General features: G+C 38.0%; 1 long non-coding RNA gene and 1 other non-coding gene across 2 annotated transcripts; both read right to left on the reverse strand.

Annotated features, from left to right (window-relative positions):
• Positions 1-24859: 24859 nt before the first annotated feature.
• Positions 24860-59116, reverse strand: LOC123603436. The gene is made up of 3 exons (XR_006714882.1): positions 58302-59116; positions 48780-48864; positions 24860-24898 (listed from the first exon to the last, which is right to left on the reverse strand). It is a non-coding gene; the product is annotated as an uncharacterized LOC123603436 (long non-coding RNA).
• Positions 36102-36207, reverse strand: LOC123604806. Its single transcript, XR_006715523.1, has one exon. It is a non-coding gene; the product is annotated as a U6 spliceosomal RNA (small nuclear RNA).
• Positions 59117-72089: the final 12973 nt, after the last annotated feature.

The following is a 72089-nucleotide window of genomic DNA, read 5'->3' on the forward strand; positions in this document are numbered from 1 at the left end:
ACTGAGAAACAACAGAGAAAAATCAGTGAAACAGAGCTGTGAAAAGATCAGTAGAATTGACAAACCTCCAGAAGGACTGACAAAAAGAAAAAAAGTGAAGACACAAATTTCAGGATCTGGAATGAAACAAGAGCTATCACTAAAGACCCTGCATGCATCAAAAGTGTAACAAAGGAATACTACAAACAACTCTACACTTCTACACACTTAAATTTGACAGTTTAGATGAAGTAGACCAATTCCTCAAAAATCACAACTGTCAAATCTCATCCAGTATGGAATAGAACATTTGAATAGCCCTATGACTATTATGGAAATTGAATTCCTCATTTTAAAAACTCACCAAAAAGTAAAACTTCTATGAGCCAAGATGGATTCAGTGGAGAATTTTACCAAATGTTAAAGAAGAATTAACAATTCTGTACAGTCTTTTTCAGAAGAAGAAACACTTCCTAATTCATTTTATGATGCTAGGAAAACTAGACAAAGATAATGCAAAGGAAGAAATTTACAGTGAATATCCTTTGTGAATATAGATGCATACCCATAACAAATTATTAGCAAATAGAACTAAGCAAAATATATAAAAGAATTATATACTATGATCAAATGAGATTTATTCCAGGCATGCAAATCTGGTTCAATATTTAAAAAAAAAAAAATCAGTGTAATTCACCATTATAAAGGCTAGAAGAGAAGTCCCATGATTGTATCAATTAGTGCAAAAGAGCACTTTTCAAAACTCAGAACTCATTCATGATTAAGATTCTCAAAAAATATGTAACAGGGAAAGAAACTTCTCCAATTTTATAAAGCACACCTAAAAAAAAACAAAGACAAAGAACGAAAAACTCTACAGTTATCAATGGTTTTCCCCCAAGGTCATGAAGAAGGCTTGGATGTTCATTCTTACCACTCTTATTCAGCATAGAGCTGTAAGTTCTAGTCAGTTAACTAAAGCAAGAAATAGGAAATAAGACATACTGATAGGAAAAGAAGAAATAAAAAGTGTCCCTATTTGCAGATAATATGGTTTTCTATGTAGCAAATCCAAAGGTATCAGCAACAACAAAAACTTAGAATTAATAAACAAATTCAGCAAGACTGCAGGATACAAGGTAAATATTAAAAATCAACTATATTTCTGTGCACTAGCAATAAACAGTATACAATGAATATAAAAATACAATATCATTTACAATTGAGGGGCACCTGGCTGGCTCAACTGGTGGAACGTGTGATCTTGATCTTAGGGTTGTAAGTTCAACAACTTACACCCACGTTGGGTGTAGAGACTACTTTAAAAAATCGTTTTTTAAAAAATGATATCATTTACAATTGAAAAAAAGTAATATTTAGGTGTATACCTAACAAAAACATGTTCAAGACTTTATGCTGAAAACTGTATACTACAGATGAAAGAAATCAAAATCTAAATAAATGAGACATACCAATTTCATGGATTGGAAAACTCAAAATAGCTAAAATGTCCATTCTTCTTAATTTTATATACAGCTCTAATGCAATACCTATCAAAATCCTAGAAAAAAATTTTGGGGTAGAAACAGACAAAATGTGTGCAAGATCTATACCCTAAAAATCACCAAACACTGATGGGAAGAAATAAACCCTAAATAAATGGAGAGACATGCCATGGTCATAGATTGGAAGGCTTAATCTTTTGAAGATACCATTTCTTCTAAAGTTGCTCTGTAGGTTCAAAACAATCCTTTCTTGTAGTTCCATCCCTGATATGATTAGAGCATTATTGGTAATGGTGGGTGTCTGTGTCTCATTCCTGACCTTATAGAAAATGTTCATAATGGGGCACCTGGGTGGCTCAGTCGCTTGAGCATCCGACTTTGGCTCAGTCATGAATGATCTCATGGTCCGTGAGTTCGAGCCCCGCGTCGGGCTCTGTGCTGACAGCTCGGAGCCTGGAGCCTGCTTCAGATTCTGTGTCTCCCTCCCTCTGCCCCTCCCCTGCTCATGCTCTGTCTCTCTCTGTCTCTCAAAAATGAATAAACATTAAGAAAATTTTTAAAAAAAGAAAATGTTCATAATATTCCACCATGAAGTATGATGTTTGCTGTAGATTTTAGTAGATATATTTATCACATTAAAGACTTTTTTATTCCACATTAAGAGTTCCTATCATAAATGAATGTTTGATCTTGTCAAAGGATTTATCTCATTATCTATAAGGATGAATTATGTTAATGGATCTCTGATTTTAAATTGTCTTTCAATTCCTGAATATTACAGGTTGGGTTCTCAAGGGAGTAGACTCTGAGACAAAGTCTGGTGTTTAGGATATTTATTAGAGAGTAGCCTTGGGATCAACACCTATAGAAGGGATAGAGAGACATCAGGATTGGGCAAAGAAGGAGATAAAGATTTGATGCAAACCTCATAGCTTCAACTGCCCATGAAATGTATGCCATTCCTGTAGGGACGTAGTCTTGGACAAGGAGTCTCTCCATAGCTGGGTCAATTCCTGAAGGGGCTATAAGCTAAAGGATGTCTACTGACAATACTTGAAACACCTGGGCAACAAATCTTTTCTTGAAAGGCAATTTGGGCTTCACACCTGTAGTCTACCATATGGAGCTATATGGCATATATATATATATTAATACATGGCCAGATTAATTTGTGAATATTTTATTTGGGATTTTTGCTTTCTTTTTTTGAGACAGAGAACAAAAGCAAGTGAAGGAGAGAGAGAGAATCTTAAGTGGGCTCCATACTCACCACAGAGCCCAACACAGGGCTTGATCCCATGACCCTGGGATCATGACCTGAGCCAAAATCAAGAGTTGGTCACTCAACTGACTGAGCCACCCAGGCATCCCTGTAATTTTTACTTCTACGTGAGCGAACCTGTTCAATAATGATCTTTTCTTACACTATACTTGTCTGGATTTAGTAATTAAGAATATACCATCCTCAACAAATAAATTGTATTTTAGTTTAAAAAAATTTTTTTTCAACGTTTATTTATTTTTGGGACAGAGAGAGACAGAGCATGAACGGGGGAGGGGCAGAGAGAGAGGGAGACACAGAATTGGAAACAGGCTCCAGGCTCTGAGCCATCAGCCCAGAGCCTGACGCGGGGCTCGAACTCACGGACTGCGAGATCGTGACCTGGCTGAAGTCGGACGCTTAACCGACTGCGCCACCCAGGCGCCCCTGTATTTTAGTTTTTTAAATATACTATTCAAGATAACTTGTATAAAACTGATCTGTTTCTTACCTGTTTTCTAGAAATTACCAATCAATATGTAGCAGCCCCTGCCAGTTGCACTCTTATTTTGTCCTTTTTTAAAGTTTAATTTCTACACCTGATGTGGGGCTCAAACTTATGACCCTGAGATCAATAGTCACATGCTGTACCGTCTAAGCCACCCAGGTACCCCTTTTGTCCTTTTTTTTAAAGAGCTTAACTCCTGACAACAGCTGACTCTAGCTTAATGGCTACATTTCCTAGTTCCTTTGCTTCTACAAGTGGTGGTGTCACTAAATTATGGTCAAAAATTGAGTGGAAGTGTTATGTGGAATTTTGTGGAAGTCTTGTTACCAAAACACAACTTTTGTGCCTCCTTCTTCTTCTTCGCCTCCTCCTCCTCCTCCTCCTCCTCCTCCACCTTCTCCTCCTCCTCCCCCTGTTGCCAGCAATGCAGAAATGCTGACAGTTAGAAAGCTGATATGGCAAAGTAGAAAAATAGAGACTAGATCTCCTATGTGAGAGAATAGGCCAGTATGAGCTTACAACCATTGTAGTGGGTTTTCTGATGTCATCGTTGGCTTATAATTATCTTCATATTCAACACCTGTTGCTCCTATTTGTCTTCCAGATGTTGTTGTGAAGTTCATGTCTTCAGTCTTAAAATGACCTTAACAAGAGTTTGTTGTTGGTTTAGTCTCAGTATTTATTTAAAAATGTGAAAATAGGGGCACCTGGGTGGCTCAGTCAGTCAGTGTCCCACATCGGCTCAGGTCATGATCTCGCGGTTTGTGAGTTCGAGCCCCGCATCCGGCTCTGTGCTGACAGCTCAGAGCCTGGAGCCTGCTTAGAATTCTGTGTCTCCCTCTCTCTCTGCCCCTCCCCTGCTTTTGCTCTGTCTCTCTCTGTCTCTCTCTCTCAAAAATAAATAAACATTTAAAAAATTGAAACATGAAAGCAGCCTTCTCTCTTTTCCCTTTTTTTTTCACTTTTACACTTTCATTAACTAGGCATATAATTCTAGGTTGGTAGCTGTTTTTCTCACAGCACTTTAAAGATGTTATTCCATTTTCTTTGTTCTTTGGATTCCTTTTTTGCCTTTATGAAGTATTCTATCCGTCCTTTTCTAAGAAAAGGTGCTTTCTGGAGTTTCCTTAAGAATTCCACTTTGTTCTTGGTATTCTGCAGTTTTATAGAATATTCTTAGGTGTGGATTTATTTGTCTGTATCTTGCATGGTATTTATATCATTTCCTGAATCTAGAATTCACATTTTTGTTAATTTCAGAAAAAAATACTTAGCCATTGTCTGTTCAAATACTGTCTGTCTTATTCTCTCTCATCTCTCCCTTGGAACTCGAAATAGACATGTGCGAGACTTCTCTGCCCCATCTTCCTTCTTTTAATATCTTATATATGAAAGATGAGACTTCTGTCTTTGGACAGTTTTTGGGCAGTATCTTTATATCTGTCTGCTAGTTTACTGATTCTCTCTTCAGCTCTGTTATTCATCTTCTGTGTGTGTGCACAGTGTGAGTGCATGCATACATGATTGTATGTATGTGTTTTAATTTCAACAACAATATTTTTCACTTTAAGGACATTCTATTTTAATTCTTATATTTGTCTGCCCATGTTCTATACTCTTATGTTCATTGCTCAAGTTTTTAACTCATTTCTATTAATTTTGAAATATGCTTACTTAATAGTCTATCTCTTGTAATCATACTCTGTGGGGATCCTGTTCTTCTATATTTGTTTCAAATTCTCTTTCTGTGACTTGGCAGTTTAATTGTTATGATACTATTTGGTCAGTCTTCATATTAGGAATCCTAATGGACTTGGATTAAATATGTACTAATCCAGAGAGGATTTGCATTTACTTCACCAGTAGCTCTGAGCTACTATGAATATGAAAGCACCTTCAATGAATTTCTCACCTTGGAGTTTCCTGAACCAAGTATAAATGCAGACCCCCAAATCTACATGACAGCAGGATTGTAGTTACGAATTCTCAAAAGAATATCTCCACTTGTCTCTGAACTCAAAATTCTCCTTTTGTTAGTAGACAGATTATCTTTCTAGTCTACCTTTTCACTTAGAATATATGCTACTTAAGTTTTCCTTTTGAAAGAACCACTGCAGGTGTATGGGTCCTGGCTTGAATTCCTAACCTTCATAGGAGACTTGTTTTATATTTTAACATGAAGTCATTAAAAACTGAAGCTTCAAGAATCAGTAGACATCCCCAAGTCACCCTGTGTGGCAATGCTGGTGCTACTTATATCCCACATGAACTTCCCTTAATTTTGTGTAAATGCAGCTTTCCATATAAATGGAGTTCCCCAGGGTCGCCTGGGTGGCTGCGTCAGTTAAGCCTTTGACTTCGGCTCAGGTCATGATCTTCTGGTTTGTGAGTTCAAACCCCACGTTGGGCTCTGTGCTGACATCTCAGAGCCTGGAGCCTGCTTTGGATTCTGTGTCTCCCTCTCTCTCTGCCCCACTCCTGGTCGCACTCTTTCTCTCTCTAAAAAATAAACATTAAAAAAAAGTTTTTAAAAATGGAAATTCCCAGAATTTCTAAGTATTTGAGGCAGTATACTTTTCTAGGACATAATTTTTTTTTGAATGTAGAATAGTCTGCTAAATTTCCAGAAGTCATCCAATCCAACTTAAATTCCCATTCTCTGTGTTCCCACATCATCCTAGATCTCTTGTCATGGTACTTATATTTCTTTTATTTTTGTGTCATAATTTCTGGGTTGACTTCTCCCCCACTATACTGTGAATTAATTTAAAAAGATGAAATTCAAAATCTGTTTCTCTGTCAGTTTATTGATATTTGCAGTGAAGATGATAGGAAAGCTATATACTCCTAGTTTTCTGACTGGCCCTAACTCAGGGATAGCCAAGGGATAATTCTACAATCTCTCAAATCATGGGAATGAGATGGATCCACATGAAGCCTCTCGGCTCTCTTCTTCCTTCCAACTCTATTAGTATGCAGGTCAGCTCCAGAAACACAGCTGTGTTCAGTGAGATACAGCACAATGCAGACTGTGGAAGGGGGAGCAGAAGGTGTGCATTTCCTGGGCAAAGTTCATTTCTGCCTGACTCATTCGCCTCTTTTCTGGTCCTGTTCCCCAAGTCAACTTTGTTCATTTACTCTCTGTAAGCCTGGTGGCAAAACTGTGAAAAGATATGAAAACCAACCATCTGCATCCAACCAAATAATGAAACAATATCTGCTCTGGCAGGATAACTAGAGTTTGTGAGGGTCTTTATAACAAGCCATGCCTGGAAATTGTCAGTGAGTATATTAACAGACCTAAGTTAATTATCCCTGAGGAGTGTCATGTACTCTTTGGTATCTAACAAAACCTTTGAGTCCTTATTTTAAAAATTATTTGAGGGGCGCCTGGGTGGCGCAGTCGGTTAAGCGTCCGACTTCAGCCAGGTCACGATCTCGCGGTCTGTGAGTTTGAGCCCCGCGTCGGGCTCTGGGCTGATGGCTCAGAGCCTGGAGCCTGTTTCTGATTCTGTGTCTCCCTCTCTCTCTGCCCCTCCCCCGTTCATGCTCTGTCTCTCTCTGTCCCAAAAATAAATAAACGTTGAAAAAAAAAATTAAAAAAAAATTATTTGAAATCTTAGGTTTTGAAAACTAACCTAGATTATCAGCCTTTCTTAGTCTTAGGAATTGATTTTGTGTGACTGCCACTGATTATCAAGAGTCATAATTTGGTTGAAATGGAAAGGAGAGAATTAACCTCCTTGAGTACCTGGTGTGTGCCTAGATTTCCCTAAGCCTTTTATATTTTACCTTAATATCTTCACGGATCTATTAGTTGTGATGTATTATTATCCTATTATATGTTGGGGAAAGTAAAAATCTGAAATTCTAAGTAACTTTTTAGGGCCCCACATCTTATGTTTGAGATTTTTGATTCCCAAGTAAATATTTGTATCATACCACTATGCAGATTCTTATGTGGTAGTTTATGAAATCTCTTACATGAACTGAGACAATCCTTTCTGGATCTTCCTAATCATGTATAATCACATGGAAAATCACAGCCAGCAAAACTTACCATTTTTTCTCCTTTGTTTCCCTCCTCTGTCCATTCTTCCCATCCTCTCACATCTTACCCCTCCACGCATCCCCACCTTCCCCACCACCACCCTTAGAAAATTCATAACACCCTAATAATTGTCCTGCCACATTTTTGTTTATATTCCTATAGTAACATACAAAAGTAAATTATACATGCACACACATATGGAGATTATTCTTTTCTTACAATATGAGATTGTATGCAAACATTCTGCACTCTATTTTTTATCACTCAAGAACACCTCATGGAAATTCCTTCAAGTCAACAGGGAGCAATATTTTTCCATTGCTGCATAGTATTTCATGGTATGGGAATACAGTACCACATTTTTTTTAGCCATTCCGATTATAACCAATACTCTCATAAAGTATGTGTGTATTTATATTTGAATACTTGCATTTTTATTTCTGTAGCTATAATACAAGAAGAGGGGTTGGTAGCTGAAATTATATTCATTTTTAATTTTAATAGATGTTTCTGGTTGCTTCCTAAAAAGGCTGTAACAATTCCAGTTTTGTTTCCTCCTGAGGGCATCTTTTACTAGCTCCCCCTCTAAAGAGAAGTGTTACTGCTTTTTTAAAAGGTGTGCTTTTTTAAATGGTGGTGTAGTGTTATCTCAGTTTTATTTAATTTGCATTTGCCTGATTACCAGTGAGTTTGCACATATAATTCTTGACCTTGGGATTTGCTTTTGAGGCATTTGTTTTCTCATAACCCCTTGCCCATATTTTTTTTTTTTTAATTTTTTTTTTTCAACGTTTATTTATTTTTGGGACAGAGAGAGACAGAGCATGAACGGGGGAGGGGCAGAGAGAGAGGGAGACACAGAATCGGAAACAGGCTCCAGGCTCTGAGCCATCAGCCCAGAGCCCGATGCGGGGCTCGAACTCCCGGACCGCGAGATCATGACCTGGCTGAAGTCGGACGCTTAACCGACTGCGCCACCCAGGCGCCCCAGCCCTTGCCCATATTTTAACGGACTGTTTGCTTTTTTCTTATCCATATTTAAGCCTTGCATTTTGTTAAAGAAAAAATATGAACTTCAAGAATTTGTATATATTGAAACATGTACATGTGGAGGTAACTCAATCTACTCAGTGTGAATTTTGGAAAATAATGTTTATGCAAAACAAGAGGAAACAACATTAAGTTTTTAACCATGTTATATAGGGTTATCTGCTTCATAACTAATTAAATGTTGTCTTAACCTAACTGGTCATGGGTTTTGTGCTCAGACTCTATAGCTTATACTCACACAATTCTGTGGTTTATTGTTTAGGAATTGCTCGTTAAGTATGTATTCAGTATGGATTGTGGGCAGTTGTTTTATTTTTTGCAAAATTCTTTCTCAGATTTATAGATAGCATACCTTTTTGTTTTCCTGTTGAATATTTTGCAATTTCTTTCCAAATAAGTGTTTGTCTATTGCCTTGTTTTGTTTAACTCCTGTTGCCATACAGAGATTTAATATATTTTATAGACAGAAATGGCAGATTTATTGGTAGATCTTTTATTGGTAGATTCTGGTTTCTTGTCTTGGTTAAGAAGATTTCCTTTACCCCACCACCAAGTGTTGAACATGTCTCCTCATTTTTCTTTAACATGTAAATCTTTATTTCATGTGTAATTTTATTTTGCATAGGCATAATATTAGGGTATATGTATGTTTTTCACACAAAGTCAGTCTGACATAATTTTATGAATAATTTTTTTCGTTAAATAGATATATTAGCATTGGTATATTGGAAACTGTTATATATACCAGTACCCATTTCTATCTTTTGCATCCTGTTTCATCCCTCTATGCATCTATTTTTATGCCAGTGACATATTGATCCAATTACATGGATTCTTTTTCTTCTTTAACAAGTGATAGCTCCTTTTAAAAAAACATTTTTATTGGGGTGCCTCAGTTGGATATTTTTTCTTCTTTAACAAGTGATAGCTCCTTTTAAAAAAACATTTTTATTGGGGTGCCTCAATTGGGTGCTCACTTGGTTGAGCATGTGACTCTTGATTTTGGCTCAGGTCATGATCCCAGGTTCATGGGATTTAGCTCTGCATTGGGCTCCATGCTGACAGTGTGGAGCCTGCTTGGAATTCTCTCTTCCTATCGCCCTCTGCCATGCCCCACTTGCTCTCTCTCTCTCTCTCTCTCTCTAAAAGAAAAAAAAGAGAGAGAGGGAGATGGTTGACATATAACATTATATTAGTTCTAGGTGTACAACATAATGATTCAATTTTTGTATGTATTGTAAAATAATCACCACAAAAAGTCTAGTTAACATCCATCACCAAGCATAGTTACAATTTTTTTTCTTGTGGTGAGAACTTTTAAGATGTACTCTGTTAGTAACTTTCAAAATTTTGATATATCCTGACATCTTTTAAGACAAGTTCCTCAACATTATTTTCACTATTTTTTTTCTTTCTCTTAGTTTTTTTGTCTTCCATATGAACTTTAGGATCTATTTCTAAATCTGACTTGAACACCTGTTAGCATTCCAACTGAAATTGCATTAAGCTTTTATTAATTTAATGAATAGTGCTTTATGAGACCAAATACCCTCATAAAGAGATATGTGTTTCCATTTGTTCAAATATAATGTTACATTCTACAAGTTTTTATTTTCTCATATAGTTCTGTTTCTTTTCTTGTTACATTTATTTCTAACTATTTTATAGTTTTCAATGTATAGTGAATGGAATTTTTTCTATTTACATTTTAGATTTATATTTACTTTAGTTCTGATATACATGTATTTCTATGATGAGCTTATGGAATACTTTTTTTTTTTCCTATGAGAAACATGAAATGATGAGAACAGAAATGAAAGTGTACTTTTGTTTTTGAAACTAGATAAGGCGTTTTTGAGAATCTATTGTCATTCTTCCAACAAAGAGCCAACCTCTCAATTTTAACTTGCCAGTATAAGTTGCAACAATCGTTATGATGCCTATCCTGTACGCTTTTCTTCTGTATATTTACATACACGTGTAGAAATACACATAAACATACCTGTACTCTAACTATATATTTTCATCAACATTTTTAAATGGTAGCCTAGTTTGACATGTTCAATAATATAAAGTACACAGTGAATAAAATCTTTGAACATACATCACTGCACACTTTTCCAAGTATTTCTCTGGGATTATTTAAAGAAGTGGAATTCCTGATTCAAAAGGAATGCAATAATATTAATAACTACATTTATCACATTTTTCTTGTGTGTGAAAAGGGATTCCCAGTACTCCTGCATATCTGCTTCTCCTTTTCATCCTGGGTCCAAAGATGGTGATACTTCCCAGACTGTTTGCAGATGCATGGGGTCATGTGATAAATTATTGCCAATGGGCTATGAACAAATGATTCGTGTCATCTCTGGTTAGTGACAATCTTCTTTCTAACCTCCAGTTTTTGTTGTTGTTGTTTTTCCCCATGTGACAAAGACACTGGAGGAAAAGTATAGAGATGGTGAAGTTTGGCATGAGAGCTGAACCTTAGAGAACTTATGTTTCACAGCAGATTTTGCAGTGAGAGGTGACATCCTTTTCCTGTTTACACAGCTTATAAGCTGACAGGATTCAAACCCAATGTCTTGCTCCAGAAACTATCCTGTGAATTCCTACATCATCTAGTCTTGTATTATGTTTTTTGATTCATATTTAAAATATCCTTTAGAAATATCCCAAACTATTTCTATTACTATTTCCTGAGAGCATCCATTTCTTCACTCAAATAGGTATTACTAAATATTGAAATCTATTTTGAATTGATGGAGTAAAGCTAAATTTAATTGTCATTTAATTTACAATTAAAAATTTATATTTCCTATGATTTATATATCCTATTTTGATAATAGCCAGTATATATATTTTGCCTGTAAACCTAATATATTTGGTATTTTTTCATAATACCTCATTACATAGTAAGCAGTAGTAACTTATTATAGTGTCCTGACTAAATTGTGAAAATTTTATCTAGTTTAGATTTATTCTCCACCCCTCAACCCAAGAAAACTCATCCAGAAAAATTTAACTTTTCATCTGACTTTGGAAAACTTTGCCTTACAATAAGATTATAAAATATTCAATTAATAGTTTTTTTTCTATTTTGATATAAAATAATATATCAAGATCAAATTTTATGACTAGTGATTTTTAAAGGTGAATACATTTTTAATCAATGTTATGCAGTTAGCATAATACTGATATCAAAACCAGAAAAAGAATTTATAAGGGGAAAAAATAAGCTTGTCTAATTTAAGAACCTACATGCATAATGTTTGCATAGTAGAATATTTAAATAATGGAAAAATATGACTGATTCCAGGCATTCAATGTTATATCATATTTTTAAAATCTTATATATACTGAATCACATTAACAGATCAAAAGAGAAAACAAACATCAACATTTCAATAAATGACAGAAAAATAGGTGATAAAAGCTAATACCCATTTGTTTATTTTCTTTTTTCTTTATTTTCTTATTTATTTATTCTGAGTAAAGCTGACATACAATGTCGCGTTGGTTTCAGGTATGCAAGTTAGTGATTTGACAAGTTGTACGTGATGCTGTGTTAATCACAAGGGTAGCTACCATCCATCCCATTACATCACTATTAATATCATTGACTATATTCCTTATGCTGTGCTTTTTATTTCCATGACTTACTCATTCCATAACTGGAAGACTGTATCTTATTCCCCCTTCACCCATTTTGCCTAGCCCACCATCCCCTTCCCCTCTGACAGCTGTCAGTTTGTTCTCTGTATTTATAAGTCTGATTTTATTTTTTGTTTATTTGTTTGTTTGTTTTTTTAGTTTTAAGTTATGGGTGTAATCATATGATATTTGTACTTCTTAGTCTTACTTATTTCACCTAGCATAATACCCTCTAGGTCCATCCATGTTTCTCAAAATGGCACAATCTCATCCTTTTTTTATGGCTGTGTAATGTTCCATTGATTCTATTAATATTCTATAGTAGCATATATTTTTATGTATAAGTGTGTGTGTATAAATGTGCATGTGTGTGTGTGTGTGTGTGTGTGTATATATATATATATATACGCACACAGATTTTCCTTATCTAGTCATCTGTTGATGAACAGTTAGATTGCATCTATATCTTATTGTAAATAATACCACAACAAAATATAGGGGTGCATATATCTTTTCAAATTGGTGTTTTAATTTTCTTTGGATAAAACCCAGTAGTGGAATTATTGGATCATATGGCATTTCTATTTTTGTTTTTTTTGAGAAACTGACATATTATTTTCCACAGTGGCTACAGCAGTGTGCATTCCCACCAGTCGTGCTTGAGTGTTCCTTTTTTTCCACATCCTCACTAACACTTGTTATTTCTTGTCATTTTGACTTTAGCCATCCTAACTGGTAGAAGGTGATATCTCACTGTGGTTTTGATTTGTGTTTCCCTGATGATTAGTGATGTTGAACATCTTTCATGTGTCTGTTTGCCATCTGTATGTCCTCTTGGAAAATGTCTATTCAGTTTCTCTGCCCATTTTTTAGTCAGATTTTTTTTTTTTTGGTGTTGAATGGTATCAGTTCTTTATATATTTGTATACTAACCCTTTATCAGATATGTCATTTACAAATATCTTCTCCCGTTCAATAGTAGGTTCTCTTTTTGTTTTGCTGGTAATTTGCTTTGTTGTGCAAAAGCTTTTTATTTGGGTGATTTTTAAAATTCTAACAGATTTTTCGGTCATTTTCTTTCCTTGCTAAATTTTTGGCCTATTTCTCATTCACTGATTCATTTCTGCTCTGACATCACACTTAAAAAAAATAATTTGAGTTCAGACCCTTGTATTCTGTCTTATTCTTCAAGTTTGAAATTCAGGGAAGTACAGGGAATGTTAAAAACTGTCAAAGAAATTTGGGTTTAAAAGATCGCATGTCTAGGGATTTCCTGAATGGTGATTTTGGTATCACTTCACTGAAGCTGAACCAAGATTTAGTATAAAAGGGATTCAAAGAGAATGACCAAGCTGATATCAATCTACTAGCACTATTTGCAATTTTCGGGTCTAGCGTGCCCATTTGATTATCATAGATCCGTATTCTGTGATGAAGTTCCTTACCTTGTCATTTATGTTTCTGAATGCACCAATCACGATTATTTTAAAGTCTGTATTGCAAAACTCTAATTTTTGTATTATTGTAAATCTGTTTCTATTGCCTCATTTTCTCTTGGTCCTTTCTTATAATGTGCTTGAATTTTTTTGATTGAACATTTTGTATAGACAAAATTGTAAAAGCCCTGGATTAGTTGTTTGTTTCTGCCAGGAAATTAAAGGCAAATAACCTGAATCCATGTAGGAACTGAGATGTTCTGAGGTGAGCTTTTAGTCTTTATAAGTCAGAGAGAAAGCAAAATGCAGAACACATTTTAAGTTTTTTGTGGACTTTCTCCAGTCCTTGCAAGATCAAGCTAGTCATTTTAATTTGCTCGTGTCATGCAGTTGAGTCTTAGACTTCTCTATTTCACCTTTAGCTTCTTAATTTAGGTGGGCTGGAAGTCTATATGTGGAATTAGCTTGTAGTGGTGCATAATGCATATTACATGTGAAAACCAATGAGGTTCCTGATTTGGGGCCAACTTCCATGTGCTCAGCCTCATTAGGTTGTGTCATAAAATGTTCCCTGAGGTTCTTACTAATAAGTATCTTCCTATGAAATTTCTCTGGTGTATATTTAGAAATCACTATCTACTACTTAAGATGATGTCCCTGGTCCCTGTTGGATATTTTGAAACCTTGCTCCACCCCTCTTTTTACATAAAATCATTTATCTCCTGGAGGCAAACACTGAAATAACAGAAGCAGAAAGCTTCTCAAATTCCTAGCAAAATGCTTGTAATAATGCTGCTAATTTTTGGCAGGAGATCAGAACTTCTGATATTATATTACATCAGTATTATAAATCTGCCTTGTGCCTCTGTGAGCAAACTGGCCACCAAAAATGCTGCAATAACTGATTCTACTGGACTCAGAAAGCCATAGCAGCAAGAACTAGTGTGGGACTAGGCAGAAACAAAGTAGGTCAGAACTTCCTTTGAAGACCCGTGCATTCTGCAGTATGCTTAACCATATCTCTCAAATGTTTCTGCAGCTCCGTAGGAGGAAATCTCCTGCTGGGATTAGTGTATTGCTTAAAAATGCAATTTGGATTTGTTTTCCTTAGAACAGTTTTGAAAGTTTTTTTTTTCCTTTTTTCCCCCAAATACAGTATATATTTTAAAGTATCAGGTAATTAGATCTCTGTGTTAATCGTTTAGGGCTTGGGAAGTTTGATATTTTTCTTTTGACTTAAAAAAATCAACTACAAAAGCAGAAGGTTCGGAAAAGAGAATACAATTGCAAAGCCCCCCCATCATCATCAGTCCATTAGGACTGTATAGTCATACTGCCTAAGAAAAAAAAATGTCATTAAAGCAAAAGGACTAAAATACATAATGATATTGATAGAAAAAATCACTGCTATAAATTATGTCGTGTTGACCAATTACAGTGGGAGAGCAAAGTAATTCCAGAAAAATAACAAATATTTAATTATACCAATACAATTATTCCAGCAATGGAATGACCTTTTCCCACATGACACTGATGCAGGGGAGCAAATGTCCATGTGTCAGAAACTCCAACAAAGTAACCCAAGAACCCAGATCAGTTGTCTCTTGTATCTCTGGTATCAACACCTTCTCATTTTTGTGACGTTCCATTCTAAGAATTCTGTGTTTGCCCTGCACTGACCCAGAAGCTGAATTAAGTGCTTGGTTGAATTTAATTTTGCTAAGGAATTGACTTACATTGAAATTAATAGTGAGCAATGAAAAATCCATCTCTTCCTTCTTTCCTTTCTTCCTTCTATCTTATTTTATTCTTTGAAACAGGAAAAGCATATAAATGCTTAGAAATTCAAGACATGGTGATGTCATGGAAAATGGTAGAGTAGTAAGCTCCAGGAATTGGTCTCTTCACTAAAAATAACTATTGAGTTGGCAGGAACTATCAGAATCAGTGATTTCAGAACTCTGAAGTCTAGTTGAATATTTACAGTATCCAGGGTGGTGCCTGATGAAGAAAGAGGTTGGTAAATTTTGGTGAATTTTCATAGTTTGTGTAGTGACTGCAATTCCAAATCGTATGAGGGATAGCATGTAGCTGTGAGGATGGTAGCCCATATTTCTGGTGTTGCTTGCTGGTGCCAGGGTAGGTGACAGAGATCTTGGGAAGTCTGATATTTTTCTTTTGACTCAAAAATCAACTATAAAAGTATAAGGTATGGAAACGAGAATGCAATTGCAAAGACTTCCATCAACATCAGTCCTTCAGGACTCTAGAGTCATACAGCCTAAGAAAAAATGTCTGTCGTTAAAGCAAATGGACCAGAATATATAATGATACTGATAGAAAAATCACTGCTGTAAGTTATATCACGTTGACCAATTAGAGTGGGAGAGCAAAGTAATTCCAGAAAAATATGAACAAATATTTAATTATAACAATATGGTTGTTCCAGCAATTGAATGACCTTTTATCACATGACACTGACACAGGGGAACAAATGTCCATGTGGCAGAAACTCCAACAAAGTGATCCTCTAAAAATCAGGATTTTGGCCACTTTAGCATGTTGCTGAGGGGCTATCACAGGAGCTGACTATTGTTTCAATTCTCATACACAGAAGCATTTTTCTGGTAATGTCAGTTGGGAGGATTCTTTCACCCATCCCCCTTATGTATACCTAGGCATTTAAGGAATTCTCTGTCAGGTCACTTGCTACTTGCTGACATGGCTGATAATAGAAAAGGGATTTCAGTGGCCACACATGACGAGGAATATAGTCTTTGCACAAATAGTTTGGAAAAAATCAATAAACAAATGAGGAAGACTAAGAGGTCTTCCTCAATTAAAATAATTGTCAAAAGCAACAAATGGAATTTCTATAAAGGGGGAAGAATTTGATTTCAAGATCTTTCACATTATAATATTCAAAATGTCTAGTTCTCAACAAAAAAAAATTATAAATAGACAAAGAAACAGGAAAGTGTGGCCTATTCATAAAAAATATAAAACAATAAATTGACAAAAGCATCACTGATGGAGCTGAGACATTGGAGTTACTAGACAAAGATTTTAATTGTCTTAAATATGCTCAAAGAGCTGAAGGAAACCATAAACAAAGAGCCAAAGGAAATCAGGAGACTGGTGTACGAGTAAGTAAGGAATATGAAGAAAGAGATAGAAATCACAAAAAGGAACCAAACAGTAATTCTGGAGCTGAAAGTACAATACCTGAATGAATTAAAAATCCATGAAGGGATGAAGTAGCAGAATTAAAATGTCTCAAGAAAGGGGCGCCTGGGGGGCTTAGTCAGTTAAGCGTCTGACTTCCCCTCAGGTCATGAACTCACAGTTTGTGAGTTCGAGCTCCACGTCAGGCTCTGTGCTGACAGCTCAGAGCCTGGAGCCTGCTTAGAGTTCTGTGTCTCCCTCTCACTCTGTTCCCACCCTGCTCTTTGTCTCTCTGTCTCTCTTTCTCTCTCTCTCAAAACTGAATAAAGATTTTTTAAAAAGTCTCAAGAAAGAATCAAGATTAAATATAAAGCACTTAAAATTACTCAATCTGAGGAGCAGAAAGAAAAAAAGAAATTGGAAAAAAAAAAAAAAGGAGCAGAGGAGCAGAACTAAAGGTACCTATCAGACACTATCAAACAGACCAACATACCAATAATGGGAGTCTCAGAGAAAGAATATATTCTCTGACAGAAGAATATTTGAAGAAATGATGGCTAAAAACTTCCCAAAATTTGATAAGAACATGAAACTACATCTAAGAAGTAGAATAAACTTGAAGCAGGATAAACTCAAAGAGAGATCTATACTCAGACGTGTTATAATCATACTGTCAAAATCCAAAGCTAAAGTCTTTTTTCTGATAGCCATAGAAGAAAATAAAACTGTGTGTGTGTGTGGGGGGGGGGGCTTTGGTGGCTTTGAAACTTCAGATGCCCTAAAGCCATAAAGGGGATACACTGAAAGACCTTAAGGTGAGAAACATAGAGTTGATCACAAAAGAGCATTCGTTACAGAAGACACCAGTTCTGAAAGCATATTGACTTGAACTTAGCAGATAATAAATATTAATTTCTTTCCTTTCTACTCAGATATCATTAATAGCACTTTATTTCCAAAAAAAAAAAAAAAATCAGTTCAAACTATCAAGTGAATACATTTTAGAGGTTTTACCTTGACCACTTCAGATTAACAATACCTCTGTTTGAGAGTGTTGGTTGTTTAACATACTCATTCTGTCTCTGGAATATGCTCCCTCTCCCCGACAGGGATACTTGTGAAAATGGAAGCTGGTTAGATTGAGGAGAATTTAAAGCATTGTGCAATGGGAAAGAACTTTTTTTTAACTATACAAACTTAAGTAAAATGTACTTTTCAAGCTGTTTTTGAGATATATTGATTGCTCCCCTGAAGTTGGCAAGCATCATGAGACTAATAAATTTTCTTAATGTTTCCGTTAACGTGACTGGTGTTTGCCTATTTTATGTTGCCCAGAGAGCCCAAGGAGATTGCAACTATTAAATGAGGTGTCTTGGTGATGATTAAAACTATTTGGTGAATAATGACAGAAAGATAATGAAAGAAAAAGATAAGGATGAATGATAATGATAGCTTCCATACCTTGAGCACTCTCTTATATGAAATGTACATTTGGTTTCTTGGTTCAAGTTTTCAATTTTCATAAAAAGGTAGTTTTCATTAAATAAACATTTACCTCATATACGTTCTGAAATAGTTGTGCTTTGGAATCACGTGTGGAGCTTTATTGAAAAAAATATATACCTTGATTTTACCAGCAACTGAGTGAGATATGGGAATAAAATAATGAAATCATCCTAAGTCCCCACCAACAAGAAGCTAATAACTTAATCTGGGAGGGAAACAATATAAGCTGTAAGGCAGCATGAAAAATGTTAGCAGCATGAACAGAATGCTATAGGAACACAGAAGAGAGAGCAAGTGATTTTGATTGGGGGTATCACTGAAGGCTTCACTGCAAAGGTAGCATTCAATTTGAACTTAAAGGACACTAAGTATTTCACCAGGTAGAGATAGAAATAGGAGAATGGATTCTTTGTCCCAAATTGAGAAGTATATCACAAGACCAGAATTATAATCTTTAAAAATATCGAGAATATCCATTCATCTATGGATGGACACTTGGGTTGCTTCCATGTTTTGACTATTGTAAATAACACTGTAATAAACATAGGGGTGCATCTTAAAAAAAGAGAATGGACTCTTATAATAAATAAAAATTTATGAACAGTCTTATTTTCTACTAGTGAGTTGGTAAGTGCTACCATGTGCATTGCATAAGAGTAACTATTTGGGGTAAATTTTTACTTTATAAAGACAACTTTGTATACTCAAAGCCTTCAATATTCATATTTTACTTACAGAAGATTCTCAATTATTCTTGTGTAGATTACTCATGCAGTCGATTCTGTGAAGCATATCTGAATTTTCAGATTGCCTTTACTTGTCCAGTACCTGATCCAAAATACCAAACATTCAACCAATAAATGCTGTGAGGCTATCAGTAACCAGCACATAGTCAGTATATGTTGAGAAAGTACTTCTGGATTGGGAGGTGAAGTCACAGGGACATAGGACAATGTTAGGAATAAGAAGGGGCATGTGTGGCTTGAAAGAGAATATTCAATATTGTAACATAATTTTCTGTTTGAAAAATGGAAAAGAACTCTGTTGCTTTTGTAATGCAAATTACAAAGAGCACATCTCTCCCTGAGTAATCATAGCTGGTAGGCATACTTAGAAGATAGAGTGAAAAAGAATTCAGAGCAAGCAGCGTAAGATACACGTTACTTACCTGAAATGCTTTCCATTGTGTTCAGTGTAATTTATACTGTCATTTCTATTGCATATATAAATATGTTCCTTCTGAAACTATACATTTATTTTATTTAAAAATTAAACTCAAGTATTGGCTACGAGTAAGATTGAGTAAGCATAGTCCACTCTGTCTCTACCAGTGAATACAGATCTAAAACTAAGACAGAAGGCATGGGGCAGCTGTTGTTGACTTTGAAAACTAAACAGTAGCAGATGGATTGGGTAAGAATACCAGAATTCAAAGTACCACCAAACTGGAGGTGCATTTAACACTTTTTATCCCTCAGGTCTCCCACTTTTTTTCACTGGTATGGCCACATTTGCAAATGTGCATGGCAGGGTAGGGTAACTGAACTGGCTGGAGGACTGAGAAGGGTTCCACAGGTGAACGGGAAGTAACTAGGGAAATCACAGACAGGAAGAAACCGGGGAAAGTGATCCCATAAAATTGTGAACTCTTGGGCTCATCTGAAGCTGTCATACCTGAGTCTATTTCTAACAAGCATACCAAAAACATTGAGAACTGAAATAACAGACCACTTTCCAGGTCCCATACTGAACCAACCACTGGGAACATTCATGAAACAGATCCAGATAGCCATACAAAGACTTTGAAAAGGTTGAAAACCAAACTTAAAGAGAATCACAACTCAAAGAAAGTGAGTCAGACTTTGCAACCTGAACTTAAATTAATCATGACAATTAGTTACAAATGAAAATTTCATTATTTCTCATAAGATTTGTACAAGACCCAGAATCTTATAATGTCCAGGATATGATTTATATTGCTTGACATATGAGGAACCATGAAAATCTCATCTGCATAGGAAAAGACAGTAGGCACCAAAGCCAAGAGAATCCAGATGTTAGAATTATCTGACAAAGACTTTACACACTTATGGTAACAATGCTCCAACAAGTAAAGCCAAAAACTCTTTAAGATAATGGCAAGAAAGTTTCAGTAAAGAGAAAGAAGAAAAGAACCAAATGGAAATTTCAGAAATGAAAAAAGTAATTACCAAAAAAAAACACCCCAAAAACAAAAAACCCACTGAGTATACACTAGAGCAGAATGGAGACAGAATCACTAAACTTGAAGATTATCTATAGAAATTGTACTATGTGGATACTAGATAAATAATTTTTAAAATATGGACACATTCTTAGATACTTAGATAATATAAAAAATTCTAAGGTTTGGGTTATTAGAGTTCCAGGAGCAGAGGAGAAGTGTGTTGCTGAAAAAATATTTGAAGACACATGGCTGAAAACTTCCCAAATTTGACACAAGACCTACAAATTCAAGAAGCCTAGTGAAACCCCAACTGGGGATAGGGAGAGTAAAGCTAGAAATTCAAGCTCAGAAAATCAAACTGCTAAAAACTGAAGAAAAAGAAGACAATCTAGAAAGCAACAATATTACATATAGGAAAGCAATGATGCAGATGACTTCAGTTTCCAAATCAGAAACCATGGAGACCAGAAGGAAGGGACACAACATAAAGTGCCTTGTGAGGGGGCAGGGGAGACTCATCAATCCAGAATTCTATGTTCAGGAAAATATCCTTCATGAATGATAGTGAAATAAAGATATCCTAGATGAAGGAAAATTCAGAGAAATGGCAACATTTGCCCTCGGACACCAGCTAGTGTTCCTGCTTCTAAGTACCAGAATTGGATAAAAATAGAGAAAGCAGCCCTAAAATACTTACCCACCTTCTCATGTCCCCCTAGCTCAAGGACACTTGAGGACTGCTTGAGGACTCCTTTGAAGTTCCATTTGCCCAAGCCCAAGCAGATTTATAGAGAGGAGTTTCCTCTTCTTCCCAGGAAATAGTTCACTGTCATTGATAGTGCTTATGGACCCAAGGTCGTACTTGTTATGGCAATATCGGCTGCCACTTCTGGCTGCTGGCGATTGGAATATCATTCATTGTGCAGGGGTAAAGAGCTCACTGGGGCACTAAGAAATTCTAGGGTAGTTGGGGCGCCTGGGTGGCTCAGTCGGTTAAGTGTCCGACTTCGGCTCAGGTCATGATATCACTGGTTGTGAGTTCGAGCCCTGCATTGGGCTCTGTGCTGACAGCTCAGAGCCTGGAGCCTGCTTCGGATTCTGTGTCTCCCTCTCTCTCTGCCCCTCCCCTGCTCATGCTCGCTCGCTCTCTCTCTCTCTCTCTCTGTCTCTCAATAATAAATAAATGCTAAAAAAAAAAAAAAAAAGAAAGAAAAAGAAAGAAAGAGATTCTAGGGTAGAAAATGGTGCAGAAGAGACTACACCCAGTGACTGAGAGGGCAGAATGCAGTAGCTGCTTTGTGTCTTCTGATACTTGGGTTAAATAGCAACCTCGTTGGTTTGAAGATACATGTTCAAAGAAATTGCTGGCTGATGTAAGCTTGCACTCCAGCCACACAGTCTCAGCTTCTCCTCTTATGCTTGCTCAGGCTCAACATGCAAGCCCCAGGCTGGCTTTGCTGCTGAAGAGAAGTCTGGCCAATGGGGCAGCTCTCAGATCTACCAAGACCATAGACCTCTAAGGGTTACACCATTCATCCCTCCTGCCTCCACCTGCCTCGAGGCAAACACTAACATTTTGATGACAGTATTTATTTTCCAAAGTAATAAAAGAAAAGTGGTGTATAACTGTTTAAAGAGTTAGAGGGAGGATCAATTCTTAGTTGGTTTGTAAAGGAAACTGCAGAAAGATGACAAACCCAGGTCTTACAATATAACATACATAGCCATCTAACTGAAGGCTCTGCTTCTTGTCACTGCAATGGCTCAGAGTTTTCTTTGAGGCCAGGACTTCTACTGATTCTAGTTGCTCTTTATCACTGAGAGGCTTATTTTGCTGTTAATTCCTCTTTGCAAATGCCAACCAGGCTTCAATGCCAAAGGACCCAATGGAATGGGTCACATTGCTCCTTATCTTCCATTTTGAACAGCAATGCCACTGACTTTAGAGATCAGGCCTATGTGTAGGTAAAACTCAAAATAGGAATAGCTGAAAAGGGCCAGCCAGTGTGAGATGGAGGACCATGCTGGGGCCTCCAAGGAGGCTCTCCCTCCCCTAGCATGTTGCAAGGCCCTGCAGGGGTAGGCCAAAGTGGGCTTGGCTCCCTCAGAGTGCCTAACACGAACACCTTACCCTGTCACTGGCCCTTACCCTCAAGCTGATCTTAATATACATATGGAAAAGAAAGTGAACTAGAATAGCCAAAGTAATGTTGAAAATAATGAAAAAGAGTTTGAGGGCTCACACTACTTGGACCCAAGAATTACTATAAAGCTGCCTTATGACAGTGTGGTACTGACAAAAGAATGGATATATAAACAATAGGAACAGAGTGAAGAGTTCAGATATAGACCCATACAACCATGGTCAGTTGTTTCAACAAAAGGATAGTCATTGGGGTGCCTGGGTGGCTCAGTTAAGCATCTGACTTTGGCTCAGGTCCGATTTTGGCTCACAGTTTGTGAGTTTGAGTGCCACGTCTGTGCTATTAGCACAGAGCCTGGAGCCTGCTTCGGGTTCTGTCTCCTTTTCTCTCTTCCCCTCCCCAACTCATACTCTGTCTCTGTCTGTCTCTCTCTCTCAAAAATAAATAAACATTACAAAAAGAATTTAAATAATAAAAAAAAGGATAGTCATTCAACAAATGATCCTGGGACAATTGGACATCTAGATAGAGGGGGAGAATGATTAAATAATAATAAAAAAAAGGATAGTCATTCAACAAATGATCCTGGGACAATTGGACATCTAGATAGAGGGGGAGAATGAATCTACAGACAGGCTTCATAACATATATGGAAGCTTAAAAAAATAACTCAAAATGGATCTACCTGAATGTAAAATCTGTATCTATGAAACTTCTAAAAGAAAACATAGGAGAAAATCTTTGAGACCTTGGGTTGGGGTGGAGAAGTCTTAGGTATGAGATCAAAAGCAAATCTATAAAAATGGAAAAATTTGTCCTCCTCAAAATTAAAAATAGAGGCTTTTTGAAAGAGTGCTTTCAGAGTAAAGAGATAAGCTACAACTGGGAGAAGATACCTGCAAAGCGCATGTCTGACAAAGGGTTTGTTTCTGGAATATAAAAATGACTCCTAAAACTCAATAATAAGAAAACAAACAACCTGATTTAAAAATGAGCAAAAAATTTGATCAGACACTTTAACAATGAAGATATATGGATATTGAATAAGCACATGGAAAAGATGATCAATATCATTAGTTGGTAGGAAAACAAACTTTAAACCATGATGATAAGAACTGGCAATAATAAGTGCTTGCAAGGACGTAGAGCAACTAGAATACTCGTACATTGAAGGTGGGAATGTAAAAAATACTACAACTACTTTGGAAAATAGTTTCCCACTTTCTTATAAAGTTAAAAATACACTCATCATATGACTCATTCATAAGTATTTACAGAAGAGAAATGAAAACATATGTTCACACAAAAATGTTTACACAAATATTTATAGCATCTTTATTCTTAATTACCCCAAACTGGAAACAACTCAAATGTCCTTCAACAACTGAACAGATTAACAAGGGTTGATACATCCTTACGAAGAATATTTCTCAGTAATAAAAGTGAGCAAAGTACTTATGTAAGTAACAACATGGTAGGATATTAAATGCATTGTGCTGAATGAAGGAAACCTGACTAAAAAGACCACTTACTACATAGGATTCAATTATATGACATTTTCTTTCTTTTTTTTTTTCTTCAATATATGAAATTTATTGTCAAATTGGTTTCCATACAACACCCAGTGCTAATCCCAAAAGGTGCCCTCCTCAATACCCATCACCTACCCTCCCCTCCCTCCCACCCCCCATCAACCCTCAGTTTGTTCTCAGTTTTTAACAGCCTCTTATGCTTTGGCTCTCTCCCACTCTAACCTCTTTTTTTTTTTTTTTTTTTTTCTTTTTTCCTCCCCCTCCCCCATGGGTTCCTGTTAAGTTTCTCAGGATCCACATAAGAGTGAAACCATATGGTATCTGTCTTTCTCTGTATGGCTTATTTCACTTAGCATCACACTCTCCAGTTCCATCCACGTTGCTACAAAAGGCCATATTTCATTTTTTCTCATTGCCACGTAGTATTCCATTGTGTATATAAACCACAATTTCTTTATCCATTCATCAGTTGAAGGACATTTAGGCTCTTTCCACAATTTGGCTATTGCTGAGAGTGCTGCTATAAACATTGGGGTACAAGTGCCCCTATGCATCAGTACTCCTGTATCCCTTGGGTAAATTCCTAGCAGTGCTATTGCTGGGTCATAGGGTAGGTCTATTTTTAATTTTCTGCAAAATGAACAAATTATATGACATTTTCAAAAGGGAAAAGCAATAGGAACACAAAAGAGTTCAGTGATTTATGGGTATAAAAGGTGGACTGGGGGCGCCAGGGTGGCTCAGTCGGTTAAGCGGCTGACTTCGGCTCAGGTCACGATCTCGCGGTCCGTGAGTTCGAGCCCCGCGTCGGGCTCTGTGCTGACAGCTCAGAGCCTGGAGCCTGTTTCAGATTCTGTGTCTCCCTCTCTCTGCCCCTCCCCCGTTCATGCTCTGTCTCTCTCTGTCTCAAAAATAAATAAACATTAAGAAAAAAAAAAAAAAAGGTGGACTGACTGCAAAGGAGACAGAAGATTTAGGGGAATGATGAAATTGTTTTATATTTGGTTTTGGTAGTAGTTACACAACTATATGTGTTTGTCAAAGATCAATGAAGTATACACTAAAGAGGATGAATTATACATGTGCAAACCACACTTCAATAAACTTATCCACAAAATTTTTTTTCAACGTTTATTTATTTTTGGGACAGAGAGAGACAGAGCATGAACGGGGGAGGGGCAGAGAGAGAGGGAGACACAGAATCGGAAGCAGGCTCCAGGCTCTGAGCCATCAGCCCAGAGCCTGACGCGGGGCTCGAACTCACGGACCGCGAGATCGTGACCTGGCTGAAGTCGGACGCTTAACCGACTGCGCCACCCAGGCGCCCCATCCACAAAATTTTTTTAAAACTACCACTTCAACTGAAGTTGCATCAATTTTTCTTAAACACTGAGTTGAACTGAGGAAACTATTAGTGTAATATGTATTCACAATGATACAGCAATGCTAGGCTCATGAGTGTAATTTTTTGGAAAAAAGAAAAAAATTCATCAGGCAGGAAGAAGCCGGAGATCGTGGTATATTATTTACCTATAAGCATTGGCTTCCAAAACAGCCCAGTACTGTATAAGAAGGCATTAACCATGTAATAAGGGAGTCAATTAGGTGGAGAAATGTTGATTACACACCAGATATTTACCTTGCTTTATAAAAATTTTAATGCTCTTCGTGAAGTTATTTTGTCTCATATTGAAGTTCCTCAGTTGTCAACAGGAGAGAGCCTGGCTGGATTTAAAGTAGGAACACATTTTTTTCTGTGCTTTCCTAAAGCAGGCATAAGACTTAGTGCTTCAGCTATCAAAAAAGTATAACTTTCAGCAAAGCTTGGTATAGTCATCTGATATATTGAAGTTTTGAATACATTGAATCTGAAACACCAGCATTATTTCTCTTTATGATTTACTTTGAACATACAGAGCCAGAATCCAGCTATGGATTCAGCAAATTGTCTCTTAAAATGCTTCATCATTTTCTTGTCTTAATGAAGCTTATAAAGACAAGGCTCTTAAAAATTATTTCAAAGAAAATACCCAAATCCAATCTCTGCAAGATGAATTCAGGCAATATTTTCCTGATGTCGCTCCTGAAAATGCCATTTAGAAGGTTATGAGAAAGGCTTTTCTTACTAATGTTGAGTCATTGCCAGATTTTAAGAGGGATTTTAGAATTCAAATTTGATGTAGCTGTCAAAAAGAATATATGGAACGTCACTTTGGATATTTTGGGGGCAAAATATCTGTCTGTTTGTCACAAGAGAAGAGGATTTGAGTGTCATCTATTTTCATCAGCATACATTTGCAAAGTTATATATTTTCCTGTACTTTTGCCTCTGAAAGCAAAGTAGTATAGTAGGTTCAGTGGTAGTTATTAGTGTCATGGCTAGATATTCTGGTTCTTTGTTTTTTAGCATATGATAGAATTAACACTTCCTGACTCTGTTTTGCTTGTTTGTGTGGTGTGTGTATAGTTTTAGATAGTTATGAGTGGAAAGGAGGCATGACTCTTGCAGGCTGAACATTTAATGCCAAAGTGAGATACCCTAGAACTCTTTCCAACTGCCTTGGCCACCAGCTATATTCACTTCCCAAGGCTGCCATAACAAATTACCACGAATTGGGTGGCTTAAAACAACAGGAATTTATTCCATCACAGTTTAGGAGGCCAGAAGTACAAAATCAAGGTGTCCGAAGGCTTGGTTCTTTCTGGAGACTCTAAAGGATAAACCATCCCATGCCTCCCTCTTAGCTTCTTGTAGTTGGTGGCAGTCCTTGGCACTCCTGGCTTTGTAGGCACAGCACTCTAATTCCTGTCTCCATCTTCACATCACCTACTCTGTGTTTGTGTGCCCATTTCTCTTCTTCTTTTTTAAATTTATTTTTATTTTTTTTAATGTTTGTTTATTTTTGAGACAGAGCACAAGCAGGGGAGGGGCAGAGAGAGCAGGAGACACAGAATCCAAAGCAAGCTCCAGGTTCTGACCTGACAGCAGAGAGCCTGATGTGGCGCTTGAACCCACCAAATGTGAGAAAATGACCTGAGCTGAAGTCCGGCACTTGACCGACTGAGCCACCCAGACGCCCCATCCACTTCTCTTCTTATGAGAACAGTAGTCATTGGGTTTAGAGCTCACCCTAAATCCAGGATGATTTTGTCTTGATGTTCTTAACTAATTACATCTGCAAAGGCCCTATTTCTAAATATGGTTGCATTCTGAGGTTCCAGGTGGACATGGGTTTTTGGAGGACACTTACTATACCAGTGATAGTCCGGATACTTTATGCTCCATCAGCCTGAGATCCAGAGTGATGATAGCATGGAGCAGAGCCCAAGCCAACCTATAATGGACCTATAGCATATGTGACAAAGAAATCCGTGCCATAGCAAGTCATTGAGATTTCAGGGCTATTTAGTACCATAGCATCCACAGATATGTATAGGTCTCACGTTTAAAGTGACCCTTTTAGTGTTCAACTTTCCATCTTTCCTGGTGTGAAAATGTCTGTTGGGAGCAAACAAACTCAGTGGTCTATTAACATCAAATGGTTAAGGTAAAAATTCCTTTTTTAAAATAAAATATATATTAATTTTTCTTCTAAAATGAATCTTACTTTGATATTTTTGTCACAATCTTGAATTTATTTTGACATTTAAGCTTAAACCCTACTTTAAAATAAGTTATCTGAAGGATACTTGGGTTAAAAAAAAATTGACAAGTACTAGTTTTTAAAGGATAATGTATTCACATTAGGAAAGTTAAAAAGTACTTTGGGTAAATGAATTTATTCAAAGCTTAATCTATCATTTCAACAAAATGTCCATCAAAATCTACATATTTCTTTTAATGTAAGAAAATGACACACAGGTTTATTTAAAAAAAACAGTCACTACAGTTTATTCTTTTAACTAATTTCCTTTGGGTTTAATATAAAAATGTTATATTTATTATTTTTGAGTCTGTTCTTCATATTGGTCTATAGTTTTCTGGGTTCTCATTTTAGGATTTTAATTTTGCTTTCTTCATTGAATAAGTGAGGACATTTGGATTTTTTTTTTTTTTCCCAGTGCCCTGAAACAGTTTCAGTATCACAGGAAGTGCATTTTCCTTTTGGTGTTTTTTGCTGTTGTTTTTAAGTTTGATGGAAATATTTCATACCTCATCTGGGTTTGATCTTAATTTGAATTTTTTTTTTTAGAGAGAGGGAGAGGGAGGGGGAGAGGGGAGCAGGGAAGGGAGGGAGGGAGGGAAGGAGGGAGGGAGAGAGAGAGAGAGAGAGAGAATCTCAAGCAGGGTCTGTATCCAGTGTAGAGCCCAACACAGGGCTCCACCCCACAACCCTGGGATCATGACCCAAGCCAAAATCAAGAGTGTATGCTCAACTGACTGAGCCACCCAGGTGCCATTGGGTTTGATCTTTATCACAGGTGATGTTAACAAACTTCTTCATTGGTATATTATTGATCTACTTGTATAGTATTTCTTTACTTTCTTAAGCTAAATTTGGTAATATAGCATTTTCCTTGAAAATAGATTTTCAGTAAGATATTAACATGACCATAAATTTATATATAATATGTACATATTTTAATATGTATACAATGTTATGACATTATGAGGACCGTAACTAAAATATTTTCCTCATATACTTACATTCCTTCTCTTACTCCTAATGATGGAAATTCTTGTTTTTAACTATTTCTTAGTTTTTAATTTTATTATGGCTTTTTTTTCTAAGCCTCATCCACTGTTCTCTACTTTTTCCTTTAGATATATATGTATATGTATGTGTTTATAGATAGATTTAGATGTACGATGTCACTCTGACTTGTGTTTCTGGCTTTCTTCTAGGGTCCCTTTTATACACCTCCATATTTGCATCCAGGGTCTTGGAGGTTGGAAAACTTCCTTTCAATTTCTGTTTTATTTCCACTCAATGAGTGCAGTTTTCTAACATTTTCTTCTTCCTTGTGCTGATAAAATTCGCTTATTGGAAGGGGCTGTAGGTGAAGGAGACAAGAGAGTTAAACACACAGGCTGAATTCACTGCTCTAAATCAGAGCTCTCTCTCCTTGATTTTGAGTAGTTACTTCATGTTTCTCATGGTCCCAGCCAACTGTCTGGTGCATAGTAAGTCCTTAAAAGCAGTAAGTATTGATGGATTTTTAGTAGGTTGAAAACAATCACTTTGTACAGGAGAGTGAATCTGTTAAATATTGTGATAAGACTTGAATTTAAAGATTCATCTATAGTATATTTATTTTTTTTACTCAATTAGCAAACATTCACAAGATGTACCTCATTTCAGCCCATATATGGAGCACAAAATAACACAATGACATGGGTCCTGTCATTGTGGTTCTTATGTAAGCCTTTAAGTCTCTACTTTGCATTCAGCTCTTGATTCTATCCTTCTTAACATAGTAAATACTGTTGTTCATTCCTATACTTTACAAGTATAAATCCCTTGATAATTTCCAAGGCACTTTCTCAGATGTTGGGATCTCCTTTGGTCACATAACTAAATATGATGATAAGGGATCTAAATTCAAGGTAGCCACAAGGACCAAATATGTTATCATTTCTCTCTTTAATCGAGATTGAAAGCACCAGAGATGTAATTAATTTGGAAAATTTACTGAGCGTTCAGAGCTTTGAACACAGTTTATCTATCAGGCAGCCACATTTACACCCTAAACTCCTATGAAGAGCCCTGAATGAACGCCAACGTCAATTATATGTCGCAAGGTGTGTATACAGTTTATCAATTGCTTAGATCCTTAACTGACATAAATCCTATGGAGAATGGAGGATGAAACTGGCAGGACAGTAGAGGATGCTGTCGTTCTGGAAAAAAGAAAATTCAGTATACCCAATGGCTGTTATCATAGATGAATCAGACCAGAAATTAGAACAATGAAAGGGACAAAATGTGGAGAAAATATAAAAACTGGAAGACAAGTGAAAATTCAGTCACCCTATTCAGCTCTTTGTGCAGTCCTGAGTGATTGGCATTTAGTGACAATCCAGGTGGCTAGCTGAGGGGTTCACCTGTCACTAGGTTTTTTTGGTGTCCTGTAAACAGTGGGCTACAAGCCATTTTGCAGAAAAGTTAAATTAAGTCTGAACCATTCCTAACTGCCAGCATAATCAAGTCATATTTGCCACTAGGCATAAAATGAAGTGGAGTTCTTGAGGATTTTTTATTCAGTCTCTGTGGTTTCTTAAAAAAATGCAAAATGAATTTCTGAGAAGATGCTAAATTTACTTGCAATTCTAAAAACTTATCACTCCCTATGGAGGGATGATGAAATGATTAACTACTGGTTACCTGAGAAGTTGGAACACCTAGGCTTTAAGCAATAAGGAAAGTTCCTTTGAATCCAGAGGGATAACATAATTCATCTGAAGGCTCTCAGTGCCTAATTGGAAAGAAAAGAAAAGAATTAATAATGTGGAATAAGGAATAATATAAAGGACCAGGGAATGTTGTAATTATCACCCATTCTGCTGTGTGGAAAATAGGGAATAATATAGTCTGATTGTGCAAAGCATAGATTTAAAAGAGAACCCACATAAATGGAAGAGGGGAAAGAGCCATTTGTTCCTTACCACCTCTTGACAAGTGATTTCTGAATCCCCTCTCTAGTGCTTTGTTATCAATAAGAATAAAAGTGATTTAAAATAAAACAATGTCTTTTCTGAATCTACACAGGAATTAAGGCATGTCTAGATTCCAAATATGCAGTCTTTTCATAGTGCCAAAAATAAACCTGAGACCTAAGGTTATTATCAAGTATTATGTGCCAGGTACAGTTCTAAGCAATTTACATGGATCTCTTCCAATCATTCCCATAAAATCCGCTATATAACTTCTCAAGTCCATCTGGATTCTGCATCTTTCAGTGCTTCTTCTTGTACACAATCAGTGTGAACAAATGGATGATCAACATTCTCTACTGCCTCTTTTTTCCTGGGTGCTTCTCATACACCATCTTCTGTAGTCTTTACAACAAGCCTGTGTGGAATGTACTAATATCCCCATTTCTGCAGACGAGGAAACTGGGGCTCAGAGAGTTGGAGTAAATGGTCTTTGCCTTCACAGCACAGAACTGGTGAACACAGGATTCAAATTTGAGCAATCTGTCTCCAGAATTGGTACTCTTGAGAATATGCTAAGTTGCTTTCATTATGCCAAGGAGGATTTTTGCCAAATACTCATTCTCAAAATTATCCTCTATGAGATCAAAGTGAGACAAGCATAATACGTGGCATAATAACTCCACTGAGTTCAGAATCAGTCACAGAATCATTAAAATAGCAAGCAGCCTCTGTTCTCACACCTCAGCTGCTTAACTGTCCCTGAGGTTCCAAACGTCTATTCTCTAGCAGGAGTGATATTTCACAGGATGGTGTGTGTTTAGCTGATCTTTTAAAGAAACTTCAGCTGGCTTATCCAAAGAGACAAAACAGCACTGCATTTTTAAACAGAAAATATTAATACATTTCACTAGCATGAATATAACTGCTGTTCTGTTGTGTGACTATAATGCTTTTTCAACAAGTGTTATTATTAATTAGCCATCTCAAAAGTGACAGAAAGACCTAGTGACAAAGGTAAGGATATAAATAAAAACTGTTATTCTTAATAAGTTGTCTGGGCAAATCCACTGGAGGGGAAAGGGCAACAAACCTAGAGCTTGGCACTTTGATGTTTCCTCCTCATTTCTCCTTATTGTGTCTTTTAGTACAATCCTCCATGAGGACCAAAGATCAGTTTCATGGTTCAAAATCTTGGAAACACCACAACTCTAAACACGTATGCACTATTGAGCAGTAATATAGGGAAGCACCTCACTTTACCCCACATTATGTTCTGGAAAGACAACATAAAACCAAAACTGATTTAGGGGATTATTTTGTATATATAGACATATAGATCTATAGTGAACATTATTCTATATTATTAAATACAGATCTTCTAAGTAAATTACCATTCCACATTCCTTTTCCATGTTTCTAGAGTTGTTCTATTTTGTTATTGATCTATAGGAAATCTTCGTACATCGTGTATATCTATTTTTTGTGTATATCAACAATTTTGTTATCGTGTGTTGTATACCATCTATATTTTTTGGAGTATCTTTTCTATAGAGACTTTTTAATTTTTATGTGATGAAATTTGTTCTCTTCCTTTAGAGTTTTTCATTTTTTTGGGTTTTTTGTGTGTGTGTGTGTGTGTGTGTGTGTGTGTGTGTGTGTAAGGATTCTACTCCAAGATTATCTAAATAGCTTTTTTGTTCACTTCTCATTATTTATCTGTCTTAGGCAGGACAGATCAGTGATGCTGTAGTAAAGAACCGTCTGTAGATTTCAAGAGCTTGACACAATAAAATGTTTTGCTCATGTTACATGTACAGTGCAAGTTAGAAGGGGATCTCTGTTTATCACAGGATGGAGAAGGTTTCAACTCTGCAAATACTATCTCCCTTATCTCCATAAGGCTTGTTATTACAATAACCAAAGCTGTAATCTGTTTCATTTTCATGCAACACCCATACTCCAATTCTCCTTACCCTGTTTAATGATTTTTTTTACGTTTTCACTAATAGAACTTGTTATTTTATACATATAAATTTTTATTTAGCCTACTTTTCCTCTTTTACTACAACCAACACTAGAATGCTCAAGCCTCTAAGAGCACAGAATGCTGTGTGTTTGTGCGTGTGTGTGTTTTCCATTGGTAGGTACATTGTGAGTCTCTAGAACAAAGTCTGGCACATAGGAAGGGACCAATAAATATTTTTAGAATTATTTAATGAAATCTCATAAATCCATAAGAGAAAAAGGTAGACAACCCTAATACAAAAAGTGGTAAAAGTTTGAGCAAGAAATTTACAAAGAAGGAAATCCAAATGACTAAGAAACTGAAAAAGTTGCTTTTCTTCATTTTTAATCAAATTCTAACTTAAACCACAACAAAATAATTTTACACATACACAAGATTAAAGTTTAAGACTTTGATAACCCAGATGATGGCAAGGGTGTAGAACAGCAAGGTTTCTCATATATTTCTGGGGGAGTATAAACTGGTCCAAGTACTTTGAAAATAGTTTGGTATAATCTAGGAAAGTTGAATATTTGAATATAGGAATATATCAATTTTAGGAATATAACAAAAAATTTACATGTGTGCATCAGGTGGCATTTCAAAAATGTTAATAGCAGCACCGTTCATAAAACAAATTTAAAAATGGAAACAATCCAAATGTTCTTCAGTAGTAATTGACTAAAAGATAGTGACAAATTTATAAAGTGGACTATTATTTCTCAGTGAAAAGGAACAAGTCACAGATACACACAGACGTCAACAAAATTGAAACCTGCAAATACATTGTTGAGAGAAAGAAGTCACAGAAGAATTATATACAATATGATTCCATATATATCAAGTTCAAAAAGAGGCAGAACCAACGGTATATTGTTTACAGTTGTGATCATAAGTGGTAAACTATTTTCTATAAAATAAGGAATGATAACCATCAGATTAATTTAGTGGTCACTCTTGGTGGGGAGAAAATGAGATGTTAGCAGGAGAGGAATTATAAGGTGCTAGCAATGTTTGTTCTTAATTAGGGTGCTGGTTATATGAGTATTCACCTATAATTATTCTTAAAGTGTTCGTGGATATTTCATACATTCTTATATTTTAAAAAGTTACTCTCATTAATTTTCCAGCACTTTGTTCCTATTACTCTGTTTTTCTCCTAGCATCCCATATTGCCAGATGTCAGGGTCAGAGGAGCTGTTTTCCAGCCCTTTAATTAATTACTTGCTGAATTCCTCACCTTTGGCCCTAGTTCCTATTTCCTGCTGCCTCTTATCTTTTGTTATTCTAGGATTTGATTAGTGAAAACTTTCTTTTTCATCTGTCACATCTCAAGCAGACACTGGGCCTTATTTCTTCATCTTATCTTTTTATTTTCTGTAAATTCCTTATTATCTGGGCATGTGGACAGAAATTTCCTCAATTTCCTAGAACTGCTATAACTTCCGTTATTTCTTTTGGATTTTGAAGAAGAAGGGAGGTAATGATTATTCTCAGATATCTCCATTCAGAAGCCTCCTATTAGAGGAGTATTTTAAGACATTTGAAAAGATCTTTACTTTCATTCCAAAATAATCTTTAACAAGCAATGATCCTCAATTTTAGATTTAGATTTCTCTATCAGCCAAAAATAATCCATTGGAAACTCTGTTTAGCAGTTAATGATATTTTAATGAGCTGTGGAAATTTTAACTCTGAATATATGTTATAATTACCTAGGAAAGTTTCAAAAGTACCAGTGGCCAGAGTTCAACCCATACCAATTAAATTGGAATTTCTGTAGGTAGAGCCCTGGAATATCTATGTAAAAAACAAAACAAAAGAAAAATTACTTAATGTGCACTAGGATTAAAAATCACTATTCTAGTGGGTGAAATAAAAGCATAAATAAAAATGTATGCAACAAGACAATTATAAGATAAAATGCAATTAGATTCATGTTTACGTTTTGCAGGAGTGAATGTTAATACTTATGCCAGCAATGGGCATGCCAACACTTTGGTCATGAGTCACTGACCCATTTTCCCATCCTGTGTTTCCAGGAGAGAAGCATCGCTCCTGTTTTCATTCTCTCAGACATCTAAGGTTTCTCTGTTCTCATAGGGCTTTGTTATTTGAAGGGAATCTCTGCTATGTATATTAACTATTGGCTGAGTATATTTTCCCCGTATTTTTACTCTAAGATTTATTTTTTGGAGATTAGCATTACTCTTACTTGCGCAAAATTCTTATATCTTAACTCTGGCTTAGACATGAAAATTTCTCCATTCTGAAATTTACAAATAGCAAATGCTCCTGAAATCCCAATTGAGTGGGTTTTTCTTGAAACGCCTAATATAGAAATGAAAACAGACTGAATTATTCTTACAGACTACTAATGGTCATTTCAGCTTTTCAGCAACTCCCTATATGCCTCTGTCCCCTTTCACTCCCAGCTTCTACCATAAGCTTTAATGCCCTTCCCAAGGAAGAGCTAGGATTTGCCTTATTAAATTGTAGTCACCCTTTAAACCCAGCTCATATCTCACCTCTTCTGGTCCTTATCTGATGCTTTGAACTGCGATCCCTGGACCCTTGCCCTAGTACCACCTTTGCCCTCTTGAGTTATCATTCACCTTGTTTCTTCTGGTTTAGCTTTCTACAATGAAGACTATTTTCCAGATTCATCCCTCAAACCTTTCCTTCACTCCTTTCCTTTCCTTTCCTTTCCTCTCCTTTCCTTTCTTTCTTTCTTTCTTTCTTTCTTTCTTTCTTTCTTTCTTTCTTTCTTTCTTTCTTTCTTTCTCTTTCTTTCTTTCTCTTTCTTTCTCTTTCTTTCTTTCTCTCTTTCTTTCTTTCTTTCTTTCTTTCTTTCTTTCTTTTTTAGAGAGAGAACACATGTAAGTGGGGGAGAGGGGCAGAATGAGAGAGAATTTCAAGCAGTTTCCATGCTCAGCACAGAGCTCAATGTGGGGCTTGATCCCATGACCCTGCAATCATGACCTAAGCCTAAATCAAGAGTCAGCTGCTCAACCAACTAAACCACTGAGGCACCCCTTTTCTCTACCTTTTAGGATTTCCATAACCAGCTCTGGGCGTCTAGGTTCTAGTGTGTGACCTTGGCTGGCCCTAGCAATGCTCTAACAAGACCTTCTCTGGCCTACCTCAAGGCATGCACCCCTCTGTTCTTTGAGAAAGGGGATTTGCTGCATGGAAGCCCCAGGAATATCTTGCTCAAGCCTAGAAATAATTGCTTTCACCAGCCATTTCCCCATTATCCTCCATTCTTTTTTTTTTTCAAGTTTTTTCTTTGAGTATAGTTGAAACACAATGTTACATTAGTTTCAGGTGTACAAAGTGATTTAACATCTCTATACATTTATACATTACCCTATGCTCACCACAAGTATAGCGACCTTGTGCCACCATGCAATGTTATTACAATACTATTGACGTATTCCATACACTGTGCCTTTTATTCCTGTGATGTACTCATTCCATAACTGGAAGCCTGTATCTCCCCCAAATATGGAACACTCTATGAATTTGCATGTCATTCTTGGGCAGGGGCCATGCTAATCTTCTCTGTATTGATTCTGTTTTAGTATATGTGCTGCCAAAGGAACACCTTTCATATACCTCTTGTCTTTATCATATTCCCCTGTTTTATGATCACCTCATATGTAAATGTTCAGTAAACATATATCAAATATGTGAATTAATGAGTGAATGAATGAAAGGATTGACCTTGTTGCCCCAATACCAAGATAAAAATGGCATAATCTTTTCCCTGGAGGAGTCACAGTGGAGTATTAAAAATAGAAAAGGGGCACCTGCGTGGCTCAGTTGATTAAGCCTCTGTCTCTGGCTCACGTCGTGATTTCACAGTTCATGAGTTCATGCCCCGGGTCAGGCTCTGTGCTGACAGCTCAGAGCCTGGAGCCTGCTTTGGATTCTATGTCTCCCCCTCTCTCTGCCCCTGCCCTGCTTGTACTCTGTTTCTGTCTCTGTCTCTCTCTCTCTCTCAAAAATAAACACAAATTTAAAAAAAAAAAAATAGAAAATATATGAGCCCTGATATCCCAGGCTAGGCCTCACCTACCTGTGGCTAAAATATAAGATCATAACTCCTCTTCATATGCAGATTATGATGGCTCAAGAGAACTTTTCCTTTGGATGCTCACTCTCTCCTCCTCCGCCTCCTCCTTTTCTTCCTCCTCCGTATGTAGCTGTCCTCTGCTAGTGACAGCTACTACCCTCCTTCACCTTTCTCTACTATAAGAAGAGGGAACACCAAGGACGAGAAAACTATTCTTCTCTGCATCACTTTTCCCACAGATGAGCACAGCACTTTTCTAATTTTCTGTATTACTGAGACCCAATTGTAACCATTAATAATGTTTTACTGAATAGTCAGAGATGATGGAAGGGCAGTAAACAACACATAGAATAACTATTGTACAAGTACAGAGCTGTCCCAGAATCCTTTCTAGGCTGGTTTGCTGTCTTTCTGGTATGTTTCTGCAAGGCTTAACCCCATATGATGTGCTCTAGGATTCTCTTTGGCCAAGAAGCTAGGTCATATTAAACTCACACCTAAGGCTAAGGCTACATCTTCACCTCTTGACCCAAGATTTTTTTTTAATGATTATTTATTTATTTTGAGAGAGAGAGAGTGTGTGTGTACATGTGTGGACCAGTAGGAGAGGGGAGGGGAGGGGAGGGGAGTGGAGGGGAGGGAGGGAGGCAGAGAGAGAGAGAGAGAGAGAGAGAGAGAATTAATTCCAAGCAGGCTCCATGCTGTCAGTGCAGAGCCCAGTGCAGAGCTCAATCTCATGAACTGTGGGATCATGACATGAGCTAAAATTGTTGTAGGTCGCGATCACTTATGAACTCCGGACAGCAAAAAGAGGATCAAAACAAGTTTATTATGGCCCGGCTAGACAGGGAAATACAACAGGTCCCGACAGTCTGGCCCCAAACAAGCTTTGGGAATGTCTTATAAAGGCTGTATCGACCAATCAGGTTGCAAAGGGTGGCAGTTGAAAATGGTGAGCACCAATTACACGACGTTGTAGGTTTTTAAAATATAAGGCGGGCACCAATCACACAGTCCTGAAGAATTTTAAAATATAACTTGTTGACTCTAGCCAGTTGAATGCCGAATCACGTGGTTTACGATATTAGTCGTCTATCTATTCGAACAAGACGCAGTGCCCGAGAATGGGGAAGGGTGATTATGCCAAGCAGGTTTACAGAAGCTCAAACAAGCAGTTAAGAGGAAGTTCTATTTCTCAGTAACTCAGCAAATGTGGTTTTAAACAGAACTAATATCTAGGGAACAGAAACAGCACTTCTAGGAAAGCCCAAAACAAACACTGGTTCAGCATCTCATACTCTGGGGTCCTTCTAAGCTTACATAGGTCATAGTTTACTCCCAGGATACAGGAGGCTAGCTATGTTTGCCCTTTACAAAAATCAAGAACCAGACACTTAACCGACTGAGCCACCCAGCACCTCAGCCCAAGACTGACTTTTTACAAAAATAATATGTTCCTCCATTCAACAAATACACATTTATACCTACTCCTAACATGTACCAGACACTGAGTTAAACAGATGTAAAGGTTCATCAAATAAATTCTAGCCAAGTGGAACAGTAACAATAAAGCCTTTATATACACTGTCAGCCAGAGGGTATTTGATGAAAGTGAGACTGTTCCTCTCTTTTGGTGCTTACAGAGGATATAAGCACTTAGGTTAGTTATGAGGGGAGGAAAATGGGACAAGAAACAGGAAAGTGAGGTGGGGCAGGCTGAGATTAGTTAATGGTTCTCATAAGTAGGTGACCTGAGTGAGAAAGTCTGGGAAAGTACACTCTGTTGGTGCTAGTTTAACAGGGAGAAAAGAGCACTTAAGCAAGTCCAGGGAAGTATATTCTGAGGTTTTGGGGTTAGTGTGCATATGTGCACAGACACTGCACTTTAGGCTTCAGACTTGCAATTTCTGGTACAATGTTGTTAAAAAAAGATCTTAACCCTTTACACAAACTAATTCTGTGTTCTCTTGAGCTTGCATTCTATTGGTGACTAACAGTAGGAATTTCAGTATCCAGCCAAAGCCTGGGATCCTGAAAAAAAATTCTAAGTACTGTAGCATTGGTACATTCCTCAAAGTCTGTATTACTTTGGTCACTTCAACGTACAGAGGAAGTGACAGTGCCATAACAGATGTTTTTAGAGGGCTATTGGAATTTAGACAAGAGAGACTAAATCTGCCTGGAGAAGTCAAGAAAGGATGTAGAAGAACTATAAAGTTGACTTTGGTCTTGAAAGATTGAGAAGACATTCACTGGGCAAGAAAGAAGAGAAAGGTTATTTAAGAAGAGAAAAATGACATGATCAGATCTGTGTTTTAGAAAGACAGTCTCAGGGATGATTTGGAAAAGGAAGTGACAGGATATGGGATGATAAATGAAACCACTATTGGATCCGTGCAAGAAAGAAGAAATAGGGGTTGAAGGAAAGCATTAGCAACAGAGATAGAGAGAAGCAAACATATTGGAGTGACATTTCAGAGATAGATTTGACAGTTTCTAGTTTCAGAGGGGGTCTAGGAAAGAGGAAAGAACCAAAGATTGCTCTGAAATGTATTGGGGGATAAAAATTGAGAAGAAAAGCAGATTTGGATATGTCAGGAGAAAGTTCTGTTTTTTAAAAAAAGCGCCAAGGTACTTGTGGGACCCGCAGATAGAGTCAGTGGGCATATATAGCTGGGATCATGGAAGAAAAGTCAAGGTTAAAGATAAAGATTTGGGAGTCACTGACATAGAGGTAGTTCATGCCACATTAGAAGACGATATTGCATAAGAATTACTTATTGGCTCAAAGGATAAGAAAAGTGAAGTTCACCTACAGAAGACAATTGAAGTGCATAAATAACAAAAAGCAGTGACAGTGAGGAAGAGATCCTTTGAACCAAGATTTGTCACATGGTTCTTTCATCTCCAGTGGGTTAATTCAGAGGAAGAGTTTTGAAGATTGCATCAGAATGTATCAGTTACTTCTGACTCTTGCAGAAGGTTGGATTATTAGGCTGTGTTCTTATTATAGAACGTATATGTGTTGTCAGTTAGCAACAGCCCATCACCATATAATGGCATTTAATAGCCCTGCATTGATGTTTTGCATCTGCCTCATGATGCTGTCTTGTTTTTAAGAGGTAATTTTAATACACAAATGATTGCCAGTTAACAACTGACCTGAATGTCACACCTGCATTTAACACATATTATAGAAAGAAAATAAAACCATCAAAAATATGTGGAAAGATGCAGTGGGATCCGTTAGTATACAGTGAATGAAAGTGTGTTATTGAAGTCTCTGACAATTAACACATCCTTATTTCATGGCAAATTACCAATTCCTATCAGAGAAGATCATGCGTGCTATTCAATTAATGCAAAATGAAAACAGAGCTACAGGATATCAATTTATGCATTGATTATCATGCACTGGTAGAGAATTCCAACATCCATAGGAAATCTGTACCCCAAGATGTCTTTATGAATGACTGTAATACTCCTAAAAACAGTTTTCCTTATTTAGTATTTAAATACTTCCAGAGAAGTAACATGGTAATAAAACAAAAAAAGCAAAATGAATAAGTAAGTTCTAGTGTTTGACTCAGAAGATCTGGGATCAAATGAAACTTAGGACCTTTGATGTCTGCTTCCCACCCAGAGGACTGCAACCCTCTCACAGGTGTGCTATCACATTTTGATCCATATTAAAATTAATTTTTCCCAATGGTGTACACATACTGACATTGTGATCTTTTGGATGAAGTAGTTAGCTAAATGGTTTGTGCAATGCTAGTGCAGACAGGGTCTAACTTAGAGAAGACAAAATGTGGAAAAGAATATCTAGCCAACACCAACAATGTTATGAATGATTTTACCGCAGATTATAATAAGGTTTGTATTCCGCCTGTATAATACCTCTTTCTGCTTTAGCTGGAGTATGGTGGATAAATGCTGAGCATGGAGTCAGATTTGGGTCTTTAGTCTATTTTTGTCATTTACTAATTGTGTGAACCTTGGAACACAATTTAACTGTTCTTAGCACACTTTTCTCCATATGAAGAGTGGTATAGATTAAATAAATCTTCCTGGAGAAAATTTGCAGTAAGAAAGCACTCTGAAATGGAAACATGCTGTATCAGTGTGCTTTTGTCATTATAGATCCACATCTCAGAGACGTCCAGTATTTCTTTAGAGTAATCCACATGATAATAGTAATAACAATTAACACAAACATGGTGGCTACCTTGTGTTTGGTATTATTGCAAATTATTTCCATATATTAACAATTTAATTATCGTAACAACCCTATGATCTGCATACTGTTATTTTCTCCACTTTATAGACTGTTGGAACAGATTATGTTGGAACAGGTTAGGAACACCAGAAATCTGCTAAATGTTGTACTCTTGACCCTACTGCCTGTCGTAAATCTACATGTGAGCGAGTATAAGGACCCCCGTTGAGAATGTGTGGACTTTATACTTGGTGTACCTACCTACCACTTGGACATTAGTTAGGAGCAATAAGGTTTTGGATTTGCTGATTTAAAAAACATTGCGTTTCAAAGGCATAAGTGCAATTTCAGGTGAAGCAAAGTTAATTTTGACTTGGTCTAGAATGCATGCAACTTCAATGCAAACTACAAAAAAAAATCACTAAAAAGAAAATGGCAAAAGCAAATATAACTGTAGGCAGATGCTTCAGTAAGAAATGATTGAAGTTAGCCCCATACTGACTTGAAAGTGGGGGAAGAAGTACTGTGTATTAAGTGAACACAAACTGCCAGACACTGTGAGAGGTTCTTCACACATACCATGCAGTTTAGACTTCAGCTAGAAGATGAAGTATTTTACAGATCAAGAAAATGGGAATTTGAGAGATTAAGTTTGATAATTTGTCTAATATGAGGAATGAAGATAGAAATATCTCAAAAGACAAAAGACATTCACCTATTTGTTCTCTATTTAACAAATATTTACCAAACTTGGGGGGGGGGGCGCTTACACTGAACTATGCATGGTGACCATACCTCTGATGACAGCACACAGACTGTTTTCAGGAATTTAGGGATGAATGGGAGACACAGAGCAATGAAAAGTCCATACGGTCCTGCCACGTTCCACATGTGCTGGAAAACGTCTAGGAGGGAGGATTTATCTAGGGTTGGTAATGGGGAAATTTCTGGAAGCTATAATGGCTAATTTAGGGAGAAAGGCACTGACTACATGAGATCAAAAGTGTCTGCCACTTTCTTTCCTAATGAGAACTTATTTTGAGTTTGCTGAAACCTTATGATTATTGGCAGGGAGGAGATAGAAGTTGAGGGTTTCGAGTAAATCACAACATGCTTTTGGGAAACTGACTTATAGGTTATGTTACTGAGATGTGAAGCTGAGAGCTCCTTTGGTGCCATGCCTTTTTATTTTCTGCATCTCTGTCTGGCTAGCACACAGTGGTTTATTCCTCCCCACCCCTCATGCATACCCTTTTCTTGTTCTCTACTAGCTGATTGGGTTCCTGCTGTTTTTTCTATTGTAGATAAAGGACTCCCAATTAGATGGTCCCCTGCTGGCAATAATAATGCAACCCATTCTTTTAAATCCACTAAATTCTGCTCAAGATATTAAGTTGCTCATTTTAAAAATTAAAACTCTGGCACTTTTATGTGGTATCTTTCTCCATGGAATTTATTTAGACAATGGATACTCCAAACTTTCCCTTGAGACCTTTTGACCCACTTTGAAAGTAGCTCAACACATTTGAGCCAAATTCATCTATTCAATTTCCATATTTTCTTTGGTAATATGTAGAAAGGAAGGCAACTACCATTTGTTGAGTGGCTAATCTGTACCAGGTCACTTTGTGAGAAGTAAGGGACAGGATTCATTTTCACAAATACTAAGCCAAAAAGCTGTCCAGTTAACAGTAGGTCTACAACCTACTGGAAATATATATAGAGCACCTCCCACCCCCCCCTCCCCGGGGCCAAATGGAGTCCCAAACCTTTAGACACTTCACCTCCTGGTTCTTCTTCCCCACCTCTCCGTTTTGAGGGCTTATTTTAGTAGGTTTTGCAATGAGCATGCACCATTGAATAAAGGGAGCAGGGACTGAAAGTCTCTGCATCACCTCAGGGAATGTACCTTTGTTCCAGTCAGACCACTTTTTGCCTTACATGGGCATAGGTGAAGTCAGGAAAGGCGTTAACCTCTGTGGTACTCAGCCAATGAGTCTGCTTCCCACCCTGCTTCCCAGGGGAGGGACCTGGCTTTTAGTGGGTAAATTGCCTGCTGTGACTGCCCCAATGTGCCTGTCTATCAGACACCCACTCTTGCGGGAACGTTGATTAAAGCCTCACTTCACTGTGCTCTGAGTCTCTTCACCCTCCTTTGATTGGGGCAGTGGGCATATTTCTCACAACTTATGTTTTTTATGGACTCTCTGAAGTATGGAGTTTGGTCAGAGGATAAGCCATTTGTCCAAGGCCAGTCTCCTAAGAGTATAGGAGTTAGGACGGGACCCACATCTGTCTGTTTAAAACCATTGTTCTCTCCTTTGATCAATGAAATGCATGGACAGCCAGTCACCAGTTTTTGTAAATAAAGTTTTACTGACACAGTCTTGTCCATTTATTTATGGCTATTTTCAGCCTACAATGGCAAAGTTAAATAACTGTGATAGAGACTTAATTTGGCTTGCCAAGCTGAAAATATTTACCATTCGGACCTTTATATAAAAATCTGTCAGTTTCTGAATATAGAAAACAAACATTAATCAATGAGAATGGATTCAAATAATGAGAATTTTCTACTTGCAGAAATGTTCTGCATTTTTCTATTGTTCCCAGGGTGTTAGAGCTAGGAATTTCATGACTCATTTATGACATTAAGATATTTTTTTTTGTTTTTTGTTTTTTTTTTTTAAATACACAACAAAGAATTCTTGGATTGCATTAGAGTTCCGAGAAATTTTGTTAAATTAGATTATTTTCTCACATTCTGATTGGTGAGTGTTCTCTCACACATAAAAACTTTGGGATTTTTTTGTCATCATTCTTTTTTTCTTATTTTTTTTAATGTTTATTTATTTTTGAGAGAGAGAGAGAGACAACATGAGTGGGGGAGGGGCAGGGAGAGGGAGACACAGAATCCAAAATAGTCTGTAGGCTCTGAGTTGTCAGCACAGAGCCCCACATGGGGCTTGAACTCAGGAACCTGTGAGATCATAACCTGAGCTGAAGTCTGATGCTTAACTGAGCCACCCAGGTGCCCCATTCTTATATGAACATCAGTTCACATAAATAGTCCAATTCAGTGTATATTCATTATGGCTGGTTGGAAAAAAAAAAAAAGCATGCTGAAAAACTTCTATTTGCCTCACAGATTGACTCTCCATCCTGCTTTGTCCTGCCCTTGCCCATCTGAGCTGATCTGTATGCACCCCTCCAACCACTTCCCTTGTTCTCTGGCTTCCTGGTAGGTATGTGGCCCAGGAAAATCCTGGCAACCTGTTAGAGGGAGGCTGGAGATTTTATCACAGGAACTCCCACCCAGCAGGGTTGCCATGGGTTCCTATGTCTCTTAACCAAAGATTCTCGGGCACTGAAAGGCAGCCCTCTGTCTGAGTACCCTCTGTGCTGTTCTGGAAATTACATGTTCTTTCCACTTCTTCAGGTCTAAGAGTATAAAGCAGCTAAACTGTTGCTAAACTGTGACAAAACCAGAGACTTCACTCTCTTTTGTTATCCCCTACACCTTTTAAATAGTCTTTTTATGAAAGTCTCCTTGAATTATTCTGATTTCAGTGTGCCATCTGCTTCCTGCTGGGGCTCTACTCACAAACTGCTGATAGCAGTAACCCAGGGCAGAACTGAAGGCAGACATTTATTTATGCCATTTGATTGTATGTTTGTTCTGTTTTCCCTTAAATATGGTATGACTTGAGAAAAATTAGATACGGAATAAATGAATATAGAAGCATGGAAGACTCAAAATAAATAAACTTAAAAAAACTTTTTAAAAAGGGACACCTCGGTGGGTCAGTCAGTTAAGCATCTGACTTTTGGTTTCAGCTCAGGTCATGATCTCACAGTTGCGTGGGTTTGAGATCTGCATCTGGCTCTGTCTGGCAGTGCAGAGCCTTCTTGGGATTCTCTCTTTCTCTCTCTCTCTCTCTCTCTCTCTCTCTGTCCCTCCCCTGCTCACACTGCCCCTGTCTCTCTCAAAATAAATAAATAAACTGAAAAAAAATTAAAAAGAAGTATGGAAGAAAGTTTATGGCAACTTGAGACCTAAGGAGGTAAGAATTTCTTGGCTTTTTATTACTTGCCATCATGATCTACTGGTAAGAATATTCACATTCTCTGGAACAATTATTTCTATGACTGGAAAGATAACTCAAAGTATAAGATGTACTGGAATGATAATGATTCATTTATTCATTCAAGAAATATTTATTGTTCATTTACTTTAAGCAAGAATTAGAATTTAGAAAAACAGTAAATTTGGTGATTGAATTATTGTTTATGAAAGCATTTTTATTATTTCCTACATATGGTATAAATGCCCTTAAAAGGAATCCTTAAAAAAGGGAGATATTTGAGACTGTGCTGTTATGAAGAAATCAACAATTGTCTTTCTTCTCACCTCTCTCCTCAAATAGTCATATTCATGAGGATGTCTTAAGAAAATATGTACTTCTATATTAAAATTAAACCCAGAATCTTTAAGATATGACTTGAAAAGAAAAATGTCCTGGTGACAGTAGTAATCAAAGTGGGAGAACCACAAGGAAATGTGAAATGCAGGGCAACAGGGTGGGGAAACTTCCCCCAAAAGAGGTAGTCCTTCCACAGAGAAACTGAACACTCTGGATTTGTCTCAGGAGAGTTACCCCACAGATGGCAAAGGGCTTTTTATAGATGGGGACAATGAGTCTAATAAAGTCTAGCAAATAAAAGGAATCTCAAGATATTGATACCTACTAATATGTCATAGAGAATCCACCTAAAAATCAAATTTATTCCTGCCACCTTGTTAACAGTTTGTTCAGTGCTATAGCAATAGCTGTTAGGTACTGTAGCAAGATGGTGATGAGCATGGGCCTTGAAAGCCAGGTTAACTGGCTTCAAAGCCTGGCTCTATGACCTATGTATAATGTGAATTAGGCAAGTTACTAACTGGGGTAGATTGAAAGATACTCCACCCAGGTCCCCTTTGGAGGAAGGACTTGATGCCCAGCCACAGACAGTGTGGTCTGAAGATAGCGTCTTATCTTCTTCTTGGTCAGCCTCAGGCTGTAGAGACCATTTTGCCTGAGGTCATGCCTTTCCTGAGTCAGCCTGTGCCTGGTGACCAAGCATGATGGAGTTATAAAGGGCTGGCCACTTTTGCCCAACTTGGGATGGGTGGCATCAGCTTTAGAACTTCCTGTCAAGTAGGTCAAGGCTTTTCCAAACCTGAATCTTAAGCCTGCTTCTTTCTCCAGCCAATCCTGTTTCCTCCCTATTACCTTCACTGGTGTTGACATCTAAGTGTCTCACACCCCAAACTCTGTCGTAAGTGCTGCTTCTAGAGAACCTGAGCTGTGAAAATACTGGAAGTGGTCTGAGAAAGCAAGTGAGATGATAATGAGCTTTTGGAGCTGTATTGCCCAGCACTTGACTGAAAGGGACCCCACCACTGGTGGTAGATGGAGCACAGAAGGGCTCTGGCTTAAGGCAGTGGTCTGTTGAAAGTTTCAGCAGCGGTGAATTAGGGAAGGAATATAGTGGGTGGAAATGCACTAGCAGCTATACCATATTAGGCAGTTAAGATGTATAGAGAAAATAGTAGATAGAAGAATACTAGGGTTAGAGTTATTGCTAAGCACTCTTGATACACTACTTCAATAGCTGTCAAACTTAGTGTGCCTCAGAATCACTGAGAGAACCTGTTAAAACACAGACTGCATCAATCCAACATTAGAATTTCTGATTCAGTAGGTCTGGAGCGGAGCTCAGAAATTACATTTCCAAAAAGTTCCCAGGTGATAGTAATTCTGATGGTTCACAAACACTCTTTAAGAACCTCTGTTCAAAAAAAAAAGAAAAAAAAAAAGAACCTCTGTTCATAGAAATATAATAAATAGCCGAAGACCAGTTACAGGCAAAAGAAAGCCAGAAGAGAAAGCCAGAGGGTCTCTTTGGTTATAAAGAACTTGTCATTTCTGCAAGGTCAGAGGGCAGAGAATGCTAAGGACTAAATCTGGAACTTAATTGTCCAAGCAGATGGTTAAACACTCAACCAAGGTCAGATCCCTTCTCTGGAAAACCTGAAATCCTTGCATTGGGAATGAATGGGGATATCTGAAGGGTGCCTTGGAAGACTGACTCTCTAGACTCCTTCTGAGCCTGCAGTAAAGATTTAATTCACTTCCTCTCCCCATTAAACAACTACAACATCAACAACAAAAACCAAAACCCACATCTTGGTACCTCTCTGATAAATCCTATTACATTCGTTAGTCAACTTGTCAGTCCTTTCCAGATTTCCAGTTCTCAGTTTCTCCAGTTCTCAATTTCCAGATTTCTCAGTTTTTCTTCAGTATCTGGATATAGTCCTCCAAACTTACTTCTCTAATTACTTGCCCTCCTGCCTACCTTACATCACCAAAAATTATAACCCAACTTTACAGAACCCCAACTAAGTTGCCTGGCAGCTACTGGAAGCCCCCAGAATCCAAAGAAGCCCTGTGAGCTGAAGCCCCAGACTTGATATAAGCTCTAGAGGACTCATCCTCACAGCTGACTATGTGTGGGAGGATTTCTCCATAGACAGTCAACTGTCTGGACCACTAAGGAAGTCAGGCAAAATGCTCAGCTCATGCCTGCCCTTATAGAAGTGGTAACCAAGACTAGCCACTTCCTAGAGCAGCAACATCCTAGCTCCAGAGCTTCAAGAAACTCAATGAATGGTGCCATATAACTGGTTTTCCTTGACAGACTTTATGGAATTCACAGACCCATGACTCTCAGGGTTCACTTCCTGGCACTTGATTTTAATACAACCTTTATATTTATATTTTTCTTCATTATTTTAGGCATCTCTTTTTTATTTTATTTTTTATTTTTTTAAGGCATCTCTTTTTAAAAATGTTTAATCTCCAGGACTCTAAAACAATTTAACCTTTGTCACCACTTCTCAATAGCTGGTTTAACTGGTTTTGTGTGAACACCACCAACAAGCTTCTCAGAGAGACTGTTTCTTGGACCTTATCTCACCTTGTTCAGTAAGTTTACTATTGCCTCTGAGTTGTTCAGAAATAAATGATATTTGTTCATCTTCAAGAAAAGGGAGGGCCGGCAGTGTTGAACTTTACCTGAGTCCCATGCACGTAGAAAACAGCAGTGGTTAAGATCGCCACCCCCCCGCCCCATCTTTTTGTTTTTCAAAATCCTCCCACCCTTTTGCATTCTGAGAATTAGCTAACCACAAAGGAACACACTGCTCTCCCATATTCTGAGATGAGGCTCACCTCCTCCCTTTCTCAGTGATGTTTTATAAAACCAAATTTTCTCCCTGTTATTTGAGACACTCCTTATTAATGGATGTTCTGCCTGGTAGAAGAGGCTGAACAAAATCATCTCCTTAATTGTCCATTGCATTCTCTCATTGCACCTGCTTCTCCTTTCCTCTCCCTTTCATATTTTATACCTCCAGCTCTGTCTCAGTGTCTACTCTTTGAGAAACTAAACTATGACGCCAATTTCTGTGCTCAATTCCCCTACCTATATACAGAGAGAGTAGTAGTATCTATCCTGACCTCACTGATTTTTTTTGTGAGAATTTCTGCTGTGGACTGAACTATGTGCCTCCAATATTTACATGTTTAAGCCCCAATCCCCAGTGGGACTATGTTTGCAGATAGAACAATTAGAAAGTAATCACAGGGAAATGAGGCTGTAAGGGTGAGGCCCTAATCAGATAGGATTGGTAGTCTTCTAAGAAGAAATTGCTTTCTTTCTCCACACGCGCATGTGCACGCGTGCACACACACACACACACACACACACACACACACACATACACACGCACAAATGAAGAAGTTATGTGAGCACATAGCAAGATAGCAGCCACCTGTAGGCCAAGATAAGAGGCCTCAGAATCAAAGCTGCCTTGCCAGCATCCTCTTCTTAGACTTTTCCAGACTCCTCCTTTATTTCTGTGAAAAATAAATTTATGTTGTTAAAGCCACCCAATCTGTGGTATTTTGTTTTGGCAGCTCAAACACACAATTTCTTTTTTTTTTTTTTTAATTTTTTTAAATGTTTATTTACTTTTGAGAGAGAGACAAAGTGCGAACAGGGGAGGGGCAGAGAGAGAGACACACACAGAATCTGAAGCAGACTCCAGGCTCTGAGCTGTCAGCACAGAGCCCAACGTGGGGCTTGAACCCACCAACCATGCAATCATGACCTGAACTGAAGTCAGAAGCTCAACCGACTAAGCCACCCAGGCGCCCCACAAATACAATTTCTTAATTAAGTGCATGTAAAGTGTTTAAGATTGTGTCTATCACATAGTAAGTACTAAATAAATGTTAGCTATTAACATTATTGAAGACTATGCAATGAGATAGGGAGAAGGCATATAAAGGTCACTTTACTGAAACTCCACAAATTCTCTCTACATCACACCCTCCTTCATTGCACATTGTTAACTAACCAAATGGACCATGTTTCTTCTTACCTCAGAGCACAAACACAGGTAGAATGCCTTCGACCAACTGGAAGTAGTGCAAGGTCATTAACGTGGCATGCAGTCCTCTCCTTGATATAGCTGCTGCCAGCTTATCCAGTTTATATCTTCCCTTTGTCCCTGCTGCAGTCTACCTAATCTCTTAATTGCCAAGGGCTTTCAGCTTATTGCACACAGGACAAGATTTTGGTACATGTCTTCATGATGCAAGAAATGACTCTCTCCTACCTTGTTGGGTTCACTAAATCCCCCTGTCTTTCAGATTCAGTTTATGAAATCTTTTGCATCCCTCTTCTGTCCAGGCATAAGCACACACACTCATACACACTGGGCAAAAATCTCAAGTACTTCTTTTTTGTGTGTCTGCAGTACCCAAAGCATAATTCCAACATTGCACTTGCCATTTTGAAAGTGATATTGAAATTTCTTATTTATGTACATATATCTCTTCCTCACTGTACTGTAAGTTTCAAAAGAGCAGGAACCATATTGCAAATTTGGTGCCTTGTGGGCTGGTGGTGCCCAATAAAATATATTAAATTTTTGCACTGAAATGTAGGGTGTTTCGTGCACTTTAAATAGGTGAAAATCTCACAGACCTTGTAGTTCTTTTATTGTTCCAAAACTACTGGTGATGAGATCGAGAACACACCCATGCGTGGGTCCATACATGTGCAGACACTATGTGTGCACATACAGACAACACATGCCACTATCTATTTGGGAATCAAAATCATTAGCAAGAATAGTAAGAAATGTTATTCACCTTAATATTATTTACTTTCATATTTATTCCACATATTCCATATTTATTTTGTTAAAATCCAGGTATGGAGATATTGTACTGTAATTCTATGTGTCTTTTTAGTAATATATGGTCTCTCAAAATTAAACATTTTAGCACTTGAGAGATTTTTACGTGTTGAAACCATAATGTGTAGAAGGTTTAACTTTAATAATGACATTGATTTGCATGAACTTGTACTAATGGGCTGGGAAGAATAGGGAGATTTCTTCCTTTGCCTCATGAAATGGAATTTCAGGTGAAATGCTGCTGAAAAACTTTAACATAAAATGTTGATCTCAGAGAATCTACCTTTAAACCATATGCCACGATTTTACTTGTCCCTCCTTTACAATAAATACAATTCTTGCAATAAATAACGTCAATTTCCTTATTCGGTGTTTCATGATTGAATTTTTACTTGGTGCCAAGAAATGCATGAAGGGGTGGGTTATAGCTACAAATCAGGTTGGAGCTCAGAGCCCAGTGGAGAAGACAGGTGAGTAAACATTAATTAGACTGCAGGGTGACAAGTGCTAAGAGATAAAGTATGGGGTGCTACCAGTGTGTACTAGAAGATTACTTCCCCTAGTGATAGGGGCCAGGGATGGAAGAGGATGGGTGGAAAGAATGACATTTCCGGTAGTGCGCTCATTTGCCTCATCTTTCACTTGTATTTGCTGGTAAGCCGCTTTCTCTTAGTTCTCTTAGTTCCTAATTCACTTTCTCTTCATATGTAAATTTCTCTTGTAAATTTTCAGTTAGTTTGCAGACACCCCAAAGTCATGGGACACATTCTCTCTTCAATTTCTGATAGCCTTAAGAGCTCTGCATATACTGGGTGCTCAATAAATTCCATCAGCCAATACTAGCCAGTAATCACTGCTTGCCCATGTTTTCCCAGAGCCTTGCCATATAGCTAACCATGTGGCATCCCTCTGGTTTACACTCCAAGCTGACTAGGAGGGCACTAAGGGAGCCATTCCAGAGCTTCACAACAATTGAGCAGCAAGGCTCCCATCATTGTTAATAAGATTTACAGAGGTAATCTGCCTGGCACGTAGAGAAACCCTGCCATTAAATAAAAAGGGCAACACCTTCAGAACAGAACAAAGTCAACTGTTTTACCTTCTAAGACATTAACATGATAATGTCACTGTTCCTCCAAGGTGCCTGGCTTGCTAATAAATATGCAGATGCCATTCGGAAAGACACAAATGGGCAGACTAAGGGTAGAATGTTTATATCCTATTGCTGGAGAACAAAATAGACTTTCTCCCTTGACTCTTTTTCCAGGGCTCTATTCTCATTGCTAAGGGCCAGGTCTGTGGAAATTCAATTAAGGCGTGGAGGCAAAAAATCAAAAGTTAAAGAAAGAGTACTTTCAGAGAGACCTGAAATTAGGATACCTGAAAAGGAGTAATGAAGGACTGTTAGAAATGAAGGTTATGCCTAGATCGGAGGATCTTGTATACTGTGTCAGAGGATTTTTTATTTTCCTGTAGGTAGTGTGTGTTCTGAAGGATTTTAAGCAGGGAAAAGTCAGGGACAGACATGAGCTTCAGGAAAATTAAAGGAGAATATATGTGTTGGAATAATTCTGGATCCTCATTAATATTATAATAAATTCTTACTTTGAACTTTTATCTGAAACGTCATTTATCCTATACATGATAGCTACAAGATACATATGAATCTCCTCCTCAAGGTTCTTCATTGCTGTATCAGAGGTGTGTGGTGGCCAGCAATAGAAAGTGATTCTGGCTAATGTTAGCAGTAACATTGTGTGAAAAGAGAAACTGATAGATCAGACCTCAGAGACAGCAAGAGTAAAGGTAGTTGTGGAGACCCCAGGATCAGGGCCTCTCTAGGATGCTGCCTTTGAATTACTCAGCTCCAGTTATAGTGAGCGACTGTAAGGCTTTTCTCAGAATGCAGAATTACAGGCCCTAGGGTTCCTTGTTTTAGCCTGAGTTGCAGGACTGCTCCTGGCATTAGCAGGTCAGGTTGCATGATAAAAAAAAATCTAACCAGCAGAGCATAGCATAACAGACAAAATATGAATAGAAAATAATGAAAACCATAGGACAAACCAGATGTCTACTCTAAGAACATTCTTAAAAAAGAAAGCTTGCATTCTTTAACATGGCAGTCAAGACTGTGTATGAGAGGGCCCTGTCCTACCCTTAGGTACCCAAGTCTTATTTTTTAATATAGCTATTCCTGCATAAAATAATTAGATCCATAAAGCTACTTAGTCCTTCTTAAATACACCTGTTCTCTGTTTTTATTGTTCATCTTCCCCTTCTCCAGAACTAGTATCTTACTTATCCTTACCAGCTTAATTTAAATACCATTTTCACAAACCATCGTCTATACTCAAAGAACACTCTACCTCTGTCTCTACTATGTCACTTATTTTCCTTTGCCTTGTAATAATTTACTAAAAATACTATTATAAACGACTAAGAACTGTATGAAAGTTTACATTTTAAAAGAATTATTGTATGTTATTTCATTTGACCCTGGTAGTAATCTGTACAATAAAGTATACTATCTTTTTATAGGTCAAGAAATGTTAGATAGAAAGACAGTCTTCTATGTTTATCCACCTAGTAACTGGGAAGGTTGAATCTAAATCCAATCTAAATACAAATTCAAGTTCCAAAGATGGGGACCTTTGTCTGTTTGTCTCCCACAGTGACAACTAAAGATTTGCAGTGATATTTAGTCAGTAAATGTGTGTTAAATAAAACAAATAAAAGGAAGGAAAAAATAAAATGTCGAAATTTCTTATCAAAGTATGAGTAGTTCCAGATTCAGAAAAAGAGAGCTCAATGAAGACTAGATTATGAAATTGGCCTTCCTCTTAAAGGTAAGACTGTAGTTAAACCTTGAGAATTAATATTTGGAAAGACAAAGAAGTGGTAATGGGAATTTATGGTAGCAGAAGTCTGTGCCTTTTCCATTATCTGAAATGGTACATTTTCTTCGATGTTTTTATAAAGACAAATCCTTTCAAACGGGATCCTGTACTATTTAGGGGATGAGGGAAGTGTGATGCAAGGATGCCCTAAACAGTGATTTATCGTCTACCCCCCTATCCTCCTTATCGGTTGATTCATCAGACAGCTGTCGGGTCTAGCTCTGTGATCTGTGATAGACTTTGAGCTTCAGGCTTCCTGAGGCAAATTAAATTTGACATTCAATTTAAAATCTGGGCTGTGGTATAGCCAACTCTAACTGTAAGAGTGATATAGCAATGGGCATTCTGTTTAACATAGGTTTTTTTTTATAGCTTTCTGGGTCTTATCCACAATAATAGGGCATTTAATTCATATTTCACAGAATCATACCCTTTTAGAACTAGAAGTCTTACAAATGCTTGAGGGCAAAGAGTATCTTGCAAATCTTGTATCATTTATAGCAACTACGATCCTAACCTTACTGTGAGGGATTGTGTGTATAATAGCTAGAGTCCAGGATTTTGAGTCAGACAGATTTGTGTTTTATCTGTAACTCTGCCACTGAGTTCCCGGGTGAAACTGGGCAGAATATTTAGCCAATTTAAGTTTCAGGTTGCCTATTTCTAAAATGAAACTAATACCTATCTCCTAAGTTATTGTAAGATTCACCAAGCTGGCATATATATAATACACTCTGCATACAGTAAGCCCTTAAAGCATATTGGGACCATTCCATTTATACATAGGTGCTCAACAAACACTTCGTGAATTGGATTAAAATGATGTGCACAATGGCATAGAAATGTAGTCCTGTCATAGTCTGTCATTTGTCCTCCTAAGAAGTTTATTGAGTAGAGAAAGACTTACAATCCTAAAGTAAAGTAGATCTGAAACCTGTGAAAAGAAGACAGGAAAGAAATGAGATTGAAGGAGAGCTTCAACTTCAAATGTAGGTATGACAGTGTTGGCCAACCCACAAGGATGCCCTTATTAGGGTATTCTGGCTTAGGAGGACTGGTGCTTGGTTATTGGGTGAGGGCAGCCTAGGAAGAGGGTGGGTTTGGCTTAAAAGCTGAAGCAGTTCCTGAAGGTGCTACTAGCTGAAGGCTGCCGGCTAACTCCATTCCCTGCAGGCGAATGACAAGTTCTTTCTTGGGAAGAGATCTGAGTGGCACATCTCAAGGCTGCCACAACTAGTAATAGTATTCTATTAGATCAAAGACCAGTTATGACCTTTAAAAGTTCACGGAATTCAAAGCTAAGAATGACTTGGTAACTAAGAGATAAAACTTTAAAAATGAAATGAAAACTTTGATGTGTATGTTCAAACTATATTCAGAACTGTATGGGACTGAAGGAGCAAAAATTCCTATATTTCAAGACTCAAGTGGATCAGAAGAGCCAGTAAGAAAAAAATAAAAGAAAGAAAGTTAGATGAATACTGATATAGAGACAGAAATAAAATAAGAAAAAAATGAGAACACGAGAGATAAAGAGAAAAAAAAATAACTCTTTTTTTTTTTTTTTTTTTTGTAATGGTGATGTCCAATAAAGGAAACAGCATGGTTTGGGGTCAGATAAATTGCGAGTTTATTCCCAGGTCTGGTAATTGATGGGTGTTCTACCTTGAGCATGTCATTCAGCATCTCTGAGCAATTTTAGTTATTCAGTGTTTTCAACCAGTCATTCATCCAACATTTACTGAATGTCTATTATACATTATAAATGATAGAGTCTGTTATGATAAACAAAGCAGGTATGGTTCCTCATGTGAAACACACAATCGCCAGAGAAAATTCTGATTCTACATTTTGATAATTATAGAGCAGGAAAAAGAATACACAGAATTATTAATGAAAGAATAGAATTGAGATGGACTGGGAAGTGAGGAAAGATTTTGTGAAAATGGTGATTAAGTAGGGACTCAAAGGATGAAAACGTTTAAATTAGATTTTAAGAAATGGGGAGGGGTGCCTGGGTGGCTCAGTCAGTTAAGCATCCAACTGAGGCTCAGGTCATGACCTCATGGTTCCTGGGTTCAGGCCCTGCGTCGGGCTCTGTGCTGACAGCTCAGAGCCTGGAGCCTGGTGTACATTCTGTCTCCGTCTCTCCCTGCCCCTCCCCTGCTCTTGCTCTGTCTCTCTCTGTCTCTGTCTGTCTCTCTCAAATATAAATAACCATAAAAAAAATTAAAAATGGGGAAAAAACTTTTCCAGACAGAGGCAACAGCAAGTTTGAAGATCTTGAGGCAGGAAAGAGGAAGCCACATTTCTGGAATTGAAAGTAGACAAGCATGACTAGCTTGACATGACCTGAAATGTGATCCACAGGGAAGACAAAATGGCGCTGTTCTCCTCTGATAGGTTGTATTTTCTCTGTGATGCTCAAGGCAAATTCATCAGCTAAGAGAGGTTTTGGTAATGAAATGAAAGACAACCTGGAGAAGAAATGAAATTGGTAACAATGGGAGAATAAGCTTACTGGCCAAACATAATAAGATTGTTGGGAGGTGTTTTGTGGCCATTGGAATTGACAATTATAAATTTATAGTGACACCAAACTGCCCAGTTGTCTGACTTTCTTCCTCAGTACTGAGCTATTTAGTTGAAGCATGGAAAACTCCAGCAGTTAAATGCAATTTAGTTGGTAAACTAACATACCTTCCTGTTTCTATATTAATCAATTCTTGTATTTAAAAAATTTTTCCTGTTTCTGTGCCAAACAATACTGGGACCTGGACAAAAAATCAAAATCAGAAAACAAAAAACAAACCACCAACTTAGCTCCTGTTTCAAGAAATATTTGCTTTTGGAAAACAGCTAGTCTTGAAACAACTAAAATAGCTTACTTATCAACAGTAGCCAGTTGCTTATCAATACAGACTTCAAGATCCTCATGTTACTGTGTCCACCAATCCAAACCTAGTATGTCATAAATTCTGCCATTCCTAATATTTCCCTATTTTAACACTGGCCTTAAGATCACCCAGTGTAAGCATAAAACCCCATAAATACATTTTCCTGACTTCTCATTTCTGAGGCACTACTAATACCTTCTCAAGGTGTGTTCTCCCTTGCTTTAGTAATATAGACTAAGTTTTGCTCAACCAACAGGCATTTCTAGTGGTGTTTTTAGAGAGAGAGTCACCATTCAACACAAGATTGAGACTTTCCCAAAGATTGGTGATAGAGCGTGATGCGTGCAAAAGAATTAACGATATTTATGAAACGGTGATGTTGTGATGGGTTATTGAGTCTAAAATGGAAGAGGAAGAAAGTGAAGACAGTGGGGACTAAAATGTAGGGTTTCTCAACTTTGGTACTGTTGACCTTTAAGACTGGATAACTCTTTGTTGTAAGAGCTGTCCTCTGTAGGCTATTTAGCAGCATCCCTGGCCTCTACCCACTAGATAACAATGTGACATCCCCAGAGATGACAACTGAAAACATCTCCCAACACTGGAAGCAAATCTCTTGGGGGAGAACTGTCCCCAGTTGAGAACCTCAGCAACAGAGAAGATCAGTTTATCAGTTGCTTACGTGAGGTCAAAAACTATTTTAATGGGTTCCCTTGAATAAATAAGTGATCAGGATAGGTGTGTATGACTGAGAAGAGGGTGTTTGAGTTAGCTATTTCTAAGAGAGTGTAATTTTTGGTGTTAGTATCTTTCAGGGTGCGACCATGGGGATTGGGTGAGTAATATGCAGCAGCCGTAGAAAGCTAGAATTAATGGGAATGTTAAATATGTTAAGGTATATAAAGTAATTAGTTCAGAGGCTGCCACAAAGTAAATAGTCAAAAAAGTCTGGTTTTCTTACTAGTTTGATGGTTACAATGTAGGAAAAAAGCTGAAATCTTACATGTAAACCTGTCCCCAGTTGAGTAAAAAACAATAGACATGATATTGATAAAATGAGTCTCCAATTGATTATTAACAGGAATTTATTTTAACAGCATTGATGTGTTCCTGTTTCTAAGATAAAATGTTCAATGGGAGCAAGTTGACTTCAGTGCTAGGGTAGGCTGAAAGAAAATAGCTCCTGTCTACACAACTTTTGTAAGCAGAAAGAGTTAGGAGTCCCCAGAAAAAGAAAGGCAAGTCATTTTATGCCCCCAGCTATTTTCTGTGATCTGTGCCTTACTGACTCTACTTGCCCTGGAACATTTCTTGCAGAACTTCCTGGGGGTGTCAGAATTACAAAGAATTCCAAAAGGATTTTTAAAGGAACAGGGGAATGCAAAAACTAACAGTCTCCACCAGGTCTGGAAATTACCTAACCATATCAGAGACAATAAATCAGTGTTTTGTAAAACTCCCAATGCAATTTCAAAAGTAAGCAAGGCCCTGCATTCCTTACCTGAGATACAGAGCCCAAGACCCCATCCAATGCTCTCAGCATGCTCAGACCCCTCCCGCTTGCCTGACAGTTACCTCTGCTCCACCCAAGGAGGATCTCAAACCTCATTAACATAACATACAATGTATATATAGGCATGTTTTCTTAAGATGCATGTGCCATCGTATGCCCACCTCTCCATGTGATGACAAAAACTCCCCTTTCTGAATATTCATCCTAGCCCTAAATAAAAGAAGCCCATGAACCCCCACTTGGAGAGTCACAGCTTTGGAAGTTATTCCCCATGATCTCCTTATTTGCTGTAAATAAAGTTTCCTTTGTGTGACAACTCCAGCTGGTACAGTCTCTACCCGAAAACTCATCAATGAGCAAACTCACATTAGTTAGGTTGCCCTTTGAGTCAGTTATAATGAGACCGTACATATAGGTTAAGCACTTATTTGATTGTCCAGGATGAAACTCAGGAATGGACCTAAGGAGTCCTACTTATTCAGCTAATCATGTTAGTTGTCATAAACTATCTCCAATGAACAAATAATCAGATAAAGTGAACACAAAAGTAGTGCATGTGAAGAGAAGAATACGCAGCATGGATTTCTGTGTGAAACATGATTAGAATGCAGCAATCATCTGGGATAGACTTTCAGTGAGGCTATGATTTTATGCTTATAACATGCATTAACATTAAACTGCACCACACAAGCTATTGAAGAATCTAGTTGCTCTTGGCATCTGAAAAAAAAAAAAAAAAAAAAAAAAAAAATCTTGCATCATCTTCTTATCTAAGACTCACCTCTGATTACAGTCCTTTTCTATACTCCCAGACTTCTAGTTCTAGACCATATTGCACTGACGAGGCCACCTGGGCATTCTGGCTTTTTGGAAACACTCTTGAATAAATCCCCACTACTATTTTAAAGCCACAATTTCAATTACAAAGGCAGATTTGAATAGAGGCAATCTGGGATTAGGCCATGGCGATTAAAAGCAAAGCTTCTAACCTTCTTCACCCTTCCCTAGGGACTAAGTTCTTTATTGGAAGGGATCAAGCAAGCCAGTTAATACTGGCTCCTTCACTAGACCTGCTGGGGGCTGCCTTTTTGCAACAAAATCAGAGTCTCAGTGAGGAATGTGCATTGTGTCTCATAACAGCTATTTTCCCTTAATTATAGAAGATACTTTTGCCTGAGCTTGAGTCTCCATAATGCCAGTAGAATTAATACCGTTTGGGTTGTGACATCACAGAGCTAGGCAAGCATTTTCTCCCAAGATATTTGCATCATGTTTCAGAGGGAAAAAATGTTAAAGGGATTTTAATGGCACTTTTCTGTATACAGAATCAAGAAGCAAAAATAATCTCAGGAAAAGACTTTCTTCTCAGGTCTTACTCTGCCTCATACAACTACAAGAATCTCTCCCTTCCTCTAAAATGCATATTCTCCTTTTCTTTAAAAACTACTTGGGTATAAAGTTTTGTTTGTTTTTGGTATATTTTTGTTTTGTTTTGTTTTTAACTAAAAAAAGGAGAGTAAGGCTTGAAAATAGACCCAATTTACCAGGCATCTGTGAAATATATTTAGAGCCTCAACTTCAAGCCTGGAAGTTTGGAGAAAGCAGATTCTTTATAAGTTTGTAACTGAAGTAGATTTGTTGACTATAGCTGTAGTTTTTGCCAGGATTTAAAGTAAAGATAATAGAATAAAATAGACTCATTTCGCATACTTGAATCTCAACCTGAAATATCCTAACTCCCAAATATCTTCTTCTACCCATTTATTACTTTGAGTTTTATAGAGAAAGTCAAAGGAAACAAATAGGGAAATACTAAGAGCATCATGGTTCTTTCATACAATGGTATGAATTTCAGGTTGATGCAGGCAGGCTGGGTTCAAGAACCCTGGGGAAGGGTCCCACAGGACCAACCATCCATGACTTCACATAGGATAGAAATCAAATGTGAGCCAGAGAAAGTGGAGACAAAGTTTCTGAATAGGGTAGGTAACAGGTAGAGAACAGATGGAGTGTCTGGGAGACTCAGAAAGGAAAGGAGAATAAGTCTCCTTGTTGCTTAGGGCTAGGGATTTGTGTTAGAAAAGGGTCTAGGGTACATGTTCTTCAGGAATCCAGGGTAGGGTCCAATCAAAGGTGAATGTTAGGTGAACAATAGATGTTATTCCATAAATCACCAAAGGTAGGGGTATTGATGCCAGCTTTCCATATTTTTAGGCTCTTCATGAGAGGTGAGGCAAGGTTTTCTCTGTTCCTGATCCCCCAAACTTACTCATGTTTTCTATTGCATGTGACCCTGGTCTGTATACCTATAGGTGACTTAGAAACAGGTCTATGACCATGGAATGATCACATTTATGTATTTAAAAAAAATTTAATTTTGAAATAATTATAGTCTCACAAGAATTAGAAATAGTACAAAAAGTTCCCATGTACCCTTCCTACAGCTTTCCGCAGTGATAACATCTTATATGACCATTGCATCTTATATGCATTGTGACTAAGACATACACATGACAAAACTATTAACTAAGAACCTAATTCAGATTTCACAGTTCTTACATTCACTCATATATATGTATTTTTCCTTTTTTTTTTTTTTTTTGGTGTATAATTCTATAAAATATTATCACGTACACAGATTACTAGTCAAGGTTCTCCAGAGAAACAACCAATAGTGTGTACACACTCATGTGTATAGTGTGTGGGAAGATTTATTTTAAGGAGTTGACTCATGTGATTATGGAGACCCAGGGAAAGCTCATGTTGCCGTTCAAGTCCGAAGGCCAGAATTCTCTCTTGCCTGGGGAGGCCAGTTTTTTGTTCTATTTAGACCTTCAACTGATTGGATAAGTTCCACTCATATTGTGGAGGGGAATCTGCTTTACTCAAAGTCCAACTGAAATACTAATCTTGAGAGAAATAAGCCCACTGACCCAAATCTAAGGAGGGATGCAGAGACTCAGAGCAAGGCTTTAATCAACGTTCGTAGAAGAGCAGGTGTCTGGGGAACAGGCAGACTCAGGGAAGTTACAGCAGACAATTTATTTTCTCACATGCAAGTCCCTCCCTTGGTTCCTCATTGGCTGAGTACTACAAAGGTTCCAGCCTTACCCAGAAGTCGCCCATGTAAGGCAAAAAGCAGTCTGATTGAAACAAATGTACATTCCCTGAGGTGATGCAGAGTCTTTCAGTCCTTCTTCCCTTTGTTCTTTGGCACATGCTTATTGCAAAGCCCTAGAAAATAAGCCTGGGAAACAGAGAGGGGAAGAAGCAGGAAATGAAGTATCTAAGGGTTGGGGACTCTAGGCGGGGGGCGGGGGGGAAGGGGAGCATTTTGTACATATTTCCAATAGGCTATGAACCAACTAACTAGACAGCACAGCTTGATTTGGTATTTCTGAAAATGAATCATATCCCTTACTTTTCACAATCTCACCCAAAAACATCCCCACAGAAATCTACAGAACAATATTTGATCAAATATCTGGGTCTAACCAAGTCAACACATAAAGTTAACCGTCATAATCACTACAATCAAAATACAGAAATATTCCATAATTACAAAGCAACTTTCTGGTACTATCCCTTTAAACTTTTCCCCTCTGTTTTATAACAGTAACAATAACTGGGGAGCCTGGGTGTCACATTCAGTTAAGCATCTGACTTTGGCTCAGGTGATTGTTAGGATGTCCCTGGAACCACAGTGGAGGGGACGGCCATCTTGTCAGCGCAACCCAACAGAAAGCCCCAAGTGGTGCGCCAGAACGAACTGAAGGTCCACCAGTCTCGGAGCGACAGCACAACCTGGCGCGAAAAAAGGCCCACCCGGACCTAAACCGAGAATGCTGCAGCTTAAAAACCCTACCCTACCACACCCAGGCGCAACTTCCCTGACTCCTCTCTCTCTCTCGCTCTCCCTGAGTCACGGAACCTCTCCCGAGACCTTAGTTCCCAATAAAGTCTTTGACTGCTAAAATTTTTTAGCCTCTGACTCCTATATTTACCCTGCTTGAAGCCTGACCCTAACAGTGATGATCTCGTGGTTTGTGGGTTCGAGCCCTGTGTCTGGCTTTGCACTGACAGCAAGAAGCCTGCTTGGGATTCTTTTTCTCTCTCTGCCACTTCCCCATTTGCACGTGTGTGTGCTCTCTCTCTCTCTCAATTTATTAAATAAATAAATAAATAAACAGTCATTAAAAAAGAACTAATATTTTTGAATGTTTACTAAGTGCTTAAACTGAGAGACTAAGAGAAAAATTACCAGGTGTACTCACAACTGCAAAGAAAAGACCCCCCCCTCCTCCCCCCCCCCCCCCCCCCAGCCGTCCCGGAACCAGCCAGGGCATGCCCGGTTGTGGTCTGACCTAAAGGCGGGAACCAATCAAGTTCTGCTGAGTGTTCAAATTTAAATGTCAACCAATAACAGCTCTGTAACCACAAAAAAAATCCCTAACTTGTTTGTGCCTGTCTATAAAAGAAGCTGTAAGATCCTCGCTCGGGGCCTCTTAGCGTCACCGGCAACGAGTGCGTGGAGGACCGGGTTCCAACCTGCAATAAACGACCCTTACCGCTTGGCTTTGACTCTGGACTCTGGTGGTTTGTTTTCGGGGGGTCTCTCGAATCAGGGCATATCAAAACTATATCCTAAACATTTATTTACCACATAATCCTAAATTAAACCGTATATGGTAGATGTTAAATAAATTCATTATGTCCCTAAAAGATATTCAGCACATACTGAATTTGTAACGGAACCAAAGTGAGTTCATTTGTTTGTGAGTCACAGAGGCACCAGGTGGAGTTGTCTCACGAAGTAAACTATTGGCAGCAAATAAGGAGATCACAGGAAGTAGCTTCCAAGGCCATGACTCAGGGGGAGAGAGAAAGAGAGACAGAAACAGAGAGGGAGAGAATGGGTACCATTTGTTTATGGTTAGGATGAATATTTAGATAAAGAAGCCTCTTCAACATGATGTGGGGAACAAAAGCAAAAGGAAATGTAGATAAAATTAAATTTCTTTATAATGTGCAGCCCACTGACAAATACTTGAGGCTGGGGGAGTATGACATTTCTCCAGGAACTCCCAACTGTCTTAATGTTAATGCTTTGCTAGAGGGAAAAACAAGTTTAGCTTGACAATAGCTAGGCCTCCAGGATATCAATGAGTCTTTAACATATGAAAATTCTTTTGGAAACTTCCTTTGTCTTTACCTCCCCCAATTCCCAAGTATGTAATAAATTGTTCCTCAGTCGCAGAGCAGCTGTTTCTGCCCACTGGTCCTGTCCCCCCATGCCTTTTTGCACCAAAAACATCTAAAGAATTCTTTCTTGGCCATTGGCTCCAAATCTCACCACTTCAAACCACATCAGTCATATGTACAGGTGGGCAGAAGGTAGTGCATGCACCTTAAGGAAACATGCCTATCCATATATTGTGTGTTATGTAAATAAGGGTGAGGCTCCTCCTTAGATGGAGATTTTAGTATTGTAATGAGGGGAAGGTAATGTAGGTCATTCCAGAAGTCTCTCCATGGTCCATCTGTGCAGGCACAAGTCAAGTTTTGCTCGGTCTGAGTGGTCTGCACAAGTTGGAGGTCTTGTCAGGGCATTTGCTGTCACCTGTGGGTGGTTTTGGGTTTGTTTTGTCTGAGTTAAGCGGTAAGCTAGAAAGAAGAACTTAAGGAAAAAATATAAAACAAAGGTTAGTGATTATTAGCAGGTAAACAGTAAAGGTCAGGTTTTGGGGTCTAGCTGGTGACAAATTAAAATTACAAGTTGCAGAAGAGTAACATGGATTAGTAACAGTAACATACTAATGACCTCATTTTATTTACTTATTTATTTTTTATTAAAAACAATTTTTAATGTTCATTTTTGAGAGAGAGAGAACAAGCAGGGGAGGGGCAGAGAGAGAGAGAGAGAGAAAGAGAGAGAGACAGAATCTGAAGCAGGCTCCAGGCTCTGAGCTGTCAGCACAGAACCCTATGCAGGGCTCCAATCCACAAATCATGAGATCTTAACCTGAACTGAAGTTGGACTGACCCACCCAAGTGCCCCCTGATGACTTGATTATCTTTGTAAAGACCCTGTTTCCAAATAAGGTGATATTTGGAAGTGCTAGGGGTTAGGACTTCAATATATCTATTTTTCAAGAACACAGTTCAGTCCATAACAGGTGTAGAGGAGGAAAAATAATGTCTCCTTTACCCTTCTAGGTTCTTGGCTGAGACACCACCCCCCCCCATAGTAAAAGACAAATTAACAGGAGAGATGTTACTAACCATGTATTTCTCCCATATAAATGGGAGAGGTCCAGACAAACTGAGTAACTCTGAAATAGGCCAAACCATCACCTCAAAAAACATCTCCAGCTAAAGACAAAAGAAGATGTTAGGGATGTGGCAAAAGGTCAGTTATGAGAGGTTACCAGGAAAAAGCACAGCAAACAAGGGTAAGGTTGTCAGGCAGATTAAGGTTTTTGCTTTCTCCATATATGAGTTTCCAGAGATTTAGAGTCATTCTCTGCCTAGTACAGATGGGGAGACACAACCTTCTTACAAATAGAGAATTTCCTGATAAATGTAAATGTCTCTCCGTGTTACAAAAAGGGAGCTTCTTGGTTTTCAGGACCTTCCCCTTGTTTGCTATTTCTTAAGAATAATCAACATAAAATCATCCTTATGCCTGTTAGAAAAGAAACAGTGGGCTCAAAATGCAGTTACCAGTCCCCATGACAGCAAACTAAGACTTAATTGCAATTTCAACCTCTCCCAGAAATGTGACCTTTAAACAGTCAATCTCAAATTTCCTGATGCACACTAGTGAGGTAATCTGCATAATAAGATGCCTGTTGTTCCCTTCCACCAAAAAGGAGGTGACATGGCTTTAAACAATCTTTTCTTTTCTTTTGCTAATAATTCCCTGCCTCACCTTCCTTCTGCCTATAAAAACCTTCCATTTTGTACAACTACCTAGAGCACCTGTGTATTTACTAGAAGGGAATGCTGCCTGAATCACTGAAAAAAGCTAATTAGATCTTCTGATTTATTCAGTTGAATTTTTGTTCTTTAACAAGCCAAGGAGGCATATTTTGGGGTGTTATATTCTGCTCCCTTTCACATGTATTATTATTATTACTATTGCTACTACTACTATTGTTATTCCCATTTTAAATGGAGAGATAAAGTACTTGCCAACATTGCACAGATGGTAAGTGTCAGAGGGAAAATTTGATTCCAGGCGATCTGATCCCAAAATGGGTGTTGACAGCCACATCCTTATTCACACAGAGTATTTATTTCTTTATATTTGTGTCTTCTTTCAGGAGCAGCTAGTTAGCAGCTAACACTCTATCTGTTAGGTGCTTGAGAAATATTTGTTGAATTTAAATTTAAGTGATTGTTGAGACGGGTTTTAAATCTTTTTTTTTTTTTTTTTTTGTCAGATGGAAAAGGCATAGTGAAGGGTCCTATTCAACTTTTTAACTCTGGTTGAAACCGAGGGGAAGCCTAAGAACTGACATGATGACACATGTTATCATAAACACATCTTCAGTTGGTTATGAAGAGTGTTTTATACTTCCTTAAGTACTTTCAGCCAATACATAATACATAATAGCTCCCTTTGAGACCATTTGATGGACAAATACTAGCACAAAGCAAAAATTTAAACGGGTCAAAACAAAATAACAAGAAGGACATTTTGAAACCACTAATGTCTAGGTTAGTTCTTTTTCTGAGCCTCACCTTGACAGAGGGCTCTGCTGCCTCAGATGACAGTACATGTGATGGCTGCTGAAAGGAAAAACGGAGTTTTACAAGTTAATCCAAATGATGACTGAGTACGTAAAAAGGTAAGGCAATTCATGTTTCCCTGAAACAGCATTATTGTTTCTCAATTGTAGGTGCATTAGCAAGCTCCCTTTAGAGTGCAGGTTATTAAACAATTGAATAAATGTTGCCCATCTGTGCACTCGCAATTTAAATGACTTATTGTACAGTTAATCAGTAATGCTTAATCAGCATGTCAGTGGTTACCCACTTGGCTTAGGGGCACAGGCATTTTATTTGTGCTGGGAATTGCAGAAATGAAGTCGGATGAAATAATTTCACCATGGGAGCGAAGGCAGCTAGAGATTAAGGCGTTTTGTTGTCTTGGTTAATGTGAAGAATATGTAGGTGTTTTGGTGTTTTTTTTCCAACCCCCTGTAACATTTGCCTCAACCCAGGCCATAGAATTGGAAATGTGCCTGACAAACATCTGGTCATGTTCCTCCAGGGTGTTGTCAGGTTCTCTCAGCATCCCGTGTGACTCTGTCTGTAAAAACACTTTGCAATTACATTATACCTTTACCTAATGATATCAAGGAAGTAAAAATAATAATAATAATGTAAACCTGGGAAAGAATGGAAATTCTTATGCCCATCTGCAAGACTAAAAGGAATGCTTTATTAATGTTGGCTGGTTGTCTGAAATTCCATTTTCATTGCACTAATAACTTAAGGGATTTGCTGACAGTAATAACATCTTGCAGCCCTTTTCCTCTCAGAGGAGCGAAAATATTGGTGCTTAAGTACACTGATGATGTGCTAGAAGGCAGCACATTCACCTTGCTTTTACTCCAAGGAGGCACAGGAAGATAACCTAGGAGCTCTTTCCAAATGATGAAACTAATCAAAACAACCATTCTCCTTCATCAAAGACCTCATTGTCAAAAGACTGATGGTAAAAAATATATAGTTATTTAAGAGATAAGAGAGGAATCATGAAGTTAGAGAAGATAGAAGGAATATAAAGTGGATGGCGGAACATGAATTTGTTTTTAATAAATGTATGTGTATTAAAATTAATTTTAGGGGCTCCTGGGTGGCTCAGTCAGTTAAGCATCTGTCTCTTGATTTTGGCTCATGTCATGATCTCATGGTTCATGAGATTGAGCCCCACATCGGGCTCTGCACGGACAGTATGGATCCTGCTTGGGCTTCACTCACTGTCTCTCTGCCCCTCCCTGACTTGTGCTTTTTCTCTCTCTGTGTCTGAAAAATAAATAAATTAATTTAAAAAAATTCTTTAAAATTAATTTTAAATGCATATGCGGAAAACTCAAAATAACTTTGATTTAGACCAAAGATGAGAGCTTATTTCTCTGTCATGTAAAAGTTTGGAGCTGTTGTGCCAGCAGAGCTCATCTGCCAGCTCTGCTCCACTAAGCTCTCAAAGACCCTGGCTACTTCCTTCATCTGCTTTCTCTAGTGTGTGGCTTTCATTCTTATGTTTCAAGGCAGCATCCATGTTTTTGGCATCAGGAAATATGTAATAAGAAGGAGCATAAAGTACTCACCAGATGCTGCTTAATGATGGTTTCTGTAGATTGTCACATATTTCTGAGCTTATCTTGCTGACCAGAACCTAGCAACTTGACCATATTTCAAAGAGAAACTGAAAAGTTGTCCATATTGGATGACTGTGTGTCCTACTAAATATTAGAAAATCTATGCCCATGGAAATAATATTTTAACAATATAGTAGTGTAAAAACTTTACTACATTTATGACTCTCATTCCACTCCACTTCTGGCCATTTCTGTTGGGTTCTTCTAGAAGTTATTTGCATAACTAAGCTATTTGTAAATTCCTTTATTTCTTGATTCATCAATCACAAACTCTTTTCTGAGTAGGAGGAAGTATTGTGAACTCTGTGTGTCTGGATTAATTTCATCTCAGAAATAGATTAGGAGAAGGCAATCAGTCTGAGTATCTACCCAAGTGCTAAAATGAGGAGGGTGAGGGGCGCCAGGGTGGCTCAGTCAGTTAAGCATCCTACTCTTGATTTTGACTCAGGTAATGATCCTGGGATTATGGAATCAAGCCCCCTATCGAGCTCTGCCCTGAGCATGGAGCCTGCTTGAGATTCTCTCTCCCTCTCTCTCTCTCCTCTCTCTCTCTTTCTCTCTTCTCCTCTCTTTCTCTCCCACTCCTTCCCCCCTACTCTCTCTCTTTCTCTTCCTCTGCCCCCTCCTCCACTCATGCTCTCTCTCTCTCTCTCAAATGAAAATTAAAAAATAAAACAAAATGAGGAGGGGGGACCAAGCCTGTCAATACAAACCATGAGTTTAGGAGGTTCCCAAGTCCACCCTTAGATTCAATGATTTGCTAGAAGGAGTCACAGAACTCAGCAAAGTGGTTAAACTCATAGTTACAGTTTATTATAGTGAAAGAATACAGATAGAAATCAGCAATGGGAAACGGTTTCTAGGGCAGAGTCCATGAGAGACCAGGCATGGAGCTTATATTTGTCTTCTCCCAATAGAGTCCTATAGGCAGCACTTACCTCTCCCAGTAATTGTGTGGCAATATGCATGGAGTGAAGCCAGGAAGCTCACCTGAGCTTTGGAGTTTTTTATTGGGAGTTGATCACATAGACATGGCTTTCCAATGGTATGGCTGACCTTAACCTCTATCACCTCCAGATTTCAAGTTGATATTATGTAGCCCAATGCCCCATCACAAATCATTATCAGTATAGACTATCTAGTGTGGCCCAAAGCCCTCAGATACACAAAGACACTTTTATCAGCCAGAATATATGAAGGGATTAGAGGTTACCTCCCAAGAGCTGGGTCAAAGGTTCAAACTTTTCTTTGGGCAAAGTTAATCTTTTACTGCACAGAGCCTTAATGCTACTAGACTAATCAATCAATCACTCATCTTTAAAAAGCAATTCTTAGTTCATCCTGGGAACACACAGTATATACCTCCACGTGCAGGAAGAAAGAGGTATCACTATTCAGGCTCCCTTCTTGCTCCTACTTTTCTTCACTTTCTTCTGTGAGTCTTGAGGTCTTCTGCAGACCCCATCTGCTGGGTTCTTTTAGTATATTGTATGCTGATTCTTTTTCTGTTTAGTTTGTCAATAAGATGTCATATGCTTGCCATGTTTCAAAAGTGCCTCAACTTATATGATCCTTTAATGAACTTTCTTCCCTTGTCTGCACTTTTATGAACATACTCACCTTTGAACTTTTTTACCATAATTTTAATAGGTTTTAGGAAAGATTTGAGATAAATAGAGTCGACGCTCAGCTCACTGCCAAACTGGGAGCTCAAACATGAAATTCTGGAGACTAAGTGTGGAAGAGATTTTTTAAAAACAACCTGTGCCCAAATGCTTTATTGCATGGAACTACATTTCTGATTCTTTGTGGGAGAGGGAACTGCCATGTAAGTAAAAGCCTGTGTGAAGTCATATTACAAAATCATGGTAAGAACTTCTAGGTTCTGGGGGGAAAAAAAAGAACTTCTAGTTTCTAGGTTCTGGAAAATTGTCATGTTTCATACAAGCTGCCTTAGCAGATAAAAGATGGCCAAAAATTCTTTGTCACTTTTCTTATTGAGAGAGGAGTCTATGTCCCCTTCCCTTAAATCCTGGCATACTTTGACCAATAAAATATGGTGGAATTGTTGCCATGCTGGTTGTCTTTTTTTTTTTTAGGCTTATTTATTTATTTTGAGAGAGAGAGTACAAGTGGGGGAAGACCAGAGAGAGAGGGAGAGAGAGAATCCCAAGGAGGCTCTGCACTGATAGCACACGGAGCCTGATGTAGGGCTTGAACCCACCAATCGCGAGATCATGACCTGAGCCAAAACCAAGAGTCAGATGCTTAACCAACTGAGCCACCTAGGTGCCCCGGCATGCTGTTTTTCTACTCAGGTGTTAAAAGACTGACAGCTTCCTAATCTTGTTTCTTAGAAATTTTCACGCTTAGATGGGGTGCCTAGGTGGCTTAGTCTGTTAAGTGTCTGACTTTGGCTCAGGTCATGATGTCATGGTTCCTGGGTTTGAGCCCCACATCAGGCTGTGTGCTCACAGCTCAGAGCCTGGAGCCTGCTTCCGATTCTGAGTCTCCCTCTCTCTCTGCCCCTCCCCAGCTTGTGCTCTGTCTCTCTCTCTCTCAAAAATAAATAAATGTTAAAAAAAAAAAAAGAAATTTTCATTCTTAGGGCAATCAATACCCATTATTCATGCAAACCACCATGTAAGATTTACCCTGAGATTATCATGTTGTGAGAAAGCCCAAGCCAGTCACGAGAGAGAATGAATGAAAAAAGAGAGAGAGATGCCCATCCAGTTCCAGCTGTTCCAACCATCTTAGCCTTTGTAAAAGGCACACGAGTGAAGAAGCCATTTTTGACATTCCATCTCCAGCAGATGCAACATGAAGAGCTGAAGAAACCAGGTGATAGCTGAAACTGAAGCTCCCGATATATGGCCTGGTCAAACTCTCCCAGCAGACTCCAACCACATATCATCCCGGCTGTAGTCCTATTTATCTGGGAGGAGAAACAAGCTATCTTCTCTATTCCCTTCTCAAATTTCTGACCTGCAAACTTGTGAGCATAATAAAATATTTGTCTTTTTTGGAGAGAGAGAGAGAGAGAGCGCAGTCACATGTGTGCATGCATGCAAGCAGGGGAGGGACAGAGAGAGAGGTGGACAGAGGATCCCAAGTGTGCTCTGTGCTGACAGCAGAGATCCTGATGCAGGGCTTGAACTCATGAACCTTGAACCATGAGATCATGACCTGAGGTGAAGGCTGATGCTCAACTGACTGAGCCACCCAGGCATCCCAAAATATTTTGTCTTTTTACTCCAAACAAATTTTGGGTGGTTTGTTATGCCATGATAGATAACTAGAACAGATTCTATGAGCCAGATTTTTTTTTTTTGACAGGTACTTTGACTATGCTGTTAATGGTATAACGCTAAATATGTTAATCTCCCCCTACCCCCTTTCTCCTGAAAAAAGAGCAAAAGAGATTGGAGCTAAGAAAGGCATTTTCCAAATGTAGGACTTTATTCCTTTTCATCCACTTAAGATTATTATATTTGTAGTCCAACAGATAGTTGATGTTACAAGATTTATATTTAGTTTATCAATCAGTGAATTAGGATATTACTTCATTTATAACATGTTAAATGATGCATAAATGTAATACAATACAAATGAAACATAATAAACTAGAAACGTATATACAAATTTGATTCAATATGTTCACAGTTTCTTTTGCCCTCTGTCAGTGTGATTGCCTTTGTATAATCCATATCTCTAATTATCCTTTCCTCTGCTTTGCATATAAATAGCTAATTAGATAGTGTCCCTGTCAGCTATGAAGCATATAATATTCAAAGACATACTCCTTTAGAAATTTAATTTGGGATAACAGATTGTGCTAACCAATTGAAAAACCACAAGATTCAAATTTGGTGAATCATTTGATGATTTAATTTGAAGTCAGAAATGTCACATATGAATCAAAATGTTTTGAAAAATTCTAAGGTTGACTTCTCAGGTGTAAGGACTGGCAGGCTTGTTTGTTAGCAGTATTGAATAAAGACTTGTATTATGTGAGGATTTCACTGAATGCTGTTTTTTTTATAGACACAACTCCATCCAGGAATTACTACTTTTAAGAAATAGCTGTTCAACACGAATAGCATAATTGGTGCTTGGGATGTAAGAGAATGTTAGATGATCAGTAAACTGTCAGGAGCAGTGCCATGGGAAAGCTCCAAGAGTTCTAGAAGTAAGAATACACACTGTCTTTCTTGTGGAAAAGACCAGAGTGAGATTCTTTAACGAAAGCACATAAGCTTGGAAGCCAGCTATGTCTCATTCATGTCCAGGGGTACAATTTGGCTTCTTGGCAACAAAAATATCAGAAGCTTGGTTTGATTTATTTAAGCAGAAAAGCTATTTCTAAGAAGAGTTTGGTGGGAAATGTTCATATTGGAAGTTTGTTGAATGAAGCTTTAGTGGGAATCAAGGGAAGTCAATCACAGTGAAACTTCAAAATTTGCAGAAACTACTACAGGAACTGTCACCACTGGTCACACATTGCCCTGTCAAAATTGATGGCCCTGAACACTCATTGTCTTGCTTAGGATTTTGTGGATGAATTCCATAGACCTTGAGCCTTTGTGTCACTACTCCACTATTCAGAGTCCCTGGTGAAAGTGTCTGAAAGGCTGTACTTAGGTCACTTGACCAAATTCTAGGGACTTTCCAGGGAGGGAATCTCTTCACCAGATTTTTCTTAGTGGGTACCAGGGCATTTCCAATTATTAGAAATCCTCAATTCCACGTACAGAGCTCAAGCACGGCAGGGGTCCTGGGCATTTAATGAGCCCTATTCTATGCTTGGTCAAAGAGTGTGCCCCCAAATCTGATACCTCAGCCTACCATCACTTCAGTCCTCCATTAATGAGGACCAAGAGTGACAACTGGCTCCTTTCAGGAGAACTCTGTTCCATTATCCTGGTTAAGGGGGAACACCACGGTCCTCAAACCTCCCTGTTGAGACTAATGGAACTCACTTGTTCATCACCAGTGAAATTCTCCATGTCTTCCTTGAGTGTTCCCTTTACCTCCTTGCTCCAATTGAATCCTGGATCTCCCCTGGGGCACTGCTTCCCTGCAGCCCTCCTAACCAGCAGTTGTTTATTTCCATCTCTTTTATTTCTCTGTTATCTTTGAGCCTATCTTCAGGGTTATTCGTGCCATTTCCAGAG

Source organism: Leopardus geoffroyi, chromosome E1 (assembly GCF_018350155.1).
Source record: "Leopardus geoffroyi isolate Oge1 chromosome E1, O.geoffroyi_Oge1_pat1.0, whole genome shotgun sequence".
Lineage (NCBI taxonomy): Eukaryota > Metazoa > Chordata > Mammalia > Carnivora > Felidae > Leopardus > Leopardus geoffroyi.